Below are 60,948 nucleotides of genomic sequence, written 5' to 3'. Positions count from 1 at the left end.
AATGTCTCAACTGCAGATACACACCCATACTGGAGCTCACTGCTCCCAGCTGACACACACTGATAAACAGGACTTTCTCCAGTAGACAGAGCACTTGCTCTTCTTCAGCTGCTATTTCCATTGTGCCTTTTAGTGTGCTTCTCATCGCTGGGAAATTTTGAAAAAAATTCTGCCCAGTACAGAAAAAAGAATTTCTTTTTCTTTTTCTTGTTTTGACCATACCACATGGCTTGTGGAATCTTAGTTCCCCCACCAAGGGTCCAACCTGGCCTTCAGCAGTGAAAGCGCAGAGCCCTAACCACCGGACCACCAGGGAATTCCCCTTTCAGTATATTGTTCTAAAATTTGCTTTTTGTCCTTTATTTGGAAACTCATTGACTTCCCTATGAAAATAGTTTTGAGGAGAAAATAAAAAACCAAGGGATTTACATGAAGATGTAGCAAATAATTTTTAAGTGTAATCTTATGCAAAAACAAGGTAAAATGTTTCTTATGCAAAAACACGATAAACCGTTTTAGGGCCTTGAACTCCTGTATGTTGTTACATTGTTAGACATTTCAAATCAATAGCTTTCTTAAAACAGAGTTTGCCCTTTCTTCCAATCACTTTGCTCCACAAAGACTTGTATGTAATGAACTCCTCAGATGACCAGAAAATGCAGTTCCAGTTCTTTGAAAATTTAATCAGACGTGAATTACAACCCCGTTCTGTGTCTGCAGACTTGGAGTGACACTGGGTTTGTTCCCCTGGCGAATGGGGTCATGTTGAAGAGTCCTGTGTGTTTTGTTTTTTTGTTTTTTTTTTTACCCTAATTGAAATCCAGTTGGGATGATTGCAGAGCGTGTTCAGAATGTAAGTGGCTCTCCTTTTATAATGAGGAGAAGAGGCAAACTACCTCTTCATTCCTGGTGGGCTGTGCCTCAAGACGGGTCGGGAGACAGAGATACCAGATAAACGCTGTCTGCCACCCAAGCTCTTAGAATCATGCAGAGGACAGAGGTATATATGAAAAGGAATCCCAAGTGAGGTCAGTGCCCTGGAGAGACCTCTCAGGATTTCCTGCAAACAACCTCTAGAGAATGAATAGAGCGAGTCAGGGGCAGAGAGGAGCTCATTTAAATTCTCTTCCCTGCGCCTTGCCAGTTGCAACCTCTGGCAGCGCACAACTCTCTGCAGGGCTTAGGCTGGGAGAAGAGCGCGGCCCCGCGGGCCCGGACGGTGTCACTCACCGCCCAGCCCCGCCCTCGCGGGCCAGCGACCAATGGGCATAGGCCGGGCCCGGGAGCGCGACCAATGGGAGCCGGCGGGCGGAGGCGCGCTGCCCTTTAAGGAGTCGCTGGGCGCCGGGTCCCGGGAACCCGGCGCTTAGAGACTGGCACCGTCCAGGTTTAGCCGCCATGTCCCTGCAGGTGAGCTGGGTGTGCGCGCGCTGCTGCGGGCGGGGAGGAGCGTACGTCCCGGAGAAAAGCGCTCGAGTGGGGCGTGGGGCCGGCGTGACGCCCCGCCGGGGTCGCGGCGCATCTCTGACCCGGCACTTCGGGCCGCTGCTGCCAGTCCTCTTTGTCCCCGGTAGCTGTCCGCGGGGACCCCCGAGACACGCCCACCCCATCGCCAGCGCCCCCTTATTGCGCGTAATCCGCACCGGTGCATTCTGTTGACGGCGTGCCGGGCTCCCTATGGCAACTCTTGTGAACCCCGGGGACTGGTTAGACGCAAACCAGGCACCCGCCGCGGGAGGGCGGGCGCCAGGCTGCTCCCAGCGGACCCGGCGGGTCCTGCCCAGCCATCTCTTCCCATCCTGGGGAGGGAGGTGTGGGCGGCCTCCCCTTGCTCCTTGGCATGCCTAGGGGCTCTTCCAAGCTAGTGCAGAGATCTGGAAAACCACGATCTTAAATATACTGTTCTTGTGGTCTTTGGAGGGAAAAAAAAGTTTATGTTCAGGGTGGAAATTTGGGGGAAAGGGAAGAAATGTAAAGTAAAAAAGAAAAAAGGGAAAGTGTTAGTTTCTCAGTCCTGTCCGGCTCTTTGTGACCCCGTGGACTGTAACCCGCCGGGCTCTTCTGTCCATGGAATTCTCCAGGCAAGAATACTGGAGTGGGTAGCCATTCTTTTCTCAAGGGGACCTTCCCAACCCAGATATGAAACCAGGCGGATTCTTTACCAGGGAAGCCCATAATATAAAGTAGAACATCAGACATTCCTTCACCCAAGTGATAACCACATTAGCACTAGGTTACTTTCTCAAGTGTTCGAGAAACATCTATGTGATATGTGAATGTATATGTTTATACACACACTTTGCTTTTTATATAATTTTGTTCTCTCGCTCTCTCTCTTTTTTAATTTGTACTATGAGCTTTCTGTCACCACTAAATATTCTTTAAAAATTTTAAATGTTTGCATTGGGTACATGGCAGGATGCACCCCATGTGACCGTGGTACTCCAGGGTCACTGCTACACTAGGGGCGGGGTCGGGGGGCCTTGCGAAAACAGGAACGGGAGAGGGTGTGAGGAGAGGTTTTAAGGCAGTTGTTTTGAAGACCCGTTAGGCACAGGCGCGGGGGAAATCCAGCAGGTCAGCTTTCAGCCAGGGTGCTGAGTACGGGCTCCAGCAGAGTGAGCTCAGCAGGCGTTGAAATTCCTCACCCAAAGCCGCGAGCCCAGCTCTGCAGCAGCACAGGAACATTATCCAACTTTCCCTTTGGCCCAGAGTGCTTGGAATTAAGTGTAAATGACTGTACCTTTAAGTCCCTGTTTCTGGGATTTCCCTGGTGGTCCAGTGGTTAAGACTGTGTGCTTCCACTGCAAGGGGTGTAGGTTCCATCCTTGGTCAGGGAACTAAGATCCTGCATGTGGTGAGGTGTGGCCAAAGAGTAAAAGAAAAAAAAAAAAATCTGTTTCTCACCTATTGCTGGGAGCCGTTATGGGAGGTCCCACCTGTGACGAGGTCATGAAGAAAATCAGGCAGGCAAGGCCGTCTGGGACCCCATCCATGACGAGGTCACGAGGAAAATACCTGACAGGCAAAGCCGTCTAGGATAAGGGACCCTCCAGGTTGGCCTCGGCCTCTACCCTACCCTATATCCTCCTCCTTTTTCTGCTGCTGTTTTTTTTTTTTTTTTAAATTAATTAATTTATTTATTTTTTCAGTGGGTTTTGTCATACATTGACATGAATCAGCAATAGATTTACACGTATTCCCCATCCCGATCCCCCCTCCCCCCTCCCTCTCCACCCGATTCCTCTGGGTCTTCCCAGTGCACCAGGCCCGAGCACTTGTCTCATGCATCCCCCCTGGGCTGGTGACCTGTTTCACCATAGATAATATACATGCTGTTCTTTCGCAACATCCCACCCTCACCTTCTCCCACAGAGTTCAAAAGTCTGTTCTGTACTTCTGTGTCTCTTTTTCTGTTTTGCATAAAGGGTTGTCGTTACCATCTTTCTAAATTCCATATATATGTGTTAGTATGCTGTAATGTTCTTTATCTTTCTGGCTTACTTCACTCTGTATAATGGGCTCCAGTTTCATCCATCTCATTAGAACTGGTTCAAATGAATTCTTTTTAACAGCTGAGTAATATTCCATGGTGTATATGTACCACAGCTTCCTTATGCATTCATCTGCTGATGGGCATCTAGGTTGCTTCCATGTCCTGGCTATTATAAACAGTGCTGCGATGAACATTGGGATGCACGTGTTTCACAATTTGTATGGAAATACAAAAAACCTCGAATAGCCAAAGTAATCTTGAGAAAGAAGAATGGAACTGGAGGAATCAACCTGCCTGACTTCAGACTATACTACAAAGCCACAGTCATCAAGACAGTATGGTACTGGCACAAAGACAGAAATATAGATCAATGGAACAGAATAGAAAGCCCAGAGATAAATCCACAAACTTATGGACACCTTATCTTTGACAAAGGAGGCAAGGATATACAATGGAAAAAAAGACAACCTCTTTAACAAGTGGTGCTGGGAAAGCTGGTCAACCACTTGTAAAAGAATGAAACTAGAACACTTTCTAACACCATACACAAAAATAAACTCAAAATGGATTAAAGATCTAAATGTAAGACCAGAAACTATAAAACTCCTAGAGGAGAACATAGGCAAAACACTCTCCGACATAAATCACAGCAAGATCCTCTATGACCCACCTCCCAGAATATTGGAAATAAAAGCAAAACTAAACAAATGGGACCTAATGAAACTTAAAAGCTTTTGCTGCTGTTCTTGTTTGCCCTGCTGCAGATTCTTGTGTTGCCTGCCGAGAGCTCTCCTGCTCCTCTTTCACTGAATAAAGACCAACTTAAAACCCTAATTAATAAATCTCCTGGACGCTGGTAGGCTATGAAGGGGCCAGGGATGAAGGAAATGCTTCACTTCAAACATTTTGCTGGCATTCTGGCTTGTTTGATAAATGTGTGATCTCATTGCACAAAATGCTCTTGATTGTTCTAAACATCCTAAGCACAGTACACTAACAAAAGAAACTATTAAGCATAGGCCCCTTCACAGGGTGAGAAAAGCTCCACAAATATGATAGCCACAAATGTGCCTAATAGAAAATACTTTAGAGAGAGATTAGCTGGCAACTTCTTGCAGGTAGTTAACTTTTAGACTGAGAGCCTGTTTTGTGCCATGTCTGCTGTTTCTGCAGTCCTTCGCATTTCTGTTCTGTAAAAATGTAATCCTATCTAGTTCCCATAGAGATGACACTTATTAGAAAGAAAATAGATTAATTATAAGAAAAACAGGGTCGGCTACTGAAGTTGCTTAAGTCACACCAGGTGCAAGCCATAAAATGTTAGCAGGCCTGAAGGCCAAATGATAAAAAAGACTCTTGTGAACGAAAAAGTATGTGGGTGACATCCAGTTTCTGTTGAAGGTCAAGTTGCTGTAATGTTTTGAGATGACCTGTGTGTAAACAATATGCACTTCCCCCCAAAAGATGTTGTTAAGGGTATAAAGGGGCCCTGCGAAAATAAACTTTAGACTTAGCCCCGAGCTTTGTCTCACTCTCCCTCTCATTCGCCGACGCCGTTCATCCTGAGGGTTCCCCTGGATCTTGCTGGGGCTAGACCCTGGCAACCTATGATAATTTCAGACCCTCCTAATATCTACTCACTTTTCATTCATGTGTTCAGCAAGGAGGTACAGGGCTCAGATGGGCTCCTCCCACCTGCCAGCACTCTGTAAGGCAAGGCTGTTGCTACTGAGATGAATGTTTGTGCCTATCCTCTGTTCTGGATACTTGGGGGGAACAAATACCTTCCCACCAGCCTTGTGCTGAGCCCTAATAAATACTGTTAGGTCTGCCTGGAACCCGCTTCCCTGTCACTGTCCATCCGCTAGGTACTGACCCCACCCCAGGCTCAACTAAGCATCATCTTCTCTGAGAAGGTGCCTTCCACCCTCACAACTGTTCCCTTCTCTGTGGTCCCAGGACACCTACTGCTCCTCTGCTTGAGCAAGTATCACATGATCACTGTGACCCACTCATCTCCCACAGGATGCTGAGCTTTGTGAAAGCTGGCTGCCCTGTTCATCCCTGTCTGCTCTCCCAAGGCCTGGCCCCTCAGAGGTGTTCAATACATATTGAATCAATAGTGTGATACAAGTGGTGAGCTCTGGGCTGGCAGAGTCAACAGAATGAAGTCAAGAATATTTACGGTCTTATTCTTGTTTCATCCTCATGCTTCCCGGCTAAGGTTGATGCCTTTTTTTTTTTTTTTTTTTAGCTGAAGCCAAATCTCATGGGAGCTCCATTGCTTACACAGAGTCCCAGGGCAGTGTGTCTCCAAGCTAGAATTAAAACCCAGGATCCTGACATGAGCCCAATGTTTTTCCCGCCACGGCTCATCGTAGCTGGGCTGGGAGAAGGCACACTGAAACTGCCACGTAAAACACGAGTGCATGACGTTGGGGTGCCAGGGAAGGGCATGCTGGAGAGAAAGACTGACACTGGGCCCTGCTCTGGAATGGGTTTTTCTCCTCTGCCTGGGGAGAGAGTAGAGAGGGGACCTCTGAAATTGCCTGGGAAATGGTCAAGGGCTCCACTTTTGGATAGAGAGGGTCCAAGACTTTCATGAGCTTGTTAGATGGTTCCATACCCCTCAAAACATGAAGCACAGTCTTCCAAAAACTCCTTCCTGGAAGGCAGGGACTTAGCAGGTTTCTGAGAAGCCTTAGAATTCGTATCAAGGCTTAGCTTGCCAAAAGGACTTGAGTTGCTGTCATTGGAAGATGGCACGAGACTTCACAGCAAATAGAACACCTGAGATGCCTGCCAACCCTGAAGGGAAGGATCCCTATACCTCCTGGACAGTCTTGCCCTGTCCTGCCCTTAGGAAGCTGAGGGAAGTAATGTAGCATTTTAACTTTGTCCTTATTATAGACACAATATGTGCATGCACATTATGGGAAATTTGGAGAGTATAGATGGTATTTAAAAAAAAAACAAACAGGAAACTTACCAATAGAGGCCATTAGTATTGACACATTTTAGTATATTTGGATGTCTCTTCAAGATACTGATTTCATTTCCTTTGGATAAATACTCCAAAGTGGGATTGTGAGATCACATGGTAGTTCTTTTTTAAATTTTTGAAGAAGCTTCATACTGTTTTCCACAGTGGCTGCACCAATTTACATTCCCACCAACAGTGTATGGGGTGCCCTTTTCGCCAAATCCTCATCAACACTGGTTATTTCTTGCCTTTTTGATCATAGCCATTCTTACAGATATGAGGAGATATGTCATTGTTGTTTTGATTTGCATTTTCCTGATGCTTAATGATGTGGAACATTGTTTCAGATCACTATGTATCTTCTGTGGAAAAATCTCCAGACTCTTTTTAAATCAGATTGTTTTGTTTTGCTTTTTTTTTTTTTTTTTTTGCTGTTCAGTCATACGAGTTCTGTATATATTTTGGATATTAGCCCCTTATCAGATAAACAGTTTGCAAATATTTTGTCCCATTCAGTAGGTTGCCTTTTCATTTTGTTGATGGTTTCCTTTGCTGTGCAGAAGTTTTTTGTTTGCTATAGTGTCCTGTGTTTATTTTTGTTTTAACTAGTTTTACTTTTGGTGTCACATCCAAAAATCATTGCTAAGAATGATGTCAAGGAACTTACTTTCTATCTCTTTTTCTAGTTGTTTACAGTTTTAAATCTTATGTTCAAATCTTTCATTCGAGTTGATTTTTGTATGTGGTGTAAGATGGGGTCCAGTCTCATTTTTTTGCTCGTGTATTCAGTTTTCCCAGAATTGTTGACTGAAGACACTGTCCTTTCTGCAGTGTATATTCTTGGCTCCTTTGTCATAAATGAATTGACCATATATGCATGGGTTTATTTCTGGGCTCTTGACTCTGTTCCATGGATCTTTGTGTCCGTTTTTATGTCGGTACCATACTGTTTTGCTTACCATAGCTTGTAATATCATTTGAAATAAGGAATTGTGATGCCGCCAGCTTTGTTCTTCTTTCTCAAGATTGCTTTAGCTTTTATGGTTCTATACACATTTTGGGATTGCTTTTTCTCTTTCGGTGAAAAATGCCATTGGAATTTTGATAATGAAGTGCATTGAATTTGTTGATGACTTTGGGTAAGATGAACATTTTACCATTAATGTTTTCTATTGAAGAACAGGGACTATCTTTCCATTTATTTATGTATTCTTCAGTTTTTAAACATTTAGATAAACATTTTAAATATTAAGAATTTTATTTTGTTCTCTGTATCAAATATGTAGGTGCATTGTCCGTGTAACAGGTAAGGACCAAAGTAAGTATCTACAAATTAAAATAAGGATAATCCTGGTGGAACCAGAGCATTAATAGTTCATTTCTGATTGAAAGCTTCCTGTCCTCTTTAAGTTCTCCTGAAGCAGATAAACCTGCCTAAAGTTGGCAAATGCACTGTCTTTTTGTTTAAGGCTGATTTTGACAAGGCGCCCAAAGACGTGAAGACGCTGAAAACCAGGCCAGATGATGAGGAACTAAAAGAGATCTATGGACTGTACAAACAGTCTGTAACTGGAGACATAGATATTGGTATTGTGCTGTCATATTAAAAAATAACAGTACACTTTGTTGAACAGTATAGAAGCATAGAATAACAAGTAACTCTGTGAATGTATCTTTCCTTCTTTTGGCAGAGTGTCCAGCACTGTTAGATCTAAAAGGAAAGGCTAAGTGGGAAGCCTGGAACCTTCAAAAAGGTAGTTTTTAAGTGTTACACGAACCTTCTTAATTTCCACGTACATCGGTCGGTGAGTCAACCTGTTTGTATCTTTCTAGGATTATCAAAGGAAGATGCCATGAGTGCCTATATTTCTAAAGCAAGAGAGCTAATAGAAAAATACGGAATCTAGAATTCAGCCCGTGAGAGAATTTTCCTTTTGAAGCCTTCATAATGGTATCGTGACCTAATACTTAGGGGAGAAATGCACTGTAACTCTTGATGGATCATCAGTATTTTTGCTAGTAACATGACTTGTCATTCTGAATTAGAGGTATGCTGAAACTACATGTTTAATAAAATTTTACTTGCTAAAACCAGGCAATTTTAAAGAGTTATTCTTAAAGTGTTGCTCTTGTAGTCTGTATACAAAAACATTAGTTTTTAGTGTAGTGTGTGTGTGTACACAAAAAGCTTGTTCTTTTGGCTTCTCTGTTTTTTCTGCAGTGAAGTGGTCTTACTGGTATAATCAGCACAGTTTATTAAGAACTAATCACAAGGGTCAATTCATTCCTCTGTGTAGCTTTGGGATTCACACCAATGCAGAGCCTCGGCAATACAGACACATCTGGCTCCAGGCTCCCTTCAGTGACTGATTTATAGGTAACCCGAGGCAAGTTACTGAAGCTTTGGCTAAAGCGCATCTGTAGGGTAAGGGGAAAATGTCGATCTCAGAGGTTAAGAATTGAATGAGGTACCTGTATTTATCCTACCTTCATTTTAAAGTGTATACTGTATAAAAGATGAGAGCAAGCAACAAAATTTTTAAAAATAAACTTATGAGTCTATCTCAAGCTCTTCAAAGAAAGAGGAAAAGCTGTCATGGGCTATCAGCTATTCAAGTTTCTATGCTTAGGACAAATAAAAACATCAGGCTGAAATGTAGTAGCTGGTGATGACAGACTGTACAGTATGCCTCTAAAGTCCAGTTTTATCAGAGTGAAAATGAAGAATCTGGAATGTCTATTGGACCAGTTTGCAGTCTCACTTTGGTGTCCACAGGCTCTCTGAAAGAAGGTGGCCTCATTTTCAGAGTCCTAACATCCATTTGAGATTCTACAGGCTAGAAGTCTTCCCAGAGAGAGTGCCTCTGTCCCCTGCTGAAGGGTGTAGGTTTGGTGTTGTGTGAGCACTGGGAGAGATTGATTTCATGTGACTTAAAAAAAAATTTTTGGATTGACTAGATGAATTTTCAGGGAATTATGTTGGGTGAAAAAAAAGCCAGTCCCAAAAGGTTATATATTGTATGATCCTGTTTATGTAACATTCTTGAAATGGCAAAATTGCAAACCTTGAGGACTGAATAGTGATTGCCAAGGAGGAGGGGAATGAGGGAGGATGTTAAAAGGCCAGCAGGAGGGATCCAGTGGTGATGGGATGTTCTGTATCAATGTCATCCCCTGGTTGGGCAGTGACACTAGAATTTCGCATGATGTTGCAAAAATTTTGCACGATGTTGGGGAAGCTGGGGAGCTCTGTGTCATTTCTTAGAACCCCATGTGAATCTACAGTTCTCACAAAATAAAAAGTTTAATGAAAAACAAATCTAGCTTGATTTCTAATCTGGAAAACTTGGGAAAGTTAAAGGTGATTCTCCTCTCTACTAAGTGTTGCCTAAAGACAGAAGTCTTCCACGATGAAGTTGACACCCTCTTCCAGTGGAGGGCTCAGAAACTCTTTGAGCTGTTCCTGCGTGGACCTCACCTCCACCCCAAAAGGCTGGCATCAGCCGCATCATGAGATTCCTATTTGTGGACTGTAGTAACTACAGGTTGTTCAAATGAATAATCACAAATCTAGATTCCTTTAGCACCAATCCTTCTAGAACAGAGCCCTGTATCCTACCCAAGAGTAAAGCACAGTTCAGTGCACACTAAACGGTGAACATAGTTTCTCGAGGTTACCTTTAACTCAAATGTATTACATGAATTTTAACTCAAAACCCTCCCCCCTGACAATGAATTTTATATTATTTTCACTTTGTTAAAAAGAAACAATGGGGACTTCCCTGGTGGTCCAGTAGCTAAAGCTCGGAGGTCCCAATGCAGGGGCCCAGGTTTGATCCCTGGTCAGGGAACTAGATCCCACATGCTGCAACTTAGAGTTCACATTCTGCAACTAAGACCCACTACAGCCAAGTAAATAAATATTAAAAAGAATGATATATTCTAAAAAGTCCCTCTTGTGTGTATTTCCCTTAATCTTACTCACTAAGACTCTCTATATACTATTTTTAAACCAACAAAAACACGACCCCATATTATGTGATCCCAAACACATCCGTGCTTTAGAAGGTGACATTTTAGCGTGTCAAGCTGTGTTAAGCTTTGGAAGCCGTAAGGAAGAGACACTGGTTGCATGCAGTAGGGGCTTTATTGTGAAGAACCAAGGGAGATAACAAATCAAGGTGCCAGTTAAACAGCCAGGATTCCAAGAGACAAACACGGTTTGGGCCTCGGCAGAGATGGCAGGACCCACGTAGCCCTGGGGATATGGTGCCTCTCCATCCCGGGCAGTAGGCATCTGTGAATCCTACCAGTGGTGGTCTGCCGTTGCTCTGACTCAGATCATTCTCCTACTTAATTTTTTCCCTTTTCTTTCCTGTATGTTTCCAACTGGTGTGCTTGCTTTCTCTGTCTGGTTCAGATGATCACACATGAAGCTGAGGCAGCCTGCTGGGTCTGGCATTTGTGCCTGGCCCTCTGTACACCGAGGACTAGACTCCGGACAGTCACCCTGAGTCCCAGTTGGTCATTGCCTGAACAGCAGCGGGAACACACACAGACAGCAAGCAGTCCAGGTCGGAGGAACCCCTTAGAGGAGAACCTAAGAGGGCTACGGGCATTCCGGGGACTTGCCAGGACAGGCAGCAATGATTATTCAGGGCTGTCTTATTTTAACATTTCCTCATTGATTGGGGCAACCCTATATTTCAAAAGATGAGATCAGGCTTTGGGCCCCAGTGTGTTAATGAAACAGTCATTTCATTTCAAGCACTTCCCCTGTCTGTGATTTTCACTGTCAGAATAACCGAAAGGAAGAAACGAATCATTGACCAAGCAGGAACTTCATTGACAAACCTTCCACAGATGAGACCCAAATGCGATTCTAATACAAAGAAGAAAGACCCTCCCGAAAGTATTCTTGACCCATTCATCTTGCATCCCCCAGATATGTAAATGCTCTGTGGGGAAATACATTTGTAGATAACACATCACCCTGACAGCAGCAAATTGATCATTTTCCAATCTCTGAAACAAACTCCTAAGCTACTCTGAAACACCGAAGAAGAGTATCACATGATCAATGGGACTGTTTTAAGACCAAGAAGGGGAGGTATCTGTCAAGAGGCAAGCGCTGATATTTCTAGAGACTTGGTTATGTATTTCTTGATGAAGCTTGTGTTGGAAGGTTCCAGAAGATAGAAGTGGTGTCCTGGAAGCACAAAACTTTCAAAATTTCCACTGGTTACATCTTTCCAGGCTGAAAAAACAGAATTGTATTTAATAACAAATGATGCCACCACCCGCAGATTTACTTCCAGGTGTTACTTTTCTAAGAGCTGACACTGGTGGTAGAGTTACTCCCATGGTTTCATGTTCTGTGCATCCTGAATTTCTAATTTCTCAGAGACCTCTCAGTATACAGTGGTATTACCTGCCTTCTCTCATTTTACACAGAACTGACATCTCTCCATTTACACTAGATAAAACTGGGACCAGTTTTCTACTCCATGCAACTGCCAGTTGAGAGGTTTTTTGTTGTTGTTTTTAACTAATACTTTTGTATTAGTTAAATACTAATACTAATACTTTTAACTAATACTTTTGTTTGGCGTTTGTGCCCTGTACTGACCAGACCATTTTTATACAAGTGAATTTTTTCAAAAAGACACTTACTTGAAGTATGGCAATAGTTTAAGGATAAAAAAAGAAGCATGGATATTACACATCTCCTTGTAGTGTATGAAAAAAGGTGCATGGCTGGATTTATGTACTAGTACAGGACATTTTAAAAAAAATCAGATCTGTGCTGCAAGGCCTGCCAGCAACTCTGGCATGGAAATCATCAGAGATCTCAATAAAACACCTCAAGCCATCAAAATCATTTCACCTTCCATATCCGCTGGTATATCTTCAGATCCAGAAAAGCATGTTATGTCACAAGAAAGACGAGTCTTAGAGTGTGTGTTACAGCTGCAAATATAAAGATGCCGGTTTGTAACATTTCGTAATAGACACCCCCTAGAATCTTTTCCTATTAATAACCTCATTTAAATCAAACAAGTCCTCACTTCCTTCCCTTTTGCTGTTTACAGCAATACAAACATTTTATTTTATTTTATTTTTATCCATGGCACTTTTACGTGTCAGCACCTGAGAGTCACTGTGGTCCAGGTTATTTTCTAAGATCTTCTGGCTTCTGGAACAGCCAGGTGCAGGCAGGTGGCACCTGGGCACCCAGTCCAACTCAAAATGGGGCTGGTTATATAGTATCTTCAACTGTCATTCCCCTGAAATGGCCACCTCTCTATCCCCCAGGCCTCCGTTGTTCAGCAGAGGGTTGCTGTGCGCAGAACAGATGCAGATTTATGGACAGAGGGCCCCTGAGTTGATTCTGCCGATTCTCAGTTTCATCAAAACAGCAGGAAACCATTTGCTGAGAGCTGGTGCTGGGGCTGTGTTAGTCCCTTAGGGACACTTGGGTAAGCACAGCCCCTTTCCTCCTGCCACTTAGAGACTGGCTGGGGAGACAGACATTAATGAAGTCGCCAGGCGATTGAACAGATTGAACAGATGGGTCACCAAGTTCAGGGTGATCTGTGAACACGTGACAAGTGGGGGTGGAGTGACATCAAGCAGGGACTCCCTGGAACATGGGGTTAGACTTGAGATCTGAGTAGATAGGAAAAACTCGGCAACGGGCAGAGATGGCAGGGAAAGAGGGGCCAGGTGAGCACAAACCAGGTGGCTTTTGTTCCATGAGTGAATGGAGAATTGGGACAAATTGCGGTAGAAGAAGCAAGCAAGAGGACTTCCCTGTGGTCCAGTGGTTAGGACTCTAAGCTTCCAATGCAAGGGGTGCAGGTTCAATCCTGGGTCAGGGAACTAGGATCCCACAGGCAACGTGGTGTGACCAAAAAACAATAATAAGCAAGCGAGGGCCACGTGTAGGTCTCCTGAAGGGATCTGGTCATCCTAAGAGTCAGGAAGCCACCAAGAGGATTTAGGGCAAGGCATATCATGACCAGACTTGACAGTCATCCTTTTTTTTTTTTTTTTTTTTTTGCCCCCGCCCCGCCCCGCGTCCTTAACTCCGACAGTCATCCCTTTTGGTACAATGTGTAGAACAGACTGAAGGGGACAAAGGGTTGTCTCTTTCAATAGTCGGGGCAAGAATTCCCACTTCTGCCTGGAATGTAGAAAACCAGGAGTGCCCCTCGCAGCCTAACAAGGAAAAATGCCTGACAAACTGCAAAACCATAAATTCTTGAACTCATCAGGAAGCTGAGTTTGCAAGGCAAACCAGATAGCGAACTCCAGGGAAGGCTGGGCCCCTCTAAGGAGAGGTGGGTCACACGGACTGTCTCATGTGGGCAGAGCACAGGATGAAGGGGTGTCTGCTGTCCATGTGGGTGAGAAGGAACCAGCTACAAATGCTCAAGTGCTGGGGACCAAGCGTGGGGTGATGTGTCAGAGGCAGTTCACACTGACTCACAGGCTCCTGTCCATGGCCCCCCACGAGGGGTTCACGAGAAAGAATAGGAACAGGCAGGAGGTCAGAAATAGCCCTCTCTGCTGGGCAGGTGGACAGCAGGAAATTGGATGCGACCATGAGATGGACACTAACCCCGCCCCCAGTCAAGTCCTCCCCTCCTACTAAGCAGAAATCTCAGTTGCTGGAGGAGGGGCATCAAACACCCCCTCCACGCCCCCCGCCCAGGGCACATGGGAAGATCCATGGATGTAGGGAATGGAAGCATTAACCCTCTACCCTGGGGGAAGGAATGGGAAGGGTCTTGGGCCCCCTGTGCTGTGCTTAGTCACTCAGTTGTGTCCAACTGCTTGCAACCCCATGGACTGTAGCCCACCAGGCTCCTCTGTCCATGGGGATTCTCCAGGCAAGAATACTGGAGTATGTTGCCATGTCCTCCTCCAGGGGGTCTTCCCAACCCAGGGGTCAAACCCAGTTCTCCCACAGGAAGACAGAGTCTTTACCATCTGAGCCACCAGGGAAGCTCAAGAATACTGGAGAGGGTAGTCTATCCCTTCTTCAAGGGATCTTCGTGACCCAAGAATCAAACCAGGGTCTCCTGCATTGCAGGTGGATCCTTTACCAGCTGAGCTGCCAGGCCCCCAGTTCTATACAAAAGCCAAGGGAAAGTCTTCTACTTCTGGGGAGGGACTGGAAACTTCCACCTAATACCCACCAGACCCACCCACAAGGCCTAGACACAGAGGACCTGGCTAAGACTGAAGCTGAAGATTGGCTCGGATATCCAAGAGCTCCCCGTGTTACCCCAGATGCTAGCATCACACATAGGGGGCCAAACAACAGCTGTCAGTGGGGGAGAGCCTGGAGAGAGACAGAAAAATTGAGAAAAATCCTCCAGTCTAGTCTCCACAGTAAGCACACAGTAACTTGGGAGAACCATTGCCCTGAAATGTAACCATAGTAGCAACAAAACCGAAACTCAGCTCCTCTCCAGTCTGGACTGACCCAACTCCCCACATTCAGGGCCTGCCAGAGGAGATGTGCTCAAATCATAAAGTATATTTATGTCAGTTCCATGCATGATATCCTTCAATAGAATATCTGTTTTATGCATGATACCTAGCTTTCAATAAAAAAAAATTATCAGACACAAAAAGCAATATATAACCTCCATTGTTAAGAGGCAAAGTAATTAAAAGAATAAGACTTCCCAGGTGGCTCAGTGGTAAATTACCAGCCTGCCAAAGCAGGAGACATAAAAGACTCCGGTTCAATCCGTGGATGGTGAAGATCCCTTGGAGGAGGGCATGGCAACCCACTCCAGTATTCTTGCTTGGAGAACCCCATGGACAGAGGAGCCTGGCGGACTACAGTCCATAGGGTTGCAAAGAGTCGGACACGACTGAAGTGACTTAGCACACATGCACAAGGCTCAAATAAGACCCAGATGTTGGAATTGTCAGAGAAGGGCTTGACAGTCGCTATGATGGAGATGCCAAAGGATTTCATGGAAAAAATGGACATATGTGAACAAATGGGGAGGTTCATTAAAGAGGTGAAGACTGCAAGAAAGAGTCCAAAAGAAATTCTAGAAATAAGCAGTAGCAGCAACAGGGCATTCCTTTGACAAGCTATTCAGTAGATTTGATAACGGCTGAGCGAAGAATCAGTCAACATGAAGATGGTTAATGGAAATCATCGAAACTGAAACGAAAAGAAAAAAAAGTTTTAAAAAAAGGAGAACATCTGAGAGCCCTGGGACGATGACAGCCAGCCTGACCTGTGTGTCGTCAGGGTCCCAGAGGGAGAAGACGACTGTGCATTCGTCCGAGTAGGACAGGAGGGCAGCTTGAGTGAAGTGAAGCTGCAAAGCCTTCCCTCCTGCCTCGGATTTTCCTTTTGACCTCCAGGCTTTGAGCCTTGGGGGTGGGTGATGGGCAAGGAGAGGGTGGAGAGACATTTCAGGTCTGATTTCATGTATATTGGGAAAAGCTGAGTGCTGCGGAGAGCTGGAGAGAGGAGAGCAGACCGAGGAAGGGGAAGGAGCGGAAGCAGAAAGGGGAGAATCCAGAACAAGCTTAGGACATTTGAGATTTGGAGAGAGGAAGTGAATCCTTATAAGTAGCTCCTGAGGTTTGATTTGCTGGGGAGAGGGTGAGACTATTAAAAAACTTTTTTTTTTTTTTTTAATTCTGCAAGTGGAATATCCTTGTGAGTGACTTTTATTTTCAGTCTGGGGGAGGTTTCTTTTGAGAGCTCTTGAGAGTTTAGCTAAACTGCTTTATAATATTGGTGCCTTAGCATCCATGCTGTGTGGCCAGGCAGCTTGTGAGAGTCTGGACCTGACCCTCGGCCTTCCTGGAGCACGTGCAGAGTCACAAACACAGGTGAGTTCCTGTTGTGACCCTCCCCCAGCGGCCTAGGTGACAGCTGCTCCGGGCCCCCCAGAGCCTTCCCTTGTATACCTTTTAGGTAAACCTCCCATGAAGTTGACCAAAACCTGCTCTTTGGGGTTCAAGTTGACCAATCCGGACTTAGCCCGGGAATTCCAAAGCCCTCCACCCACGCCTAAGGGCATGTCCATCAGGTCCGGCCACCTCTCTGCCTGCAGTCGGCCTTGACCTCCCCGTGTGGCCCCACGAGGTGCGCCGTGGACCTCCTCCATGACCCGTGAGTCATGAACTTCTCTATTTCAATTTCTCTCAGGGTCTGTGGTTGAACCTCGGCTCCCTTTCCAACACTCAGGGTTCTTCTTAACAAATGTTAATTCCCCAAAGTCACCAGAGCCTCTGGTAGTGAATTGTTGGGTTGGATTTTTAAAAATTGAGGGTGGTTTGTCAGGTGCCATATCCACGCCGTCTCCTAAACACGCCCTCCTGGCCTCCTCACCTACCACACCTTGAGGGGTTTACTCTCAGCATCCCTTCCTCTGAGAGGCGGGACCCTGGATCCAGATCTCACAGCCGCTAGGCCAGGGGTCTGGATCCTGGTGAACAGCCTCAACAGAAGGATGTTTGTGCGAGGCTTAATTAAAAAGCAGCTTTTGCCTACGCTATTTCACTGAATGTCCACAGTGCTTTGAATCACGTTTCCTTTGGTGGAAGTAGGGGATGTCAGACTTGGACTGGTGTTTCTTGGATTCTGACTCCATGCTAAGCCAGGAACACAGACAGCACAGCCCTGTGGGGACCACATTTGCTCAGACAGTTGGGGTAGAAATGGAGAGAGATGACAGACCAGGGCAGCTAGTGCCCCTAGTGGTGGAGTAGAGGTGGGCGTCGGCGTGAACGCAGAGATGTGATAAAAATGAACCGGATTGTCTCTGTTCCCAAGGTGCTTCAAGTCTGCGCCCCTTTTTCTTTTTTTAAAGCTATTTGTATAAACTTCTGCTCACAGGCACTGCCTGTGGAGGCTCTAGGTTCAGCTCCAGGCTTTGTGGCAGAAAGAAAGGGAGCACAGACCCGTGTGTCCGGCTCCTCCCCAAAGCAGACAAGAGCCAGACGAAACTGAAGAAACGCACGATGGGATAGCATAGTGACTGAGGGCCAAACGCTGGCCCCACAGGACCTGCTGTGGGGACGTTAGAAAAGGAAGAACCTTATGGTTTCAGTTTATTAGGGCCAGTATCTGGAACATTAGGACTTCAGTCCTATTAGAAGAATCAAATGTCAATGAGACCTCTCAGGAGACAGGAATAGTCAGGTGTCATGGAACCAAATGAGTTCTGGAACAAAATTCCCCCAAGAAGCAAACCACTCCCTTGTCTTGGATCACCTCCACATATTTAATAAGTAGGGATCCCCTTCTGCTGTTCCCCTAAGAAGATGAGCATCCTTTGACATTAGTAATTTATGCAACAAATTTTTTTTTATGTGATAAAGCATACTGGATTGGTCAAAAAGTTCATTTGGGGATTCTGTAAGATCTTATGGAAAAACTCGAACAAACTTTTGGCCAACCCAACACACATTGAACCACATTTTTTAAAAAAGATAAAGATGCCCTGTTCATCCTTGATTAATGTAATTTCCATGCCCAGGCTCCATTTTAAGGCAGCAAAAATATCACAGGTGGGCCTCAAAAGAAAACAAGTCAAACTCTGCCTTCCTGGATAAGCATCCTCAGAGAACGGCCAACCTGCATCTTCCATAGATAATTTAAAAAAAAAAAGAAAGAAAGAAAACATGCCTCAATGACTTACATGACATCTTTCAAAATGTGAAGATCTGCTAACACTTTGGTAAAGGATTCTTGACTCTGTTCCTCATCACCAACAAAATCGTCACGAATGCCTCCCATTTCCTTCAGCAAAAAGGCAATTTGTTCGACACACATATCATCTTTGAGGAAAGGAAGTCGGGCCTTTGACATGAAACAGTAAAAACATTACTCTGACATTTCATTTAAAGCACCTGTTCAGACCCTGAATGCTCTCTACTCTCCCTTTCGGTGATTTTGAGAGTTCTCTGATGAGGGCTTTCCTGGTGGTCCAGGGGTTAAGAATCTGCCTTGTGGGGAGTGCAAGATGGTGGAGACATAGGTGTACATGGAGTACATCTCTCTCCACGGATACATCAGGAATACACCTTCAGACACAGGAGTGCTCACAGAACATCACCTGATGGCAGACAGGAGTACCTGACCACCGGAAAAGAATCTGCCTTGGTGGTGCAGGGCACACTGGTTCAATCCCTGGTCCAGGAAGATCCCACATGCCGTGGACCAACTCAGCCTGTGTGACACAACTCCTGAGCCCATGTGCGACACCTACTGAAGCCTGTGTGCCCTGGAGCTCCGTTCCACAACAAAAGAAGCCACCGCAGTGAGAAGCCTGCACCATAACTAGAGAAGAGCCCTGGCTCTCTGCAACTTAGAGGAAGCTGTGCACAGCAATGAGGACCCAGCACAGCCAAAAATAAACATTTTTTATTAAAAAAAAAAAGAATGATCCAGTTAGTCTGCTGAAAGTTAAATTCTCTGCTGACTCAGAATGGAGGAAAATACACTTAGAATCAATAGTTTTCATCAGAGATGCCTGGGCCAGTGCAGGCACTGACCAGGAAACAGTTAAAGTGCATTTCAGAGCAAAGATGAGAAGATGACAGTGAAAGAGATTTGTGAGTGTTTCATTAACCAATAGTATCTTTTATTCATCACCATGTCTACTGGTGATCAAAACTCATCAGAAAGGAAAACAATGACTTGATTTCCCCACTGCACTTCCATCCTTCCCACCACCCTCCCTAAGGAAAATGAAATTACTTACATGAGGAGGGCTTGCACTTGACACAAATAAATGTTCTGGTTCTAGATTATATTTTTCTTTCAGATGTAGTGCAGTAAAAAAAGCAATATAAGATCCCATACTACATTTGGGGAAGAAAAACATGACAATAACTATTCAATGAAATTCATAATACATCAGAAGTCCACAAGAACTCATAAACACAGCAATGATCATGAAACAGACCGAAGGAGAGCTTACATTAGTTGAATAATAGCTAACTTATTTGTAAATGGTAGGTTTTCAATGATTTGCAGCAACATCAGCAGTGTTTCAAGACATCCTAGATAATTCAGACTAAGATGGAATACTGATTTCCACCATGTCTTGAAATTAATTTAAATTTCCTTTCCTCCCTGAAAGATAGATGTCACTATGTATTTAATATTTATCAGCAGTTTTCAAGGTATAGTCTGGGGACTTCCAGGAGTTCCTGTCACCTTTTCAGGTGGTCTGTGAGGTTAAAGCCATTTTTAGAATATTGTTAAAATGTTTCCCTTTTAAACTCTCATTTTCTTTTTTTAGGAGAGCATAGTTGAGTTTTCCATACACCACGTGTGTCATGGGTTATCAGCACAGTTGGAATGCAAAAGAGAGAATCTTAGCTGCCTTCTAATAAGCCAGACATGTGTGCCAGAGTGTACCAAATGTGTGCCAAAGTGTAAAATAGTGCCACTCTTCTCACAGTGCTTTTTTGGGAAAATACAGTCTTGCATAAAGTATGTATTCTTTATAGCAGCATATAAGGGGATTATTAATGTTAAGTATCTTGAAAGTTTCATAGTTTTATTTTCTAATATGGTAAATATTGATGGATAAACCACACATAAAATCTCGTTGATCCCCTCAATGCTTCCAGAAGTATTGGGTTGGCCAAAAGGTTTGTCTGGGTTTCTCCATACCATGTTACAGAAACACCTGAACGAACCTTTTGGTCAACCCAGTATTAAAGCAATGCCAGGAGTAAAAAGTTTGTGAACTGCTGTAGACATTACGTAGTTATATTTTGTAGACAGTATTGATCAAGAACATTTTTTGCAACTATCTTCAAGCAATGAACAAAGGAAACTCAGTTCCATGGTCATTGCCGCTGGAGTGTAAACTGAAGGTGATTTGGAAATTTCTATCAAGTGCTCTATCAATGTGTATGTCATTAACCTAAATTCTGGACATGTGGTCCTTAAGAAATTTATAAGAAATGTATACTAAATTTTCTACAAAAATGTCATCAAAGTGCTTTTATAACAGAAAAAAAGACAGAAATAATTCTTCTCTTAAAAGGAATTGACAAAATCATCTTGCAGCGATTACAGATCTCCATAGCAATAGTTTAAGTGGGGGGAAAATTAGGAAGAAATATAAAATAGGATCCCAACACGCAAAAATACTATGGAGCCACATCAAAATTCTGAAGGATTATCTGGGATAATGGATACTTTGATTTTTCTTTTTTTTTTTTTTTTGCTCAATCGTATCTGTAAATATATATAATACAGGAGCCAAAATGTACTGAGTCCTTACCATAATTAATACCAAGTAATTTATGGTTATTATTCATTTAATCCTCAGAAATGGAGCCATTATCATTCCGGCTTCCCAGAGGAAGAAACTTAATTCAGAAACCCAAGGAAGTTGCCAAAGGTCAAACTGAGTAAGAGGCAGACAGAATTCTGATATTTATGATTTAACCTTAAAATCCTACAGATTAGCTTAAGAAATACATACTCTTTATATCCTTTTTAATTTTAAAAATAAATGGGATACACGTTGCTGCTAGAGTCTTGATTTTACAAATCTTAATGCTTTCTGCCTAAAAGGGAAAAAAAGTCAGATGATTGTACAGACTGGCCAATTGTAAGAGCCGTGGCTGGTCAGAGTTACCCAACATGCTGGGGCTATTTTCAAAAGAGAAGATACCAAGAGAAGCCTAGGATCTACACACTCCTGAAGGAGAGGTTTCCATTCATTTCAGCACTAGGCCTTTCCATCTTTTCGGTCCCTACTAGGACTTCTTTCAGTCTGACTTTCTCATTTGAGAAGAGCTCTAACCATACTGAATCCATCATTCTTTCAAGCAGTGGTGAAACATCAAAACCAAACTAAAACAAAGGCACACATCCCAGAAGACACAGAGGACAACGTTAACCATGGATCTGTGGTGGAAAAAAGTCCCCCAAATGTTTTTCAAAACAGAGGTTTAAAAACAACAACAATAAAAAAAAAAAAAAAAAAAAAAACGGAGGTTAAATACCTGTGGCCAAAAAATGCAAAATTTTCACCCTGGATGATCGGCAGTAGGGCACAGACAATTTCATCAACCACCTGATGCATGTCACTTGCAAAAGGTTCGTCAAGCCGACTTTCTCTCCCAGCAAGCCGTATGGCATGCACTGGAAGTAAAGGAAGACGGTTAATGTGTGCAGATGGTGGGAGGGTTGCTGTGATACTGTGAAAGGGCTTAAGTTAATATGGTGGGAAGAGTTTCAAAGATGTGAATAATATTAGTCAAATGTAAGGAGAGAAAAATTTTAGAATTTGCTGATTAAATAACACAAGCTATAGCAGACTACATATCTGAAAAATACTCTCCAACATTTAGAATTTTTTTAAAAACGTTTAGAAACACTGGATGAATCACATGCATGCAGAGTTTGGCTCACACTAAGGTAAATGGTATAACTAGAAAAGAGAAAAAATAAGAGGGAATTAAAAATTCCAGTCAGGAGCCCATTCACAGAGTGAAGTAAGCCAGAAAGATAAACACTAATACAGTATACTAATGCATATATATGGAATTTAGAAAGATGGTAACAATAACCCTATATGCAAAACAGAAAAAGAGACACAGGTGTATAGAACAGACTTTTGGACTCTATGGGAGAAGGCGAGGGTGGGATGATCTGAGAGAATAGCATCGAAACATGTATATTATCAAGTGTGAAACAGATCGCCAGTCCAGGTTGGATGCATGAGACAAGTGCTCGGGGCTGGTGCACTGGGATGACCCAGAGGGATGGGATGGGGAGGGAGGTGGGAGGGGGGGGTCAGGATGGGGAACACATGTAAATCCATGGCTGATTCATGTCAATGTATGGCAAAAACCACTACAATATTGTAAAGTAATTAGCCTCCAACTAATAAAAATAAATGAAAAAAAAAAAAACTGGAAAAAATAAAAATAAAAAAGATAAAAATTCCAGTCATGAGCCTATGCTAACAGAATGATTGTCTATGGCTTCTTGTTGTTCAGTCGCTTAGTTGTGTCTAACTCTTTGCGACCCTACGGACTGCTGCACACCAGGCTTCCCTGTCCTTCATCTCCCGGAGCTTGCTCAAACTCGTGTCCATCGAGTTGGTCATGCCATCCAACCATCTCATCCTCTGTCATCCCCTTCTCCTCCTGCCTTCAATCTTCCCCAGCATCAGGGTCTTTTCCAATGAATCAGTTCTTTGCATCAGGTGGCCAAAGTACTGGAGTTTCAGCTTCAGCATCAGTCCTTCCAATGAATATTCAGAACTGATTTCCTTTAGGATTGATTGGTTGGATCTCCTTGCAGAACAAGGGACTCTCAAGAATCTTCTCCAATACCACAGTTCAAAAGCATCAATTCTTCAGAGCTCAGCTTTCTTTATGGTCCAACTCTCATATCCATACATGACTACTGGAAAAACCATAGCTTTGAAGAGACCGACCTTTGTCAGCAAAGTAATGTCTCTGCTTTTTAATATGTTGTCTAGGTTGGTCATAGCTTTTCTTCCAAGAAGCAAGCCTCTTTTAATTTCATGACTGCAATCACCATCTGCAGTGATTTTGGAGACCAGGAAAATAAAGTCTGTCACTGTTTCCATTGTTTTCCCATCTATTTGCCATGATGTGATGGGACTGGATGCCATGATCTTTGTTTTTGAATGTTGAGTTTTACGCCAGCTCTTTCACTCTCCTCTTTCACTTTCATCAAGAGGTTCTTGATGAGGTTCCTCTTCACTTTCTGCCATAATGGTGGTGTCATCTGCATATCTGAGTTTACTGATATTTCTCGCAGCAATCTTGATTCCAGATTGTGCTTTGTCCAGCCCGGCATTTCACGTGATGTACTCTGCATATAAGTTAAATAAGCAGGGTGGCAATATACAGCCTTGATGTACTCCTTTCCCAATTTGGAACCAGTCCATTGTTCCATGTCTGTTTCTAACTGTTGTGTCTTGACCTGCATACAGGTTTCTCAGGAGGCAGGTAAGATGGTCTGGTATTCGCATGTCTTAAGAGTTTTCCACAATTTGTTGTTATCCACACAGTCAAAGGCTTTAGCATAGTCAACGAAGCAGATGTTTTCCTGGAATTCTCTTGCTTTTTCTTTGATCCAACGGGTGTTGGCAATTTGGTCTCTGCCTTTTCTAAATCCAGCTTGAACATCTGGAAGTTCTCGGTTCATGTGCTGTTGAAGCCTAGTTTGGAGAATTTCGAGCATTATTTTGCTAGCGTGTGAAATGAGTGCAATTGTGCGTAGTTTGAACATTCTTTGGCATTCCCTTTGTTTTGGATTGGAATGAAAACTGATCTTTTCCAGTCCTGAAGCCACTGCTGGGTTTTCCAAATTTGCTGGCATACTGAGTATAGCACTTTAACATCATCATCTTTTAGGATTTGAAACAGCTCAGTAGGAACTCCATCAGCTACACTAGCTTTGTTTGTAGTGATGCTTCCTAAGGCCCACTTGACTTTGCATTCCGGGATGTCCAGGACTCTAGGTGAGTGATCACACCATTGTGGCTTGTATCAGGAATATAAGACACCAAGTTTCCAGGGTGGCTGAGAAGGACAAGGCATTGAAGTGCCTTAAATTTATGAGAAAGGCAAATAGACCAATGGCACAGAATAGAGAGCTTAGAGATAGACGACATACGTGTGGGAACTTACTTTTTGACTGTGTTGACATTTAAAATCAGTGGGAAGGAAAGTGTAGGTCTCTGAATAACCAAGTCAGCTGATTATTAACCTAGCTCTTACATGATATAGAAAAGTCAATTCTAGCTTGAATATGACAAAATGATTCATATCAATGTATGACAAAACCCACTGGGAAAAAAAAATTGATAGAAGAAAATATTGGCAAATAACTTGGTGACTGACAGTTAGGGTATACTTTTTACCGTAAGCCGTAAGAAGTGCAAACTTTAAGAGAGATAAACTTGACTATATTAAAATTTAAGACTTCCATGGATCAAAAGACAACATGTGAAGAAAGAAATGGCATAGACTGGGAAAGACATTTTAACCTCCACTACCTAAAAAATTAGGGTCATAAATATGTAAAGAATTTCTAGACATCAATAAAAAGAAGAGAATCAATTGGAAAAGTAAGCATAAGAATCTGATGAGAAACTCACAGGAAATGAAGCATAAATAGAAATATGAGTTTGAGCAAAATCCAGGAGATTGTGAAGGACAGGGAAGGGTGGCCTGCTGCAGGAGTCCATGGGGTGGCAAGGAGTCGGACACAACTGAGAGACTGAGCAACAGCAAGAATATATACATAAGAAAAACGCCCAGGCGCATCTATAGCAAGGATTGCTCCGTTTAAAATCAGAGGAATTTATCTTGTAATTGGAAGTTGTACCTTTTGACCACCTTCACCCCTTTCTTCCAATCACTTCTGTTCTCTGAATTTGTTCTTTTAGATTCCACATATAAGTGATACCATATAGTATTTGTCTTTCTCTGTCTGACTTATTTCACTTAGTACAATGCCCTTAAGATCCATCCATGATGTTGCAAATGGCAGGATTTCCTTCTTTTCAGCTCAGTATTAACTATTATTTCATTATCTGTCTATCTAGATATCACGTTTTCTATATCATTCATCCATCAGTGGACACTTAGGTTGCTTCCATGTCTTGGCTATTGTAAGTAATGCTCTAATGAACATGGGACGTGTAGCTATCTCTTTGAGATAACCAGTTTTGTTTCTTTCAATATATACCCAGAAGTGGAATTGCTGGATCACATGGTAGTTCTATTTTTAATTTTTTGAGGAACTTCCATACTGTTTGCCAGAGTAACTTCACTAATTCATATTCCTACCAACAGTGCACAAGGGTTCCCTTTTCCCCGTGTCCTCATCAATGCTTTTGTCATTTTGGGAACCAGCATTTTAACAGGTGTGAGGTGATACCTTGTGGTTTTGATTTGCATTTCCCTGATGATGAGTGATGTTGAGCATCTTTTCATGTACCTGTTGGCCATGTAAGTTGTCTTTCAGAAAACATCTATTCAGTTCCTCTGTTTATTCAATTTTAAAATCATTGTTTTTTGGTATTGAGTTGTATGAGTTCCTTATATGTTTTAGCTATTAACTCCTTCTTAGGGGTTTTATTTGCAAATATTTTCTCCCATTTGGTAGGTTGCTTTTTCATTTTGCTGATTCTTTTGTGGTGCAGAAGCTTTTTAGTTTGGAGTCATCTTGTTTATTTATCTTACTTTTGTGTTTGGGCTGTAGGTGTCATCTCTGAAAAATCGTAACCAAGATTAATGACAAGGAGCTTTTTCTTTGTTTCCTTCTAGGAGATTTATAATTTCAGGTCTTATGTTTGAGTCTTTAATTCTTTTTGAGTTAATTTTTTGAGTGAGTGATGAGAGTGGTCTAGTTTCATTCTTCTGTGAATATCCAGCTTTCCCTGCACCATTTATTGAAGAGACTGTCTTTTCTGTGGGCTTTCCTGGTGGCTCAGCTGGTAAAGAATCCACCTGCAATGCAGGAGACCTGGGTTCGATCCCTGCGTTGGGAAGACCCCCTGGAGGAGGGCACGGCAGCCCACTCCAGTATTCTGGCTGGGAGAATTCCATGGACTGTACAGTCCTTGGGGTTGCAAAGCATCCAACAAAACTGAGCGACTTTCACATCGCTCTCGTCAAATGTTTGTTGACTATGTATTTGGGAGGTTATCTCTGGACTTTCAATTCTATTGCATTTGCCTGTGTGTCTGTTTTTATGCCAAAGGATACTATTTTGATTACTATGAATACATTCTAGGGATATAATGTACAACATGGTGACTATAGTTAACAATATTGTATTGCATATTTGAAAATTGCTAAGAGAATAGATCCAAAAAATTATCACAGGAAAGATAACTGAAACTATTTAAGAGGATAGATGTTAACTAAACGTACATGATGATCATTTCACAATACATACATGTCAAGCTATGTGGTTCAGCTTAAACTTATTCACCATGTGCAGGCATGTGTGTGTGTGTGAGTGCGCTCAGTCACTCAGTCATGATGACTCTTTCAACCCCATGGACTGTAGCCCGCCAGGCTCCACTGTCCATGGAATTTCTTAGGCAAGAGTATTGGAGCGAGTTGCCATTTCCTCCTCCAAGGGATCTTCCCAATCCAGGGATTGAACCTGCGTCTCTTGCGTTTCCTGCCTTAGCAGATGGATTCTTTACCACTGTGCCACCTAGGAAGCCCCAAGCTTCTTCAGTCATTTACATCTCAATAACATTGGAAATAATGGAACAAAATCAGAATAATTTCATGCACAGATTGGCAAAAAATTTAAAGTCTTGGCAATAACAGTGTTGTCAAGGGTATAAAGGGATTCGAATTTTCATGTGCTGCTTTGGCAGTATAAATCTTTGCAGTTCCTTTGGAGGACAGTTTGAAGTAGAGACATTCCTATTCCAATACCCAGAAATTCCACCTTTAAGTATAGACTTTTACCCATGCATGCATGAACACATACAGTTGCCCCTTGAACAACAACAAGAGTTTGAACTGGGAGAGTCCACTTATATGCAGATTTTTTTTCAATAGTAAGTATACAGTACTACAAGAAATGCAGCTGGTTAATTCCACAGATGCTGAACCCTGAAAACAGAGGGCCAACTACTCATTATACATGGATTCTCAACTGTGTAGAGGTTCAGCATCCCTAACCCCTGCACTATTTAAAGGTCAACTGTATATGAGACTGCTCACAGAAGTTATTACACATAGCAGAAAAAGACCTTAATACCTATAAAGAGAAGACTAGACACATATAGTCACACAGTGGAATAATATATACGAGTTAAAAGTCAGTGAAGTAGAGAGTCACATATTCAAGGGATGAATCTCAGAAAAACAGAGGGGAAAAAAGCAAGCTTCAGAGGAACATTTACAGTATGTTACATTTATATAAAGTCAGAAAAATATGTGAAATATCTATCTTAGACTGTCAACTGTTGATTGAAAACCTCATACGAAATTACCTTCAATAATTTGTAAAATATATTTATATATTAGTAACAGGGCTCTCTTCTTCTAGTGCATGGGTTTTGGGGAGACCTCCATGGCAGAGTGTTAGTACCTGGAAATGGAGAGAAAGCGGCTTGGAAAGCATGAGGGAGCAGAGTTGTAGTGGCTGAGAAAGGCACCTTGGAAAGGGAGGAACATCCCTTGGAGGCCTGATGGCAAAAATAAAGAAGGAAGTGACTGGAGATAAGAGCCCCACAGATGCCAGGTAGCATCAAAGAATCAGAAGAATGAACCCCCCCCAACTCCACAGTGTCATTTATTTATAAACTGCACTTCACTTATAGTGACAGAAGAGGGCACCCTTGAACTAATAAACAGAGTAAGCAACTAATTGCCTCGGGCTACCCCCTGCTGACGGAGAAGGCAATGGCACCCCACTCCAGTACTCTTGCCTGGAGAATCCCATGGACGGAGGAGCCTGGTAGGCTGCAGTCCATGGGGTCGCGAAGAGTCGGACACGACTGAGAGACTTCACTTTCACTTTTCACTTTCGTGCATTGGAGAAGGAAATGGCAACCCACTCCAGTGTTTTTGCCTGGAGAATCCCAGGGACGGGGGAGCCTGCTGGGCTGCCGTCTATGGGGTTGCACAGACGGAAGCGACTTAGCAGCAGCAGCAGCACCCCCTGCTGAATGACCTGGGTGGTTTTTCGTTTTTTCATACAGGATTTTTTTTTTTTTTTTTTAATTTCTGGGGTAGTTTAAACTCATACATGGTTCAATATTCAAGAGGTACAAAAAGGCTTGCAGTGCAAGAATCTCTCCAAATCTTGCTCTTAGCCACCTAGTTATCCAGCTGCTGCTGCTAAGGGCAATCAAAGGTATCAATTATTAATATAAGCCTTGAAAGGTATTTTATGCATATGTTAAATGTAAGTTCATTTCCTTCCTCATCCCCTCCTTACAAAAATGTAGTGTATGAGTCCCACTGTTTAAGAACATGAGTTTATTCCTCAAAACATCTCAAAGTTCCAGAATGACCTGTTTTTGTGGGTCAGGAAAATCCAACATACTTCATCATGAGTAGAAGCATAACACACAAAACAAAGTAAGAGTCAAACTTTTTCAGCTAATGATTGAAGATGCTTTTTAAAAAGCTCACAAAGCAAAGCAAACAACACAAAACTCTAATATAAATTCAAATGAGAAATTGCAGACATGAAAAAACACTATAACTCAGAAATTGAAAATCCTGAACAGAAATAGTCAGACAGTTGCACAAAGGGGTGACAGAATACTGGAAAGAAATTGATTAAAGGGACAAAAATTATTTTTAAAATGACTGAATGTTGTCTGCGAGGTAATAGATGCAATGTATTTAAATGGATATGGAGGACAGGAATAAAAGAGCTGGGAATAAGAAAACAAAGAAAAAAGGAAAAGAGCCCAAAAGAAGGTGACAATCACAAAAGTCAGAAAGTGTTCCAACACAGGAACAAATGGTGACTCTCAAGAAAGGTAAACAAACTAAAATACTGGTAAAGAACTAATATTTGAAATTATAATCCATGTAAATGTCCCTGAAATATAATGACATGAAACTGTGTGTTGAAGATAATTGAGGAAACTGGGTGAGGCATAGTTGAGAACAACTTTGCAACTTTTCCATAAATCTAAACCATTTTAAAAAATAGTTGTATTTTTAAAAGATTAACAGAGATCTTAATCAAAAGTAAAAATAAAATCTGAAGCAAATATTTCAAAAAGTAGTATTGAAAAGGCAGTAGTAATTGATACTTGATGGTTTCTTAGACTACGCTATTGAACCAACTTTCCAGGATCTAGGACCTAGAGAGTGTCATCTCTAGTGAGGATAACGCTTACTTACTTGAGACACTTCACTCAGAGATTGTCGTCTTCCCTGGTAGGGGAGATGACAATCTCTGAGTGAAGTCAGACACAGGAAGACAAATATATGGTATTGCTTATATGTGAAATCTAAAAAACTATAAATGAACTTATTTACAAAACAGATGTGGAGTCACAGATGGAAAAAATAAACTTACCAAGGGATAAGAGGGCTATAAACTGGGAGACTGGGGTTGACATGTATACACTACTAAATATAAAATAAGTAACTAATAAGAACCTGCTGTATAGCACAGAGACCTCTACTCAATACTCTGTAATAGCCTATATGTGAAAAGAGTCTATAAAAAAAGAAAAGAGTCCATATAGGTATAACTGAGTCCCTTTGCTACACACCTGAAACTAACACAGCATTGTAAATCAACTATAATCCAATAAAAAAATTTTTTTAATGTCTTACAGCAGAAAAATCCTCTCATTGAACAGGTAGGGAAGCTGAATAACACGCACGCACAGTACCTGTTTGAAGGCATCATTGAACTGCTGGGGCAACCTGGACCTCCCTGAAGAGAGGAAAACTCTGGAGAAGTGAAGTGCAATTTCTCCAGCCTCTTTCCTGCTGTAGAGATATGTCAATTACCTGGTACAGGTTGCAAGTTCTAGACTGCAGGTGGAGGTCTACTTTTTCTTTTTAAGTTTCTGTTAGAATATAATTGCTTTACTTTTAAGAGGCCAAGAAGTCAGCAGCACTGTATATATTCCCACAGGGCTAGAGAGGGAAAAGTTGGAAAAGTGCAAGTCGCTCAGTCGTGTCTGACTCTTTGCAACCCCATGGACTATATGATCCATGGAATTCTCCAGGCCAGAATACTGGAGTGGGTAGCCTTTCCCTTCTCCAGGGGATCTTCCCAACCCAGCGATTGAACCCAGGTCTCCTGCATTGCAGGTGGATTCTCTACCAGCTGAGCCAAAAGCTGGAAAACAGTGCTGTAACGTCAGCCAAGAATTAGATGCTGTGACCTCAGATATAAGGGACTTCCGTGGTGGGTTAGACTATAAACCATCTATTGCAAGGTAGGAGATCTGGGTCTGATCCCTGGGTGAGGAAGATCCCCTGGAGAAGAAAACGGCAACCCACTCCAGTATTCTCACCTAAAGAATCTCATAAACAGAGGAACCTGGCAGACTACAGTCCATGGGGGTCCCAAAGAGTTGGACACAACTGAGCGACTTACAGTTTCAGAGAGGTAAGAGGTACAGTGTTTTGTCCCTCAAGGCTTTTGACTTATCTTAAGCTACCCATGTCCGGGAATAAGAAAATATAATCAGAAAATGACTTAAAAGAAGAGTGGTGTTTAATTCACTTTCATGCTGCTGTGAGAAAAAAAATTCAAGTTCACAGTCCACCAATAAGAAAGTACCTGGGACAGGGGCTTTCCAGGTGGCTCAGTGGTAAAGAATCCACTTGCCAATGCATGAGACGCGGGTTCGATCTCTGGGTCAGGAAGATCTTTTGGAGAAGGAAATAGCAATCTATTTCAGTATTCTTGCCTGGGTAATCCCATGGACAGAGGCTGATGGGCTGCAGTCCATGGAATCGCAAAAGAGTCAGACATGACTTAGAGACTAAACAACAACAACAATAAAAAAGGAAAGAAAGAAAATTCCTAAGACAGACAGGGTAATAGACAGAGAGACAAGGGGCGTAAAAAAGTTGAACAGAGTCTGAACAGAATCTCAGTGACCTATTGGCCTTAACAAATGGTATAACATGTTTAATTCGGTAACAGAAGATAGCAGAATTTCTTACTCTGGAAGTAGAAAAATGACAAAATTGCTCTTATTGAAGAGCAATCTTGAGTGTCTATTAATATTAACTGTCCCCCAGTAAGGAAATCTGTATTGTTTGTATGTGCATGTTATCTGACCGTGCAAATTGCTGTAAAAGTTCACATACCTTCCACGGAATTAGGAATATCTTGGCCCCATTTGGCAAAGAAATTGGAGCCACCTCCTCCCCAAGGAAAGCAAACCAGCCTAAAAAGTGCATTACGATTCTGGTATAAGCAGTTCACAACTTTTTCATTCCTAGGGAGAAAATTCAAATATTTAACATGATGTAAAGTAAGTCCACCTGTCCTAACTGATTTAGGTGTGTTTTAACAGAAATTTTTATTCATTATAAGGAGACTGTATTCATATATAAAGGGATCACCTTTTTTTTTCCCCAACAAGAACAGCCAAAAAAATTTTTCGTGGATTCATTTTTAACAGTTAGTATATATAAACTTTGATAGATGTAAGTGAAATAGTCAAGTATCTATATGTAATATTTAGGAAATACATTTCATATGCACATTTAAAAGGGATAGACATGCTAATCTAGAAATCACCTTTTTCCCAATTCAGGGAATACTTGTATCTACACAGTTTTATCTCAATGTCTTCATGATTTCAGGTCATCTGTAAGTTTTCCAAAGCATGTAATTTTCACTCCCTTCTGAGTGTTAATTAAATACACCTTTTTGTATCTGCATATAATCATTGGAAATTTCACCACAGTGTCCAACTATCCTTCCACCTAGTATTCCAGATAATTGCTTTTTAAAAAATTCAATATATATATATTCAATATAAATATATGTACAAAACATTCAATATATATACGTTTGCATCATCCATAATTTAAACACTTCCTGTAAAGTCTTCACGTTGATCATTAAATTATTTACAAAGTTATATAGTCTTGCCAAATGTGAGATAATCAACCCTACTATCATGATTAAATCTCTCTTGCCTCTCTCTTTTTTAAGTTCCCATTTAGTCAGTTGATCTCTGTGCTGTGTTGTGCTTAGTCACTCAGTCATGTCTGACTCTTTGTGACCCCATGGACTGTCACCCTCCAAGCTCCTCTGTCCATGGGGATTTTCCAGGCAAGAATACTGGAGTGGGTTGCCATGCCCTCCTCCAGGGGATCTTCCCAACTCAGGGACTGAACCCAGGTCTCCTGCATTGCAGGTGGGTTCTTTACCAGCTGAGCCACCAGAGAAGCCCAAGAATACTGGAGTGGGCAGCCTATCCCTCCTCCAGGGGATCTTCCCAACCCAGGAATTGAACCAGGGTCTCCTGCATTGCAGGTGGATTCTTTACCAGCTGAACTACCAGGGACGCACCCCCAGTTGATCTCTACAAGCATCCAAAACTAACAATGATTGAGATTTTGTCAGGTTTACATGTATTCCTTAAAGAGGATTTTGGTTTTCATGATAAAAATAATAGAACGCTACTAATTATGAGAAACTTTACACAAACTTAAGCATAAGTTAAAACCTTTCTTGGGGGGAAGAATAACTTATGGAGAAAAACTCCTTGGCTTGTATTAGGGCATTTATGTTAATAATAGCTAATTTAAAGAGAAAAAAGGGCATTTTTTTTTAAAGGTTTTTTAATGTGGGCCATTTTTAAAGTCTTGATTGAACTTGTTACAGTATGCTTTTTATGTTTTGGTTTTTTGGCAGCCATGGGACATGTGGGATCTTAGCTCCCTGACCAGGGATCAGGCCCACTGCACTGGAAGGCAATGTCTTAACTACTGGATGGTCAGGGAAGTCCCCTCAAAGGGGTAATTTTAATGTTTTCTTTTGAAGAGGGACATTTTGTACTTGAGGCTACATTCCTTCTAACTAAAGGAGATCAATCCTGAGTGTTCACTGGAAGGACTGATGTTGAAGCTGAAACTCCAATACTTTGGCCACCTGATGCGAAGAGCTGACTCATTTGAAAAGACCCTGATGCTGGGCAAGTTTGAGGGCAGGAGGAGAAGGGGATGACAGAGGATGAGATGGTTGGATGGCATCATCGACTCGATGGACATGGGTTTGGGTGGACTCCGGGAGTTGGTGATGGACAGGGAGGCCTGGTGTGCTGCAGTTCATGGGATCGCAAAGAGTCGGACACGACTGAGCGACTGAACTGAACTGAAATGATTATCAGCAAACTCACTGACCATGGATCAGCCCTAAATAAGAGCTTCATAGCTATCAACCATTTACTGGAAAAACACTAGAGTCATTTTTTAAAGGAGTACAAAACCTTCCATAGTGCCTTCCACAGTTTGGTAAAAACTGCATAGCTAATGGGTGAGTTTTCTGAATCTTATTTCTGGAAGCTATTGAAGAGTCTAGAAAAATGACTTGAATTCAACATTACTTTAAAACAAGTCCATGTTTTTTAAAGCCAAGGAGCCCTACTTCAGTCTATTTCAATGACTTGCATTCTCATGAACAAAAATATCAGAATAAGTATAGCCTTGCCATACCTGAAGACTATGTAATCAGCAGAAGTAGTTCTGCTGATTACAGGAGTTCTATAAGGAAAACAATACAAAGCCATAAACACAAAATTAGGTTTAGACACTTTGATCATTGCTGTTTTTTTTAGTTGCTAAGTCATTTCCAACTCTGCAACCCCGTGGGCTATAGCCCTCCAGACTCCTCTGGCCATGGGATTTCTCAGGCAAGAATACTGGGTTACCATTTCCTTCTCCTGGAGATCTTCCCCACCCAGGGATCAAACCTGTGTCTCCTGTGTTGGCAGTCAGATTCTTTACCACTGAGCCACCAGCGAAACCGTTTGATCATTAGTTTCAAGATAAAACCACCTTTCTTTGCCTTGGGGGTGGGGGTAGGAGCTGCTCTTCACTTATTTAGAGCCGGGCCAGTGTCGCAGTGGGTCCTCAGAACCCACATTGATGGGGTGCCTACCCTCCACAGCAAACCCACGGTGAAGATCTCACAAGAAGGTAGTGCCTGGGAGGGTATTGCTCATTGCTGTGAAGCCTGGACAGTTAGCAGAACATTCTCATTCTTGGGCTCTTGCCTGTCCTCTGCCTCCGTCCAATCTCCTGTGTCTCCTGAGAAAAACAGACGCAGACCAAGAAAAGCTAACCTTCCCAAGCCAATCCTCTGGGTGGAAGCCTTCTGCCTGCACTTGCCTTCTCTTTGTCTTCCCCTTCTTCAGTTTTGGTTTCGGTTAAATCATAAAATTCTAAGACTTTAGAGTTGAGAGGTATTAGAGCAATCATTTAACCCACTATCAACAGCCTGATAGCTCAGTTGGTAAAGAATCCACCTGCAATACAGGAGACCCAGGTTTGATTCCTGAGTGGGGAAGACCTGCTGGAGAAGGGATAGGCTCACTCCAGTATTCTTGGGCTTCCCTTGTAGCTCAGCTGGTAAAGAATCCTCTCACAATGTGAGAGACCTGGGTTCGATCGCTGGGTTGGGAAGATCCCCTAGAGGTGGGGAAGGCTACCCACTCCAGTATTCTGGCCTAGAGAATTCCATGGACTGTGTAGTCCATGGGGTCACAAAGAGTCAGACACGACTGAGCGACTTTCACTTTCAACAGCCTAGTGACTAAGGCTGTGGAAACAAAGAGATCTGAATTCAAACCCGTTGATATGACATTAGGAAAATGACCTGAGTGACTGAAAATCTCAATGTCCCCATCTATAAAATGAGGACAATCATAGCGTCTTCCTTACACTTTGATTAAATGTCTCAAAAATACTCAGCATGGTTTTAGGAACCCACAAAACAAAAATGAATGTTTTCTATTAATCCTGGTTTGACAGTTGGAGAAATTGAGGTCAAGAGATGTTAGGTTACTCGCCCAGGGTCACCCGGCCAGTGACAAGTCAGGAATTAGAACACAAGTCCTGTTTATCCTAAGAGCTATTTCCCCACTTTATCCTTCTTCTTGTTTTCTCAGCATCAACAAGCAACAAGTGGACCCATAAGTGGCAGGGAGTGGATAGCACACCTGGGAGGCTTCAGATGACAGAGCCAGGGACACAGACGTCTACTCTACTTCTGGATGTAAATGGAATCTTACTTTCACATTTGTAGCCAAGTCATGGATTTACAGTTTCACATTAAGCTCACCACCAAGTCAGTACCATTTTACACAGTGAGTAGTTGGTACCATTTACTATACCTTACAGGACTTCCCTAGCGGTCCAGTGGTTAAGACTCTGCACTTCCAGTGCAGGGTTCGGTCCCTTGTTGGGGAAACTAGGATCCCACATGGTGTGGCAAAAACACAAATACCTTGCACTAGGGAGAATGGCCATCAAATGAGGTCTCTCTGAGAAGCCCCTTCCCATGTAAAAGGGCAACCTCCAGAGGCAGAGTATTAGAGCACCTGGGATTGGAAAAACCCAGACTGCACACAGTGACATACCTGATTGTCTCAGCTTTGTCTCTGCTCTCCATTTGTTGAGGAAATGGTACAAAATTGCTGCTCTCAGGAACTTACTGGCCAGTGCCAAATTCAATACCTCTTTGGATATAAAACCTCTGATCAGCCTCGAGCACACTTTGAAATCTGTTGATTATTGCTCCAAGCCCTATTTGAAAAAAAGAAAAAAAAGAGGAGAAGAAATGGATTAGAAGCAACATGACAGATGTTATGTTGGAGTCGCCTGCCTCAGCTCACATTCAATCATCAGTGTTTCCATTAGCTGAACCCCTGGCTAGTACAGAGAAAGACAAAGATGCAACATTTCTAAAACTCCAGCTAGTAAATGCCCTGCAGCCAAATCAAACCAAGAACACTCAATACTGACTAGAAAATTGGGGTCTGAGGAGAGGTTTGAGTTTAAAATATTGGTGTCTTCATTTTCTAGATATTTACAAAATTTTAAAACTTAAGGAAGAATTAGGAGGTCTTAGAAAAACTTTACTGCTAATACCAAACTTCTGGGACGTCCCTGCTAGCTCAGTGGCTAAGAAACCACTTCCAAAGCAGGGGACATGGGTTCAACCCCTGGTCTGGAAAGATTCTATCTGCCATGGAGCATCTAAGCCCATGCCCCACAACTGCTGAGCCCGTGTGCCTAGATCCTGTGCTCCCCAACAAGAGAGGCCACTGCAACAAGAAGCCCATGCACCGCAACAAAGAGTAGCCCCCACTCACTGCAACTAAAAAAATCGCACACACAGCAATGAAGACCAGTGCAACCAAAAATAAACAAATAAATGAAAAATGAAATATCAAACTTCCAACTCTGCAAGCTACAAATATTCAGAAAAGAAAGGAAGAATAATTACCCCCCCTAGTGGACTTTATCCTTTTACTTCCTAGAAGCTCCTCGAATCATGTCAAGGCCCTGGATCACTCAGCTGTGAGCCTCAGGAGTGTTCCCCGGAGACCAGGCTGATCTCTCAGTGTGCTGACTTCTTATAGTGCAGTGCAGAGCACCTGGAGGAACTGAAAGACCTGCTTAACTAGGGGAAGAGAGTTCCTGGAGGCGGGGATCAGCTTGTCACTCAGGTTGTTTTCTTAGTAAGAATGGCCTGGAGAAATTACAAATTCTCAAAAAACACCCCACCTGTATGATTCATTAGGATTCCACTGACTCCTTAAGTAAGGACATAAAATGCCAGAAGAGACGGCTTTGTCTACCAAGAAAAATTGGCAATCAGAGGTTGGATGCATATTTTTTGTGTTTATGACTGAAGGCTGTTACTGAGGGCTACAGAACGGCAGTAAAATGAGGCTAAATTCCACCAGCTGTTTTTAATAGAAATAAGTAAAACCTATTCTTCTTTCTGATATCATCTTATTTTTGACTTGGCACATTATAGGCAGGAGAAGTGTTTACTTTTACTTAATAGGTCTTCCCTGGTGGTCCAGTGGTTGAGAATTTGCCTACAAATACAGGGGACATGGGTTCAGTCTCTGGTCCAGGAAGATCCCACATGCCACAGAGCAGCTAAGCCTGTGTGCCGCCGGTGCCAAAGCCTGCACACGCTAGAGTCTGCTCCACAACAACAGAAACCACCACAACAAGAAGCCCATGCACCACAACTAGAGAGTAGCCTGCGCACAGCAACAAAGACCCATCGTAATCAAAAATAAATACAAATTAAAAATTTACTCAATAGACTTTTTTTTTGACATGTCAATTGAGTAAATGTCAATTTACTCAGTTGACATTTTACTTCAATAGATATCACTGAAGTCCTGGGTCATTTCTCAACATTTGGAGTTATCCTCAGATAAAAGTGATAGTGACTCTGTCCTCAAGAAAAAAACAATAGAAGTGTCTATTTGATTGAAATCCTGGAGGAGAGAAGAGAGGGATGAGGTAGGGACAATATTCAGGAGACAGTGGCTTAGATTTTCCCACAACTGATACATTATACCAGTCCAAAGAGTAAAGATGCCCAGCACATTCTGAGCAGAATAGACTAAAAAGAAAAAAATGTATGTAATGATGAAACTGGAAAACAAAGACAAAGGGCAAATATTAAAAGCCCAGAGGATGAGGGGATGGACTATAATCTGGAAGGAACAGCAGAGTGGAAAGCTAGCACTAATCTCTTCAAGTGCTAAAAGAAAAATTGCTAAATTGGGATTTTCAGAACAACTCTCAAGGCAGGGAAAATCAGAAGAATCAGACTTGAAAGAGATCAAAACCTGGAGCAGAAGGATGTAAAACTCACCTCCCCCCAAGTCTACACAATGTTGGAAAGATGGTCTCTGCAATAAATGGTGCTGGGAAAACTGGACAGCTACATGTAAAAAAATGACACTAGATCATTCTTTAACTCCATACACAAAACTATGCTCAAAATGGATTCAAGGCCTAAATGTGAGACTGAACACTATAAAACTCCTGGAGGAAAACATAGGAAAAACACTCTGACATAAAGTGTAGCAACATCTTTTTTGACTCGTCTTCCAGAATAATGGAAATAAAAACAAAAATAAACAAATAGGGTCTACTTAAAAGCTTTTGCACAGCAAAGCAAACAATAAACAAAATGGAAAAACAACCAACAGATTGGGAGAAAGTATTTGCAAATGATGCAACCAATAAGGGATTAGTCTCCAAAATTTGCAAACAGCTCATGACACTTAACAGCCTCAAAAGAAATAACCTACTCAAAAAATGAGAAGAAAACATAAATAGAAGACATTTCTCCAGAGAAGATATACAGATGGACAATAGCACATGAAAAGACATTCAAGATCACTAAGTATTAGAGAAATGCAAATCAAAACTACAATGAGATATCACCTCACACCAGACAGAATGGCTATCATCAAAAAAGCCACAATCAATCAATGCTAGAGAGGGTATGGAGAAAAGGGCACCTCCTACACTGTTGAAAATTGCTAGTTTTCAGTTTAGCAAGTTGCATAGCATGGCCAAAAAAAAAAAAAAAAACCCAAATAAACAACAACATCAAAATCCAGATGCGGAAAAATTCCTATTGAAAGCTAACTGGAAAATAGCAGAAGGACTCCTGTAACAATCAAGGCTGTAAGAAAGATACACACATATTTGGGTAAAACAGGAAGAAAAACATTGGGTCAGGACCTGTGTCCCTTGAAGGGGGCTAAGAGGAGAAAGGGGATTGGACGTGTGGACGCTGCCCCAGCGAGTGAGCAGGTCAAGGCTCAGACTGAGCATCCCTGTCCTGGGGTCCTATGTGGAGAGACAAGCCCCCTTGCCTGGTTGGAGAATCTCTGGCACAGGTAAAAAGGCTGGAGCAGCCCGGACACCACTTAGGAATGCACAGGTGCTGGCTGGCCCCCAGGTAGAATGGGGAGAGGTCTTCCCCGACCACCTTGCTGTGTTCCCCAGCCTGCATGGAGCAAATGTAACAACACTCATATCAGGCAAAATAGACTAAAACAAAATCTATAACAAAAGGCAAAGGCATTATAAGTAAATCAATACAAGAAGAGGATATTACACACATAATACAGGAGCACCTAGCATATAAAGCAAATACGGAGACATAAAGGGAGAAATTAACAATAGTACAGTAATAGTAGTGTATTATTAGTATATTATTATTATAATAATACAATAGTAGTAGCATATTAGTAGTATAGTATTATTATAATAATGCATTAATACCCTCTGACATCAATGAACAGATCGTCCAGATAGAAAATCAGGCAATAGTGGTCTTAAGTGACGCAGTACAGCAGTTGGACTTAATCTATAGGATATTGCATCCAAAATCAGCAGAAACATATTCTTCTCTTTTCTTCCCTAAAATTTTATTTATTTTTGGCTGTGTGAGCTTTCTTTAGTTGTGGTGAGCAGGGGCAACTTTCTAGTTGCAGAATGTAGGCTTCAGTAGTTGCAGCATCCAGGCTCTAGGACAAAGGTTCAATAGTTGCAGTGCGTGGGCTTAAGTTTCACTACAACAAATGAGATCTTCCTAGATTTTGGATTGTACCCATGTTTCCTGCATTGGCAGGCAGATTCCTTATGACTGAGCCTCCAGGCAAGTCCTCAGCATCACTAATTACTGCTGCTACTGCTGCTAAGTTGCTTCAATTGTGTCCGACTCTTTGCAACCCCATAGACGGCAGTCCACCAGGCTCCTCTGTCCCTGGGATTCTCCAGGCAAGAATACTTGGAGTGGGTTGCCATTTCCTTCTCCAATGCACACATACATGCTAAGTCGCTTCAGTCATGTCCAACTCTCTGCAACCCCATGGACAGCAGCCCACCAGGCTCCTTTGTCTAGAGACATGCAAATCAAAACAACAATGCAATATCACCTCACACCTGTTAGTATGGCTGTCATCAAAAAGTCTACAAATAATAAATGTCAGTGAGGATGTGGAGAAAAGGGATCCCTTGTACACTGTTGGTGGAAATATAAATTGGTGCAACCGCCGTGGAAAACAGTAGAGGTTTGTCCACAGAGCTACCATATGATCCAGTATATATATATCTAGAAAAATGAAAACACTAATTTGAAAAGCTGCATCTAACCCAGTGTTTATAGCAGTACTATTTCCAGTATCCAAGACATGGAGGCAAGCTAAGTGCCCATCAACTGAGGAATGGATAAAGAAGGTATGATACAGAGATAGATGGGCTTCCCTGGTGCCTCAGACGGTAAAGAATCTGCCTGCAATGCAGGAGCCCTGGGTTTGATTCCTGGGTTGGAAAGATCCCCTGAAAAAGGGGATCTCTACTCCAGTATTCTTGCCTGGAGAATTCCATGGACAGAGGATCCTGGCAGGCTACAGTCCATGGGGTTGCAAAGAGTTGGACATGACTGAGCAAATAACACTTTGACTTCATATATATAGATATCACAATGGAATATTACTTAGCCATAAAGAGGAATGAAATTCATGTTGCAATTTGCAGCAACACAAATAGACCTAAAGATTATAAAATAAGTTAGACAGAAAAAGACAAATACTGTATGATACCACTTATATATGGACTCTGAAAAATAATACAAATGAGAGTATATTCAAAACAGAAACAGATACATACGTATAGAAAAAACTTGGGGTTACCAAAGGGGAGAGGAAAGGGGGAGGAACAAATTAAGGATCTAGTGGTAAGAGATACAGACAACTAAGTATAAAGTAGAAAGCAACAAGGATATATTGTAAAGCACAGGGGATTATAGCCATGGTCTTGTACTAAAAATGGAGTATACTCTGCAAAAATACTGAATCACTCAACTATACACATGAAAATAATATAATATTGTAAATCAACTATACTTCAGGAAGCAGAAGCAGGGCAAAATAAAGACATTTTCAAGTGTCTTTTCTAAGTTTGCCACCCAGAAGACATTCTCTAAATTAAATTTTAAAGGAAATATATACTTTGGGCAGAAAGTAAGTGACTGCAGATGGGAGATTTTGAGATGCAAAAAGAAATTTAAAAAGACAATGGTAAATAAGTGAGCCAATGTAAATAAACATTAATTGCATAAAGCAGTAACTGTAATTTCTAGTTGGCCTTAAAATATATATGGAATTAAAATATTGAACAAAATAATGTATATGTCAAGAGCAAGTAAAGGAATTTCTTTTTTTTTCCTTTGAGGTTTTATTAAGTTTAGACTGATAAGTATGCATGTTTTAATTTCTAAGGCAAGTTTCTTGAAAGAACAGAAACATACCATATGCCACCCAAACTGGAAGAGAGGACTGTTTAGTGAATCAAAAAGAGAAAAGTAAGGAAAAACATAGAAAACACAATAAACACAGGTAAACATAGAAAACACAGGTAAAACAAACAGAAAACACAATACAAGATAGCAGATTAAACCCCAAATATCACTGCCTGTGCTTTTTAAAATATTTTCATTTGTTTGTTTGACTATGCCAGCTTTTAGTTGTGGCACACAGGATCTTTAGTTGTGGCATGCGAACTCTTAGTTGAGGCACGTGGGATCTGGTTCCACGATCAAACCCGGGTTTGATGGCGAGAAGTCTTAGCCATTAAACCACCAGGGAAATCCCAGTTTTATATTACATATTAATGGGCTAAATTCTCTAAGTATGATACAAAATTGTCAGGTTGAATTAAAAAGTAATCCAGCTATAATGCTGGGTATATAAGATGTATCTAGGAAGATATCATTCTTAAGATTTAAAAATAATTTCAAATGTAAAATAGTCAATGCCAGGCTCTGGCACAGAGGAAGCATGTTCTGAAATGTTTTGGCTACCAGCTAGGCAATGGAAAAGAAGGCCTGCGGAATGGCGTGTGAGAGAACAAGGCGGAAAGAGCAACAGGTGCCTGAGCCCCGGAGGTGAGCTGGTGCACGGTAACTGAGAAATCAAAAGGATTTGTGCACGGATGGAAGGCGGAGCCTGGATGTAAGTAGGAGGCAGATTGTGGACAGCTTTGTGAGCAAGCAATCTGAAGAATTTGGGGCTTGGTCTTAAGACAAAGAGAAGATGACCTGCGTCATCTTTCAGGGTGATGGTTCTGATGACAAGGTCACGGCGAAGAGCATGTCAGGAGGCTGTTGTAATAATTCAGGAGAGGAAGGATGATGCCTTGGGCTAACATTCTGACATTAAGAAACACTTACAGAACAATTATGAAGGGCCAGGCATCACTCACACTTTTAACGCGCTGTCTTTTATTGTGGTTGCTAATTTATTAATGTGGCCGTGCTGGGTCTCGGTTGCAGCACATGGGGTTTTTGTTGTTGTTGTTATTTTATTTATTTAACTTAGGCTGTGTTGGGTCTTCACTGCTGCGAGGGCTTTCTCTAGGTGTGGTGAGCAGGGGCTACTCTCTAGTTGTGGTGCACAGGCTTCTCATTGTGCTGGCTTCCCTAGGTGCAGAGCACAGGCACGGACTCTAGGCGTGTGGGCTCAGTAGTCGCAGCTACCTGGGTCTAGAGCACAGGCTCAGTAGTTGTGGCACATGGGATGAGTTGCTCTGTGGCAAGTGGGACTTTCCTGGATCAGGTATCGAACCTGTGTCTCCTGCATTGGCAGGCAGAGTCTTTACCACTGAGCCACCAGGTAAGCCCAGCACACAGGATCTTAACTGCAGTTTGCAGGATCTAGATCCCTGACTGGGGATTGAACCTGGGCCCCCTGCATCGGAAGCTCAAAGTCTTAGCTACCAGAGCACCAGGGACATCCTGTGTTAAGTCTTTTAACTTTTACAGTTATGTGAACATTCTTCCCCCACATGATGAAGGTATTATTATTATATTATTTTTCTATTATAAAATTGTATTTGTGTATAAGTTTTTATATATGTCTCTACACACACACACACACACACACACACACATGCATATTGTGGCTGCACTGAGTGGCTTGTGGAATCTTAGTTCCCCAACCAGGGATTTTACCCACACCCTCGAAGTAGAAGCACAGAGTCCAAACCCACTGGACCACCAGGGAATTCTGAAGGTATTATTATTACCTACATTTTAATTTAAAGAAACTAAGGCACAGAGAGGTGCAGTGACTAAAAGACATATGTTGGCAAGCAGTAGACCCAGCTAGTCTGGCTTGAGAAGCTCTTAAACCCCAGTGCCCACCTCTACTGTGCGTTATGTGCCATGACAGCCTCCTTCCCTGGCATCTGTGGGATCTGGTGCTTTATTAGACATGGTGAGTGTGGAAGAGCTACAAACAGTGTGACTCCCAGCTTTCTGACTTAACCAATGGATGGGGTATGTGGCGGTGCCGTCAGGTCTTGAGATGGAAAACAGGAGAAATGGTCTGTGGGGAAAGGCGAGGTGTTTAGTATCAGATTATTAAGGTTAAGTGTTAGTTGCTCAGTCGTGTCTGACTCTTTGTGACCCCATGGAGTGTGGCTCACCAGGCTCCTCTGTCCATGGGATTCTCCAGGCAAGAATACTGGAGTGGGTTGCCCTGCCCTCCTCCAGAGATCTTCCTTGCCTAGAGTTCAAACCCAGGTCCTACATTATCATTCCCAAGGTGGACTCCAGTATTCTTGCCTGGGCAGTCCCAGGGCCAGAGGAGCCTGGCAGGCTACAGTCCACGGGGTATCAAAGACTCCGAATGGACTCAACAGCAACATCTGTGAGGCACCCATGGAGGGATTTCTAGAGAGTATTCGACCACAGGGACTTGAATCTCAGGGGTGTGTCTGGGTGTACCTTAAATTCATACTACACTACTAAGTATTTTAAATGACCCAAGTTTGTTCCTTTTTTATGCCTGAGTAATATTCCAATCAGCAGCTTCCTGACAGGCATCACTGAGTACAATTTAATGGCAGAAACCAAACAGGTCTCTGGTTCCCAAGAGAGAAAGTTTGCCCCACAGTGCTCATTCCTACTGGGGATGCTGAGCCACAGCTGCACCGTCTGGCCCTCTTGCAGCTTCAGCCTGAAACTGGCAGCTGTGTGTTAGAACAGCTATTCCCCATGGTCCATCGTGGAACAGGATTGGGCTTCTCTTGGCAGGGAGGCAGTTTCTACCACGGACCAAGGCCTATGAGCTGAGTCCCACTACAGAACAGATACCCTACAATGAGTGATTGCGAACACTGCTCTCTAGTACCGTGGCGGCCAGCTGGCACCAGCACTTATGAAGAGTGGCCAAGAAGGAAGTGGCTTTTGCATTTGTTAAGGAAGATTGGCACCATCTGAGCTTACCATAAAGCTTATGGGGAAAGTGCTGATCATGTGGACTCTGTGAACCAAAATTGCATGTCATAGTCCCAAGGGCCATGATTGTGAAATGAGTCTTGCTGCAGAGGTACTGTGGCAATTACTAATTACTAAGCTAATTACTAAGAGTTAATTACTCTAATTACTAAGAGCATTCCAGACAAAAACTGCTTGAGCAACTTCTTTGAAGTTTTTTTAAAAGTTTGGCCTCACTCCAAACTTTTTGAAGTCATGTGGGATCTTAGTTCTCCAACTAGGGATCAAACCCACGACCTCTGCATTGAAAGGCAGAGCCTTAACCCTTGGACAACCAGGGAAGTCCCCCTGGATTGAACCTTAACCTGAAACAAAATGTCAGAAATGGCACACCATGGATGGTTCAAGACTGTGTTTGTTACTGGCTTTATCTATGCTGTGTCAATGTCTGTTTCCTGAAGCTGCTGTAATAAATCACCATAAACTGGTGTGCAGAACAACATGAGCTTATTCTCTTACCGTACTAGAAACCAGAAGTCTAAAAGGGGTCTTATTTGGCAAAACCAAGTGGTTTGCAGAGCTGTGTTTCTTTTGGAGACTCTAGGAGGGGAGAATCAATTTTTGGCCTTTTCTAGCTTCTAGGGGCTTTATGTGGTTTTGGGGGGGCTTTTGGCTTCTGCCTTACCTCTCTCAGACCTCTGCTTCTTTCATCACATCTCCTCTGACTCTGACTTGTCTGCTGCCCTCTTTAAGGACCTGGGTGATTTCATGGGGTCTGCTGAGGTTTTTCAGGTTAATGTCCATATATCAAGTTCTTTATTTAATCACATCTGCAGTGTTTCTTTAGCCAGGTAAAGTGCCATACCCACAGGTTCCAGGGTTAAGGATGTGGCTGTCTTTGGGGTCAATTATTCTACTGTGGTAAATTTTTTAAAAAGCATGATTGGGTTCAGAAGACCTACTATGCTCAGCACCTACTGGTTTGTCAAATCTGGAAAATGATAGACCAGATTTGTGATCCTGACCAGAGAGGTACAGAAAAAGGACTTGAAACAAGTGGTAAATAAGATGACACCAGGCAGCGTGTGAAAGGCTTACAAGAGGCTTGCTAGTCTATTTATCCTTTCCATCATGTGTCTGTTCTGAAAAGGCACAACTTTGAGGAAAACTAATGGAGCTTCATAAGGACACATAGTTCTGGAAGAGGAGCCCTGGAGTTGAATGAATTGATAAATATGAGCTTGAGAGAGTCAGTTCCTGGGTAGGTTGATAAGAAGTCTGGGGTCCCTGAGGAGCAGATAGGAGTCTGGAGTTCTCAAGGAGGAGAAAAGGACACTTCTTTCTTTCTACATTGCTTTCTCATAGTTAATATAACATTGTATCCTGCTTGAGGACATGTTTCTCCTTCTTGAGAACCTTCTGACTAATCCTGTCATCTTAAAATGTATATTATGGGAGTGGGTCTGTTAAGACCTTTACAGCCTTGAGACATTCTCTTGATTTATTGTTAATAACCAGTTGAAAGGTATATAACTCTGTTGCGAAGACTAGCAAGGGGGGCACTCTCGGTCTCCCTTCTGATGTCTATGTCAGAAGCTTTCTCTGTCCCTCTTTATACTGTAAGAAAACTCTGCTACATATAAGCTCTTGAGTGACCAAGCCTGGTCCCTGGTCCCAAGCTAAATCTTCTTCTTCAGAGAGCCAGCGTATCCAACATCGTTCATCTGTAAGCTATCAAGCTCATGACGTGAAATCTATTCAATGGTCAGAACTTATCATTGGAGACAGATAAAAAGTCTTGTGCATGCATGCATGCTAAGTTGCTTTATTTGTGTCTGACTCTTTCCCAACCCCATGAACTGTAGCCCACCAGGCTCCTCTGTCCAGGGGATCCCAGGCAAGAATACTGGAGTGGATTGCCATGCCCCACTTCAGTGTATCCTCCCGACCCAGGAATTGAACCCAGGTGTCCTGCATTTCAGGTGGATTCTTTACCATCTGAGCCACTAGGGAAGCCCAGTGACAAAAATTTACAATAAAAGGCTATCTTTCATCTATTTAATTTCAAAGTCCTCAGGACTCACTGATCTGGGGGCACTTAAGTCTCCCAGGCTAATAGCCTTCCTTGTACTTGGGCTATTTCTGCAGTGATTAAAGGAAGCACTGGAACATATTTCCTGTGGTAGTGATTCAAGGGCGACCCAGAAGCTGACCCAGGACAAGGTTTCAAGTCCAAGGAAGTGACTCAGAGGGAGAGGACCAGCAGGGCAGTGCGAGAAGGGGTGAGGAAGAGAGATAACCAGTTGCCTATGTCATCCAGTGAGATACTGTGGCACGTGACTAGAGATTAACCTCAGGACATTAACGTTCCTCTAGAGGAAGCAGGTGGCTGACACCTCTCTGCCCCAGGCACCATCATTTCTTGGCAATTCAGTGAAAAGCAAAGGAATCTAGAGGCAAGAGAAAGCTCCCAGGCCACAAAATACAGATCTGGCAGTTCAAAGTGATGGTCTAGTGAAGTGGTAAAGGGTGGGGGGCTGGGGGTGGGCCTAACCTCTACACAGCCACTTGAGTGGTTTCCTGGGGAGGCTTTCTCTTCCCCTGCACAACTGTTAACTTTACCACAGTTAAAACAGGAAGAACCAGACTGAGGCGGGCATCAGCGGCATGCTACTGCAGTTATATTTTAGAACAAAGGGAGATGATTACCAGAGACCAACTTTTGATGTCTCAAAACATTCCATCAGAGTCTGCACTTGGGACTATTTTGTAAAATGACACTTACATGATGTCAAATGAAACAACGGATTTTTAAAAAAGATCATGGCAAGTAATACTGAGAAGAGAGGCTAGTAAGCATAAATTTTCACTTTGTGGACTTCCTTGTCGTCGCACTCCCTCTGTTTGTTGTAGTAATAGAAAGTATTGTCCCTTCTCTGAAGCTTCTTCACATATCCTGTCTCTGGCCAACGATCTACCTGTACATCCAAAACCAAAACACAAATATTGTAATGGTCCTTTTATATAATTGTTCACTATCAAACATTAAAAATTGCAAGTCACATCAAACAACAAGGCACAAAATTAAAAAATACTTGAGCTCTTAGTGATGTCTTCCACTTGTAGACACATAGACACACATACATAAAAAACACACATACAACACACTTGTCTCACATTGTAACCTTATACTGAAGGACTATTAGTTCAATGCTTCTCCCTAGATCCCAATTTCTAGGTTTAAATTTCTACTCTGCAGCCAAGATAAAACTTTCAGAATAATCTAAACTTTATTCTTCTTATATTTACTAACTATTTTATGCATTATTACTTACTAACTTCTGAAAATAATACCTAAGGAGGGAATTAGGGCTAGGCCGAGGCAACAGGAAGAAGCTAGCCTGGATGTCTCTAAAGGTGAATGTGTATCTCATGTCCATATTTCAAGTGCACACCTTGAAACTCAATTTTTCATAGAAATTTGAGGTAATGAACAAAGTCTTCAGCAATCTCTTCTTAGCTTCTCCTCCTTAGTTTTTCTCATTTGCCGTACTGGTTTGCTTACTTGATTGTTTGGCTTGATCCAGTTTGGACCTTTTTTTTTCCCCTTCCTCTGTGAAGTCAATGCATTTCTGCTCTGGTTAGATATGTTGCTTCCGGATGGTGTGACGTCTACTCCATCACTGTCAAAACCCAAGCTGGAGGCTGCTCATCCAAATCCAGTGACGTGACTGGCAGAGGCTGGCACCAGGTTGAAGGTGGTCAGGAAGAGGGAATTCAGTGACCATGGAGCAAATACGGTGATCTACCAGAGCTTTCGCTTCACACAAGCTACAGTTCACGTGCCTCCGAATTCAAACAACAGGGAGGGACATCCCCAGCAGTCCAGTGATTAAGACTTTGTGCTTTCACTGCAAGGGGCAAAGGTTTGATACCTGGCTGGGGAACTAAGATCCCACAAGCTGCATGACCAAAATCCCGCCCCCCCACCCCCGCCAAACTACAGTTAGAAGCTCTGGGCATTAGCTCCTCCTGTCTTCAGAATCTAGAGGGGGAGACCAGAGCCAGATAAGTAGAATCTCATGGGATATAATCCAGAACCAAAATGGGAACAAGTGACAGCGCTGGAGAAGGAGAAAATTAGGAAGGGCCTGCTGAGGTGCCTCTGGAGGCTTCTACTGCCCCAAAGATCAAGTGGAAACTTATTAAGGTGACATACAAGGGTCCCCATCTCCCCATCAGCCTTTATCCTTATGCCCCACCACTGAACCACTTACTATTTACCAAGGCCACCAGTCCAGCCTTCCATGGCCTTATACCCATTCCCTCTGCCTGGAAAATGAGTCCCACCCTCAGCACCCCCACCACCTGTCTTACTTAAACAAGTATTTGTGGGTTATACACACTGCACCAAGACAGAAAGATTATGAATTAAAAACAGCTACTGAACTCACTGGGCCTAATGTCTATGAGATAGACTCATCAGCAAAGCATGTGATGCACTTCAAGGTCAGGGCCCTGAGGCCTGACAAAGTTGAGGGGGTCAGGAAGGGCCTCGAGCAGGTGACAAATTTATTCATTTGGCTGCACTGGGTCTTAGTTGCAGCATATAGGATCTAGTTCTTTGAGCAGGATTCCAACAGGGGTCTCATGCGTTGGGAGAACAGGAGTGTCGGCCACTGAAACACCCTGGAAGTGACCTTTTAACCCACATCTAAAGAATTCCCACCAAAAGGAGTACCTATTCGGGAAGAGCATCCCAGGGAACTGCATTAAAGGAAATAATGTCAGTGTCGCTGGGGCATGGATGTGAGAGTAGAGAAATACTGAGAAAGGGAAGGACCAGATGGTGAAGACGCCTGCAACCCTTACAGTGGGAGCGGCTGTCACGTTCAAAGCAGAGGAACAGCACAGCTACAAAGACGGCATACAAAGACCTTGGTGGACTCGAGCCAGGAGGAATCTTTACCAAGACTGAAAGCAGCAAAGAGGAGTCGGAATAGTCCTGGGAAGACATGACAGTGACCTTCACCAGAGTTGCCGGTGGACGGAAACACATGCTAGTTGAAACAGGAGGTACAATCCGCCCGACTTAGTGATCAACTGGGAGTAAAGCAGGGAGGACTCAGTTTCCGGATCCGGTAATCGATCCCCGAGGTCATCTCTCTCTGGTCTGCCGTCTATCTAGTGCCAACCTACTATTCAGCACACACGACTGGAGTTATTTTCTTGTCGGCCTCCACTTCCAGGCTGCGGAGAACAGAAGGGCCGGGTGGGGCTTTGTCTGATTGCTTCTCGTATCCAAAAGACGCGCAACTCCAAACAGAGCAGAGCCTGAGCCCAGGCCGGGACGCAGGAAAACACGCCGGGACGGGGAAGCCCTAGGGACTGGGGGCCTAGACAACTTTGCGCGCGCCTGGCCGAGTCGCCGGTTCGATCCCAACCAGAGCGACCCCTCCGGATCTCACATCCCAGCGCAGAGCCCTCCACTCACGTCTGCCCCGGCACCGGCTCCACGTGGCCGCGCTGCGCGTGCGTAGAGCTCACTCCTTGCCCGGCCTTTGCCTTCCAATGCGGTGGGGCAGGGGATGGAACCGCTCCGAAAACGCTTTACATTCTTTTGCATCCGACCACTCCCAAACCGGAGAGTCTGTCTGCCCAGGGCGTCGCGACAGTTTCAGGAGTTTAGGAGCTGGGTGGAGGCGCTGGGAAAGGCCCTCCAGCGGCAGTGCGCAGGCGCAAGGTGTGTCTCGCGAGATCTCCAGTTGCCTGGGAACGGGCGGCCAGCTATCCGCTGTCTGTCCTGGGGACCACTGTACCCGTTAGACTCCAAAGGCTAATTCTCTCTCCAGTCGCCGCTCCTTTCTAACCCAATTTCTGCCTTTCAGCGCCTGGTAGTCTGAGCCCCTCTCGCTTTTCTGTTTTCGGCTTGCCAAAGAGACGCTAAACCAGTGCCCCCTTCACCGCGTCTCTGCCGAATCCCTGGCAATGTGGAAATAAATAAAGATAAAGGGGAGATGGGGAGGTGGTGAGGAAACCATGCACTTACAAGCAACGATGTAGACCATCTTGAGCCTCCGTAAAGAGGCGAATAAAGGCTATCTTGAATTCTGTGACAGCAGTTCAGAGAATTCCAAATACTGTGACTACTTCAGCCAATGGAGGCTTGAATGGTTACGAACGGAGTCGCTGGGAAGTCAGACAATTAATTGTAAGACAGCTGAAGAACATTTTCAAGATCAGGGATCTGAATCTGTTGACTTACTCTTGTCAAGACCGAGACCATAGTTTGCTTCTGACCTAATAAGCCTCCTCCCTCCTCATACCCTTTCTTTTCCTTTTCCAGTCTAACTTAGCACTTTTATTCCTCTTCTAAATATCTTCCTGTTTTTCTCAATCGCTTCACCGCTCGTTTTGTTTCGCATCTTTGGTCTGTACAGCTTCAATTTTCGTCACCTACATAGTACCCGGCTGGCCGTAAAGTAAACAAAACAAGGAGCTGTGCGTGTGGTCAGAGTATTGCAGGTTACGCGGGGTAAAGTATAGTGTGATTTTTTTTGTGTGTGTCAATTAGAAAAATTAAAAAAAACCACCTTAGGAGTTTGAGTGTAACAGGCTTTTGTTTCGTAAAATGAATAGTAACAGATCACCACGATGAACAGTAAACATGCAGTTGTAAAGCAATCTCAGATCACAATTTTTAGCAGCAACCTCTCATTGCCCAACAGAATCCCTCTATTCTTGAAATGTCACTGAATGTCCTGATTCAGCTCTAACCTGTTTCCATCATGTCTGTCGCCTTATTCACTAGAAACAAGATGGGCATTTTGGGTACTGGAAGGCAAAAAGTTCATGTCTCATGATTTTTTAATATAATACTTAAAATCTTCGGTGGCAGCTAGACTTTCTACTACCATTGGTAAAAGCTGTGACACTAGACCCTAAGGCAGGTCACGTGAAACAAGACCTGTTTGTAGACTCAATACTGTGTTAGGTTATAAGCTTCATAAATCATTCAACCCTTGAAAAACATTAATAAACTTTTTTATTCCTCTTTGGCTGAGCCACACAGCACAGCATGAGAGATCTTGGTTCCCTTGCCAGGGACTGAACCTGCACGCCTTGCATTAGAATCTGGAGTCTTAACCACTGGACCACTAGGGAAGTCTCCCAAATTGCTAGTTTTGAATATAACTTAACCCTGGCTTTTGATTTGGTAAATTGCTGATTATGGCTATCTTTGTTAAATTTAAATTGAATTAGCTTAACTTGTGACGCAGTGATTTTTTTCCTGGCTTCTTATGTGGTCAATGCAATCAGGTATATTTAATGGTGGCAAGCTGAGATTAAAATGTTAAATGTAAGAGCCAATCACAAGGTTATTATTTTTTTTCAAAGTAATGAAAACAGTACTTTATCTACTGTAAAATTGCAGGTTAATGACTTAGTCCTACAGAGTGGCTCTCAAACCTTCAATGAACTCACTGATTTAAAAATTATAAAGTATCATTTCAAAGATTAAATAATAATGAGGATAAATCACATGTTAAGTAGTGCCGCCAAATAGAAGTTTTAAAATTCTCAAAAAAATAAAAAAATAAAAATAAAATAAAATTCTCAGTAGAAATTTTTGGATAAAAAGATGAGAAATTATTCAATCAAAGTGGAAGGTAAATATAATTTTAAAAGAATGAAGTATTATGAGTCTTTTTTAAAAAAAAGTATTCCAATAAATATTTTAAAATCTAAAAAAAATAAGTCTCAGATCTAATTTTTAAGCTGTATGACAGAAACACGTCAGATTGAAGTGCTAAAGCAATGGGAAGGAAATATGTGTAAGTTTTTGTCCCTCTAAGGTTTCAGATTTATAGCTTGAGTATCATTTCAGTTTATATTTACTCTATGAAGATTTGCAGCCACTATATACATGTCTCTGGATCAAAACCAGCTAAGGTCAAGATCTTAACCTCATCATCACATGACTCTAAAGCAAACTAATTAACCCTGTCTATGAAGTGATAAAAATAGTACCTGTTGTGAGGATTAGAAGAAATAATCTACTTAAAATGCTTAGCACAGTGCCTGATACATGCAGAGTGCTTCATAAATAGAACTGATGGATCCAGTAGCAACCTGAATTCAGAGATAATAGGTTAATAAAAATTAAGCCTCTATGATTTTAGTGCCTTGTTCTGTTTGAAGACTAAGCAATAAAATTTCCACAAGAATGTTGCTAAAATGAATGCATTTCGAAGGTAATTTCTCTCCCATTTGTATCATACAAACACTGTAACAGAAGTGTTTTTAAAAAAATTTTCCCATGACCCAATAACCTCAAAACTCATTTCCTTTCAGTGTTTCCTTCTAATTTGTTTCACATTTAAGTGTGCACTTACATTATTAAAATAATATAAATTTTATATTCTGATTTTCTTTTCATATAACATTTTTCCCTATATTTCCCAAACATAGTTTTCAAGTTGTCACTTTAACATATATTTAGTATCTTATACCAATCAGTTTACTTTTTAAAAATAGCTGTTCCTCTGTTATTTTACCCTGGGAACTCAATTTGGTCTTTGAATAACAAAGTGTTCTTTTTATATTCATTCTAGAATTGGACTACAGTTAGGTTTATACGCTTGCCATGATATAAGAGCCATTTAAGAGACCTGACAATAAGTTTTGTCATTAACCACAATTTTTTGTTGAAAGAAAGTTACCAGCTGGAAAGTTTGTCAATAGAATGTAGGAGAATTGAGCAGCAGACTCTTCTTTCCCTCTGGGCATCCTCATCTTTGCTCTGTGTATGTGTGCATTGGAGTTCTCCAGAGAAGTAGAACCAGTGAAGATACAGATGTGAGTTATGGAGCCTGAGAAGTTCCACAGTCTGCTGTCTGCAAGCTGGAAACCTGGAAAGCTAGTGATGTCAATTCAGTCTAAACCCAACGGCCTGATAATCATGGGGGCTGAGTTTAAAAATCTCATTCCAAGGACATGAGAAGGTGAGATGGGATGTCCCAGCTCAATCAGGGTAGCAAGAAACAAGGGGGGCAATTCCTCCTTCCTCTGACTTTTGTTTTATTCGGGCCCTTCATGAATAGCGAAGATTGGCAGGCTGCAGTCCATGGGGTCACAAAAGAGCCAGACATGACTGAGCATGCAGACCCAGTTCGTGGATTGGATGGTGCTCACCTACACTGGGGAGGGGGGATCTTTTGGGTTGGCCAAAAAGTTCATTCAAGTTTTTCCCCATAAGTTGTTATGGAAAACCCCAAAGAAACTTTTTGGCCAACCCAATATTTTACTGAGTCCACTGATTCAACTGCTAATCTTTTCCAGAAGCACCTCCACAGTTCTTGTTGTTCAGTTGCTAAGTTGTGTCCAACTCTTTGTGACTCTATGGACTGCAGGTTTCCCTGTCCTTCACTATCTCCTGGAGTTTGCTCAAATTCATGCCCATTAAATCAGTGATGCTATCTAACCACCTTATCCTCTGCCCTCTTCTTCTCCTTTTGTCTTCAATCTTTCCCAGCATTAGGATCTTTTCCAATGAGTCAACTTTAATACTTTGGCTACCTGATTGAAGGAACCCCCACAGATACACCCAGAAACAATGAAATAATGTTTAATCAGGCCAGTCAAGTTGACACATAAAATTAACCATCACAGTATGATGGTCTCTGTATCATACATAATAATTGTTATATAAACGGTAACGTTATTTTAAAATCAGTGACTAGAATAACTTTTGTGATGAGCTACAAAATCAATGACCTTTTTAGTATGCAGTTAACAAAGCCTCCTACTGAAAGTGGTTAGTCAGTGGTTATTATCTGTCTTCAAAGTCTGGATCTTTTCCAAGACGGGCTCATTGGCTTACACAACATCTCCTCAAAATCCCAAGGACTTTCTGTCCTTCCCCTTTGCCATCCTCTGACTCTTGGCATTGGCCCTCAAGCTTGTCCTCTCAAGCTCACAGTCTAGTGGTGACAGCTCTGATCGTCACAATTCACATAACCACGTGGCAGGAAGCAGAAGTTTCCCTCATGCATTTCTTTCTATCAGAAGGAAAAATCTTCTTAAGAAGCCCTAACAGACTTCATTCTGTTGCTCACTGGACAGTATCAGTCACATGCCCCCACTGAAACCAGTCCCTGGCGGGGGTGAGTGAGTCAAACGAGACTTGCTGAGACCAGTTATGAGTCTTCTCTTGGAGATGGAGCATAATATGGCTCCATAACCAAATGAAAGTAGGATCATTGACAAAAATGAAGGGGGAAATGGCTGCTAGGTGGGGAACCAATACATTAATGTCTCCAGTAGGGAGACATTTTGTTTAGTGGAGTTCAGTTGCAGAATACGTTAATTGGACACTAATACATAAAACACATGCAATTTAACAACCAAATGATCAGGGTGGAAACAAAATGATGAGCCATTATAATTTAATTCAGCCCTATGTATTAGCATTGAAACCAAGCCTAAAAATGACACAAGTTTAACACAAGTTTAAAGAGGAATATTAAACTCACGAGAGGTTGTTGGCAGTGGTACCTGGAGAAGATAAAGCCCTGAGCTAGCCATTACATCTTGTTAACTGGGTAAAAGCTGGAAGGTATTTATGAACCTTGACTTCGAAAACTCTTTTAAAGTAACAGTCATGTCCAACTCTTTGGGACCCCATGGACTGTATAGCCTGCCAGGCTCTTCTGCCCATGGAATTTTCCAGGCAAGAATACTGGAGTGGGTAGCCATTCCCTTCTCCAGGAGATCTTCCCAACCAAGGGATCGAACCCATGTCTCCTGCATTGCAGGCAGATTCTTTACCATCCGAGCCACCAGGGAAGCCCAAAATAATAATAAATGTTAAACCAAACAAAAGTAAAAATGCGTCCTGTCAGTCTTTTTCTGAAGCTAGTTACAGTGAAATCATTCTGGTTAGTTTTTTGCAAGGAGTTTTCAAACATATTAATTTTAAAATAATGTGAAATGTGATTTTCCTGGCTATGTTTACTTAGTTGTTTACTTTGGGAAGTGGTATTAGTTGTCTGTGGTTTCAGGGAAGTTATATTTATTAAGAGTTTGTTGTAGAAAATTATTTATCTAAAGTTGTGACATAGTCAACTGTACCTAACCTGTGACATAGTCACCTGACATAATCACCAATTCAGTGTTAGGACATCACTGACTTTATAACTTTACTAGTTTAGAAGTAACTTGACCTCATTGATTAGTCAGAAGGCACTAACTAAGAATCCTGTTTTGATTTTCTTCCCATGGACCTGTTTATAATGAATTTGGTAGCACTAATAGACATTTCAAATAAATAACACAAGTATGAGTCTTTTCACTTCCTTCCTTGTGAATATTCATAATCAACAGCTGTTTAGGCCAATCAGACCTTGAGCAAATTCAGCCACTCACACAAAACCAGATATCAGAAATGGAGAACCATATCGTAATTGTTAATGTAATATTTAAAACCACTTAGATTTATGGAAAAAGCTTATATTTCTGATTAGTGACTAGTAAAATAATAAGGTGAATCTCACCATAGAAAATGTAATGAAGTAGGAAAAAAATGAAATGGGTAGAAAATTTTAGTCTATGTGTAAAAGAAAATCTTTGGAAAATGCAGTTTGCTTCATATATAACTTTTGTGTGTGTGTAGCCAATATGAGCTCTTCTAAGCCAAACATTACAACTTTTTAAGCTAGAAATGAAAAAGCCACTGAAAATGAAAAGCCTACAGGATTTAGTTTCTACTAAGGTAAATGTTTATAACTATAACCATTAATCAAAAAACTCTCAGGGGGTCCTCAATAATTTATTTAAAAGAATAAAGTGATCTAGAGTCCCCAAAATGAGAAAATGGGCCCGTTTCTTGGTACAGTCTCACAAGAGACCATCATAAAATTTCAGTTCTCTAACTCCCTGGCTGGGCTGCTTTTCAGTTCTTCTAGCTCAAGAAACTGGTTTTCAGTGACCAGAACTCTCACCAACGTTTCTTGTAGACACAGGGTTTTTGGCTGTTACTAATTTTTACTTTCATGTCCCCATTTTTCTTCGTTCTTTTTTCCTTCAGTTTTTAAAAACTCTTTTCTTCATTTTCATCTTTACTTTTTTCTTTTTCTCATGTTTTTTCCTTTTTAAAACTTTGTTTTCTCTTATTTAGATTTGTCAGTATTTGGTTTTGTTTATTGGCACGTCTGGCATTATGTTTTGGTTCCATTATAAAGATCAGTTCGTCAGAGGATGTCGGGAAGTGATTTTCTTTTGAGGTGATTTGGGTCAAGTTCCTGACCAGCTTTCCTCAATTTTAAGTTGACCTTGAGACACCCTGACTCCCAGGTCAGCAGTAAGTCCAACACGCTCCTGGCCTCTCAGACATCTCTGTTGAGGATGACCTCCATATTGACAATCATTAACAGTCAAGACCATCACCATGGGCAACATGACCGAGCTAAAGCTGGCTCAGTACATCCTGACTTAGGAAAGAGGCAGTCATGAAGATCATTGACAAGACTTAGACAAACTCCTCCGGACTCCAGAGACGGTCCCTTGAGTGAGAACCATGAAAGACTTGAGTCCTCCCCAAACAGTTATTTGTAGCGATCCATTCTGCCTTCCTTGAGGAATTACTCAATGGAAGAGACATATTTGAGGACCTGGTGGCTCATGGAAATCCATAAGAAAAAGAGGTTCTGGCAAATTCCATCGGTGATACACTGTCACCAGAAGTGCATTGCTCATAGAGTTAAAGGCAGAGCGCCTGCTTTTGGGTGCTGATATGAAGAAAACTTTGAAGACTATGGCTTTGGCGTTACATTCACCTTTGGCAACAAACTAGATATCTTCACTGGCTGTCCCCCTTTAGGCTACCCTGGAACTCTTCCAAGTCCAAATAAGATAGACCCACAGTAGACGTGTGGAATCTGAGAATCATCCTATATACACTGGTCTGCAAACCCCTTACCTGTTGATGGACTCCTGCCTTCAAGGAGCTGCAGGAATCAGTACTTAATGGAATAGACCATATGCCCTTTCACATGTCCAGGAAATGTGAACTGCTCAAGAAATTTCTCATTCTCAATCCCAGCAAGAAAGGCACTTTAGAGCTCATCAGGAAAGATCCGTGGATAAACAGAGGTCGTGAAGATGAACCAAACCTTGCATGGAGCCACTCTCTTGACTCCCAGGAACCCTGATGGTGGCGTCCAGCGTGACAAAAGGCAGGAAGTCCAAGGCTCACTGATGGCTGGAAGCACAACCAAGTGATGGCCATCTCTCTGCTTCTGAGGTACAAGAGAGCCGAGCAGGAGGGCCACATCATCGCCCCGAAACCCCAGACTTTGGTGGATCTAATCAACAGCAGCCCACCCAGGATCCACCCAAAGTTTCTGCTAACACACAGCAGTGAGGTGTCAGCAAGCTGGCAGCCCCTTCCACTAATTCCCATTCTAACAATACTCAGAGGGACAACACAGAACATAAGCCACCTGAGGAGGACCAAGTGTAGGGCAGAAGGGCAGTGGCAAAGCCAAGGAGGGGAAGAGACCACCTAGCCTCCAGCACAAATCAACGCAGGAATTGCCTGCTTTGGGAGTGAGCAAGCCCCGGCCAGGCCTCTATGCAAAGGGGCAAAGCCAGCCTAACCCTGCCAAGGTCAAGGGCTCTAAGGGCTCTGCACCCTTCCAACACCCCAGTCTCCCTGACAAAGCCACGCCTGCATAGAGATCCCCGCATTATGGCTCACCAAGGCCTCAGGGCCATGCCCCATTGGGAAGCTGGGCTGTGTCCCCAGCCCAGACTCCCAAGGGTGTCCTTTTCTTCCACCCACCCATCAGAAGTAGTGGCAGAGCCACAGAAGGAACCTGCGTCCTCCAGGGTGTGTCCAAAGGAAGCTCCATCCATTGAGGCGACCTCTGAAGGATAAGCCACCCCAGCCTTCCTTCCGAAGGACCAGCAAGGGCTTCTTCACCAGGTTCAAGTTCAAGTTCATACTGAAATTTCTGTGTTTCCGCTTTGTCAGAAGACATCTTGAAAGTGTGAGGCGGATGGGAGACAGTTCCCCCTCATGGAGTGGGAGCACAGGCGGTGAGAAAGAAAAACCGTGGGAAGGCCAGGTGGTGCTCACGACGCTTGAAGACCGCGAACCTCATGGAGCCCAGCGAGAAGGTGCAGGGCCTCAGCCAGGTGCTGGAAGCAAAGGGCGTCAGCGCGAACTGCGCCGGAGGCCTGCGCTGCTGTGAATGCCTGGCGCCGGGGCCAAGAGGACGGGGGTCCAAACGGTCACGCCCGCCTCTCAACGTAGCTTCTTTTCCGTGGCAAGCTGCGCTTCTGCGGATTTGGAAAGCATTGTGTCCACTCGCCCCGCTAAAAAAAAAACATTGCATCTTCTACCTTCAAAAAGTGGCCAGTAGCCTCCAGGGAGACAAGAGGTGGGGCAATCCTTGCCCCCGCAGCTGACTGTTTGCATCCGGGCCGCCTGGCCGCGCATCTCTGCGGCGTTGGCTCTGCGTTCGTGCTTGTGGGGGAGGGGAGCCAGGGTTGGTAACCTATCAGAACTCCTAACGGGTGCTTCCGGGGAAAATCTCTTGGGCGAATTTTACTGAGCAGGCCTGACTAGTATTAAGCGACCCCTGTGAAAAGAGTTTGGGGTTGATCATAAGAGAGCTGGGATGAAACTGAAATGTGCGTGCAGCAGGCGCTCAGATGCTGTTTGGGCTATAGGAGCTCATTCTGGCTGCAGGTTAGAGACTCGATGGATAAGCGGCCAGGTTCTCTTTGTGTTTTGAAAGTGGCCTCTTACTGCAAGGACAGTGAGGGAGACAGCAAGAACAAGGTCAGCTCAACTCATTGATGGCTGAGCAACCTCTCGTTTGTAAATTTTTCCCCCATTCTACTTTATTTCTTCCGGAAGACAAAAACAAGAGGATGCTTCCCCAGCTTGTTGTATGTGCTAGAATTCCCATGCAATGACAAGAGAAATTCAAGAATCTTCTATGGAACTCGACTCATGGATGTTAAAATTTATATAGAAGAGCAAGGTGCCAAGGACAGGCCTTCCTGAAGAAGAACAAAATTGGGAGGCTTTAATAATTAAGACAATGTGATGTAGGTGGGGGGATAAACAAATGCAGAGCCCAAGAAACTATCAATATGTTAAGTCTCATGATTTCTCTTAAACCCACCCTAGTCAGGCTTGCCCCCCAACCCCACCCTCACGACTGCATTAAAACTTCCTATCAGGTCATCAGTGATCTGGACAATGACCTAAATCCAATTACTAATTCTCAGTCTTCATCTAACCTAACATACTTTGGACATGAACTTGGGCAAACTCCAGGAGATGGTGAAGGACTGGGAAGCCTGGCATGCTGCAGTCCATGCTGTTGCAAAGGGTTGGACTTGACTTGGCGACTGAACAACAACAACAACAAAACATACTTTCTCACTCATGATGCTTCCTCAACTCTGCATTCTCTTGGTTTTTCTCTCACCTCAGTGATCACTTCTCTGTCTCCTTCGTGCTCTTCCCCCCAAACATTTAGTGTTGAAATTTCCCATGGCTCACTCTTCAGTTCTGTTTCCATCTCTCCTCCATACACACTGAGTTTCTAGGGCCATCCAAGTTTCAGAAATTGAACCCCTGAGTCTCAGATCTATACACCCAGCCCAGTCGAGACTTGAATATCTAACTGCCCATTTCACATTTCCACTTGGATGTCTGATATCTCAAATGCAGCATGTCCACGGTGGAACTTCTGATGTTTGTTGCTGTTTTTCAGCTTCTAAGTCATGTCTGACTGTTTGCAACCCCATGGACTGCAGCATGCCAAGCCTCTCTGTCCCTCACTATCTCCCGGAGTTTGCCCAAGTTCATGTCTGCTGAACCCAGTGATGCTATCCAACCATCTCATCCTCTGCCACCCTCTTTTCCTATTGCCTTCAATCTTTCCCAGCATCAGGGTCTTTTCCAATGAGTCAGCTCTTTGCATCAGGTGGGGAAAGTATTGGAGCTTCAGCTTTAGCAACAGTCCTTTCAATGAATATTCAGAGTTGATTCTCTTTAGGATTTGACTGGTTTGATCTTGCTGTACAAGGGACTCTCTGATCTTTGCCACCCCATCAGGCCAACTCCACCTATAGTTCTTCCAGTTACTCAAGGCAAACATCTCACAACTGTCCTGACTCCTCTCTTTCTTTCATACCGATACAGAATCTATCAGGGTCTCCTATTGACTTCACCTTCAAAATAAATGCAGAATCTGAACATCTCACTGCCTCCACTGCTGCCACCTGAGTTGGAGACACCCATAAGTTCTCTCCTGGATTATTATTACAATAAGACTCTTGCTTCCAATGTTGTTCTTTGTAGTCATAGTAACAGAAGAGAGTCTTAAAAAAAAAAAAAAAGATAAAGTAAGTCAGATCATGTCAGTCCTCACTGAGAACCCTTCGGTGGTTCTGTTTGACTCCCCCTTGAAGCCAAATGCTTTCAGGCAAGGTGTTATGTGATTGGGTCCCCATCTCCTATCCTCTGACCTCTTCTTTTGCTCCTCTGCGCCAGCCCCATTGGCACATCACACCTGCCAGGAAGCTCATTTCTGAGTGCCTTTGTACTGGATGCTGTTTTTGCAAGGG

General features: G+C 42.8%; 2 protein-coding genes across 8 annotated transcripts; one reads left to right on the top strand and one right to left on the bottom strand.

Moving 5' to 3' along the window:
* The first annotated feature begins 1,375 nt into the window (after positions 1 to 1,375).
* Positions 1,376 to 9,798, top strand: LOC122681584 (acyl-CoA-binding domain-containing protein 7-like). The gene is made up of 4 exons (XM_043883806.1): positions 1,376 to 1,410; positions 7,949 to 8,066; positions 8,171 to 8,233; positions 8,313 to 9,798. Exons 1-4 carry the CDS (start codon positions 1,399 to 1,401, stop codon positions 8,384 to 8,386), a joined length of 267 nt encoding a protein of 88 aa, XP_043739741.1. The 5' UTR covers positions 1,376 to 1,398; the 3' UTR covers positions 8,387 to 9,798.
* An 809-nt stretch (positions 9,799 to 10,607) lies between these two features.
* On the bottom strand, positions 10,608 to 50,042 carry LOC122681651 (S-acyl fatty acid synthase thioesterase, medium chain-like). 7 transcript variants are annotated; one of them, XM_043883941.1, is made up of 9 exons: positions 49,793 to 50,042; positions 49,268 to 49,548; positions 35,606 to 35,771; positions 31,320 to 31,450; positions 21,504 to 21,642; positions 19,235 to 19,334; positions 18,170 to 18,330; positions 12,367 to 12,449; positions 10,608 to 11,736 (listed from the first exon to the last, which is right to left on the bottom strand). In XM_043883941.1, exons 3-9 carry the CDS (start codon positions 35,635 to 35,637, stop codon positions 11,597 to 11,599), a joined length of 786 nt encoding a protein of 261 aa, XP_043739876.1. In that variant the 5' UTR covers positions 35,638 to 35,771; positions 49,268 to 49,548; positions 49,793 to 50,042; the 3' UTR covers positions 10,608 to 11,596. The 7 variants fall into 7 exon arrangements, with proteins under 7 accessions (XP_043739876.1, XP_043739877.1, XP_043739873.1 ...); XM_043883942.1 differs by lacking the exon at positions 49,268 to 49,548 and adding an exon at positions 47,754 to 48,209; XM_043883938.1 differs by having other exon boundaries at positions 49,268 to 50,042.
* Between the last annotated feature and the right edge of the window lie 10,906 nt (positions 50,043 to 60,948).

The sequence above is a fragment of the Cervus elaphus genome, chromosome 23 (genome assembly GCF_910594005.1).
Source record: "Cervus elaphus chromosome 23, mCerEla1.1, whole genome shotgun sequence".
Classification (NCBI taxonomy): domain Eukaryota; kingdom Metazoa; phylum Chordata; class Mammalia; order Artiodactyla; family Cervidae; genus Cervus; species Cervus elaphus.
The sequence above is the reverse complement of the archived record's forward strand: the minus strand, read 5'-3'. Positions and strand labels throughout refer to the sequence as shown.

Coding starts and splice junctions, on each gene's coding strand:
- LOC122681584 (XM_043883806.1), top strand. Junction 8,067..8,170: donor AACTGGAGACATAGATATTG/GTATTGTGCTGT, acceptor TTCTTTTGGCAG/AGTGTCCAGCACTGTTAGAT. Junction 8,234..8,312: donor AGCCTGGAACCTTCAAAAAG/GTAGTTTTTAAG, acceptor GTATCTTTCTAG/GATTATCAAAGGAAGATGCC.
- LOC122681651 (XM_043883938.1), bottom strand. CDS start 35,637: ATGGAGAGCAGAGACAAAGCTGAGACAATCAG. Junction 31,451..35,605: donor GACAAAGCTGAGACAATCAG/GTATGTCACTGT, acceptor TTTTCTCCCTAG/GAATGAAAAAGTTGTGAACT. Junction 12,450..18,169: donor CACATTTTGAAAGATGTCAT/GTAAGTCATTGA, acceptor TTATATTTGCAG/CTGTAACACACACTCTAAGA.